This window comes from Bidens hawaiensis, unplaced genomic scaffold (assembly GCF_021521415.1).
Source record: "Bidens hawaiensis isolate Kalapana, Puna unplaced genomic scaffold, B.hawaiensis_p1.1 tig00025810_1, whole genome shotgun sequence".
NCBI lineage: Eukaryota > Viridiplantae > Streptophyta > Magnoliopsida > Asterales > Asteraceae > Bidens > Bidens hawaiensis.
The window spans coordinates 170,022-232,972 of NW_027494146.1; the positions used below are offsets into that span (position 1 = coordinate 170,022).

Below are 62,951 nucleotides of genomic sequence, written 5' to 3' on the forward strand. Positions count from 1 at the left end.
GACAGTGGGAGCACATGTCGTGTTTCAGTTACAGTTCCAGGTCGACAGTGGATTAAGAAAACCAGTATTCCAGCTGTAAAAGTCTCTCCAATGAATTACTTGCTGAATATGGAGAGTGTTTGTTCTCAGGTTATCTCAGGATCCGGTAGTTCGTTACAGTGGGAGCCGGTAGGGACAGAGAATGGGTCAGGGGCAGTTTCAGCCGTGACTGACGTGTTGGAGCTCCGGGGAGCTTCAATGGGCCTTCAGGTTAATTGATGAGAAGGCGGTGGCAACTAGAAGAAGTTTAATGTTCAGATTACAGAAGTACAATCAGGAGTGCAGACGAGAGTACTCAAGGCCTCCGAGTGGGAGATTGTTGGGTTCGTAGGCCTTGTTGGCCCGGTTTATTATATGAAGTCAAAAGAGGAGACGGGTGTGGGCGGTCGGGCCCAAGCCCGGCCCGGTTTAGATTTCTTGCATAATAATTTACTAACCCTAGTTCAGTCTCTATATAAACAACATTATGTACTTGTAATATTGGTCACTCAATAAAGATATACCTAGTTGCCACCCGTGGACGTAGGTCAGTTTAGACCGAACCACGTTAAATCCTCGTGTTCGTTTATTGCTTTCGTGTCGTGTTCAGTTTCGTGTGTGCGTCTAATCCTAACAAACATTGTGTCTATAAACATCATGCCAAGCATTGTGTTTGTTTGACCAAGTGCATAAAGCAACGAATGTTTTAAAATCGTTATTGCCAACCATAGTGCATTGACAGCACTGTTGAGCAATCAAAGTTAGCAACGTAACATTATCGAAACGTCACTACCATTCATTGTGCTTGTTTGAGCAATGACATTATCAACAAAAGTTTAAGAAACGTCATTGCCAACGATCGTGTCTTTTATATAAAACGTGTAATCTAATGGGGATTGTCAAAAAATTGTAATAGGTGCTTTGAAGGGGTCAAGTGACTTCTCTAAACAATTACTATATTGTCTATATATACACAGAGACGAAATCTAGTCAATTACAAATTATTTCACGTAAAAACGTTTTTCATAACATACCAAATTACCACCACTTTATTATTAAAACAATAGTCCTTGGCACTTTGGCAGCATCCAAAATTTTCTGAATACTTTATGTGATTCATGATGATGTCTACATGGTGTATGTCAACACCGTATTGGATCATAATTTTTCAATATGGCGATGCTGAGGTGGGATTTTACCATTAAGTTAAAGCGTCACGTTCAATTACGGATCTAGAAGAAAAATTCATGAGTATCCTATAAAAATTTTTGCGTTGATATTTGCTCAAGAGTACCCAAATGCATGCAACGGAGAAAAAAACTGCAATGATTTTACATTTTGTTGTGAAAGTTGATAGGCATCCCCCCCCCACCCACCCCCCGGCGGGAATCCGCCCCTAGCCACCTCACTGTCTCATAGCCAATGGAGCTTTATCTAACACACCCCTTTAACACAATGTTTGTTAAAGCCTCATCATTTTCTTGTTAAAGCGTTTAGGCCCCACCATATCCTTGTTAAAACCATGTTACCACATTACCATTTCCTAATTTACCGCCCGGAGCCTTAACGTATTGGCTAGGTGTTAAAGCCTCGTGCGTTACCACACCACATCACTTTTGTTGCCCCTATTAAAGCTCCATAACAAGTAGTCTAAGGGTAGTACATTATATAATTCCTATAGTCCCAATTGAGGGGCTTCATCTTCTTTGTTCTTATATATGACCATTACCGTACGTTTATTACTTTACTCATTATTCTTTTTATTAGTTTTGATTATATTGCTTGAACTAGCAAAAGAATAATATTGAAATATGTGTTAACTTCAAACTAATTAACAAAACTTATTATTTGTCAAATACGTTTTGAAATGTCACTTGGAGATAGAAAGGTTCAAGAGTCACGAGCTTCTTCTTTTTTTTTCTGCACGAGAGAAAACAACGATGTTATTGGTATCTAAAGAATAAGCATCAGCTAACTCGATATACTAAGTAAAGGGTGGTGTGTAAGGCGGTTGAGGGAAAGCTTTGAGGAGGAAACCTCTATAACAAGAGGTGATTGCCCAAAGAAAGCCGTTGAGAGTTAGACAACATGTTAGATATGATATAACTTTGTATTTTTAATTTATTTAAGTACTAAATTGTCATTTTCATTTCCAGCCTTACATGCATATAGTTATATTTTAATTAGACATAAACTTGTATTTATATTCCCCCAATTAGAAATTTATTTAATCATAATAACTTCTTTTCGTAGTTGGCCAAAATATAGATACATGCATATGTTATTTTAATGAGTTTATGAGTGAAGCATGTTAATGATAGTGCAGAAACACATATACCATATAGTTAAAAAGGACATTTTAAATAGTAACCAAGCTTCTAAAAATATTTTAAGTAATTTCATTGAGTTTAAAAGGTGTTCTAATTAAGTTACTCGGTTTTTATATTTTGTTTAAATTATAGGTATTAACATGTTTTTAGCATGTTTTTTTGTTTCAATTCATGAGGAAATCTTTTTATTTTATTTATTTTTTTATTTTATGTTGATGTGTAGTGGTGACGTGGATTTTAGTTTTTATTTTTATTTTTAATATTAATGTTTTTTAATTTTTTAAATATAATTACATATATTGCAGATTCCAACCCCACATCTTCTTCTCCATTGGTTTCTTGACGCAAGAAAAATCCAATGAGACTCGATTTGAAGATTTAGTGTCCCGATTTAAAACAAAAGTTACATGAGTGACTTAGTTGTAACATTTTTAAAATTTGATTACTATTCTGTAACATTTTCTGTAATAAAAAGTATTTGATTTATAAAAAAGTTATTTCTATATATGTGTCACAAGTGTGTTTGCTATATATGCTATAATTAGGTTAGATCTCGTGTTACACATAGGTGGAAATATACAAAACTTTATATATATATATATATATATGTGTATATATATATATATGTGTATATATATATATGTGTGTGTGTGTGTATGTGTTATTCATTTTAATAAATTGTAAACGGCAGATAATCTAATATCTATAATATATATATAAACGAAAACCCAAAAATCCTACGTGTCGTGATGTGGTCGCTCCCCCCCTTTTATGGAAGCCACCAGATTTTTTGATTTTTAAATGAAGGCATCTCATTGATTTAACCCAAATTCATGGGTATGGGTCTTACCAAAACCAGATAGCTCTTAAACGAGTTATAACATCTCATTAAATTAAAAATTAATCTTACCAATTATTTGATATGAAAATCCTATAAAATAGGATATACTAAAATTTAATATCCAATTTAAAAAGAAAAAGATATTATTTATAATTAACAAACAATTTTATAGTAAAAAACATAAACGGGTCATGGGTCACCAAATCCAGATAGCTTTTAAACGGGTTATAACATATCCTTTATTTATGAAACAATTTCATCATCAAACCCTAAATATATTATTAACTTTCTTACAATAAAGAAAATTAAAATCCAAAAAATAAATATTAAAAAAACAAAAAATGTAAAACAACCATTCTCTCAAGCAATGAAATTATTTTATTTGTAAATGAAGGCTTCTCACGCATTTGATCCGAATTCACGGGTAAAGGTCTCACCAAACTCATATAGCTCTTAAACGGGTTATAACATCTCATTATATTAAAATTAATCTCATCAAATATTTGATATGAAAATCCTATAAAATAGGGATATACTAAAAACAATTTTATGAAACCATTTTATAATAAAGACAATTTTATAATTAAAAAACAATTTTATAATAAAGAAAATAAACGGGTAATGGATATCACAAAACTCAGATAGCTTTTAAACTGGATTATAACATATCATTTATTTGTGAAACCATTTTATCATCAAATCTCAAGTATATTAATTATTAACTTTCTTACAATAAATAAAATTAAAATTCAAATATATATGTATATATATATATATATATATATATATATATATATATATATATATTAAAAACGAATAATATAAAACTACCCCCGTAATACGGGGGATAAAATCTAGTTATTAATATAAGGTATCACATTATTGTTTTAATTAATAAAATCCAACATACAAAGAAAAACAGAGATAAATAACAATTTAAAACATATTTCTAACTTATACCACTGAAATCATATATTGTAAGCTATGAATCGTAAACATATAAATGTTGTAACATAAGTTGTGTGTTATAAAAACTATTTTTATTGAAATTATAAAACATATAAGTACACAACATAAAGAATGCGACAAATATGAATATAACAATGAGATATAACAATTATAATTTTGATTAAACCGTTTAATAAAGCAACAATGAAATCCAAACTTCGTGACTTAAACCACCATTTCAATCCAAACATCCATACATTCAGACCATACGTTCATAATAATTTCCTAAAATCCAAAAAAAATTAAAATAACAAAGTTTCAAAATTTTAGAAAATAGCAATGAAGACAATTAATTGCCTTTGTTACTCAATAAATGGTGATTATAACCATTTATTTTAAAACATTCTCTAACTTAAAAGTTAATATTTAAAATTAAATTGTTTATTAGGTGGATAATTTATTTATAGAAATTGTATACTTGATATCCTATATGGACAATCTAGTTAAATGACATGTGAAAATGATATGTTGCTTTAATAGTATAGTAAGATAGTAAGATTACTCATGAGCGATTGTTTGATTATTTTCTTTTACAGCCATAGGTTATGCAATTTTATAATGTCAATAATTAATAACGAAGTTAATTTGATCTAACTATATATTAAAACAACATGATTTTTTCACATGACATCATTCTAGAGCTTCCACATAGGATGCCACATAGATGCCTTGTGAGCAGTTTCCTATTTTATCATCTCTTCTTCTAAACACAATATGGAGCATGAACCCGTTTAGTTATGTTATAACCTATGACTTGGTTTCTCTTCAAATACAACCATCTTCATATGAAGATAACATTTTGTAAAATTTTGAAAAATAAATTATTATGTGATACAAGTCTCGAACCCAAGACCTCATGTTTCAAACAAAAGATGCTTACCAACTCCACTTAAGTAGTTATTACGTTGAATTCTTGACTTATAAATAATATATTGTTAATTCACTTATTCACTTATAATTAATATTAGAAAATCATTAAACAATTAAATCCAATGTTGTATTCAAAGAGACTTTTAGAGATTTATGAATTGTAATATTTTGTTTATCATTATTAATATCTTATGAATCTATAGCGTATGTTATCATGTATATTACTAAATTTAGCTTTTTTGTTGTTTTTTAACCACCCGTGTATCGCACGAGCTATATCCTGGTATTAAAATAAAGGAATAGCGTTGTCTCTATTTTGACAATGACAATAATTTTATTAAACCATTAACATTAATTGGATATGAGAAAGAACTTAATTACAAAAAGACAAGAATAGAGCTTTCATAGATTTTAAATAATTATCTTCATGGTATCTTATGTAATATATAATAGTTGGTTTTCTTAACGTATGTTCTTGGTTTTCTTCGTACAACGTTACAGCATAATGATACTAAATATGTTAACTTTAACCCTAATTTGAACATGCAGAAGGCATTAATCTATATATAAAAAAAGGCTATGTAGTTCGTGAAATCAAATTTAGAGAACAATCGACCAAATATGTTACACGTAATATATCGACCAAATAGTTCGATAGTTTAAATTTGCAATATCAGTCACTAATTTTTCATTTTCCGTTGTAATTAACTCTAGACTAGCCACCAAACATTAGAGTTCTTCTGTTAAATGAAAGAGAATTTAAACGTTCACACGCACACACATATGTTAATAACTTTTATGTATATTGTTTGTTGAATTAATAAGAATTAATACTGTATTCACCTATCACCATATGTATAAAATAAAATCGTTATAAAGTATTTATGATAAAAACCACATTTCTACTTTTTGATAAATGATTTTTTTTTCTTTTTCATATTATGTTAAGATTAAAAATTCTTTTTCTTGAAATTTAAAATAAGTCATCGGATAATTTTCAAAACATAAAAACATTCACTAGGTAAAGGTTTGATACTTGGATTTGATCCATCTGTTGGCACTTGATGATGGTACACTTCCATATGTTAAGAGGATCGAATCATCAGATATTTGTTTTGCCCCATCATGGGTGGTATGGCATCTTTGGGGTCTAAATCACTTAAGTGTTTAATTTGTATTCTATCTATAAAATATGAGGAAACATGTGGACTTTACGATATAACAAATGAAATATATATAGTTTTTTATAGGGATATATATAGTTTTGTCACCAAGGTGCTGTTTATTTTTTCAGAGGTAAAATGTCTGTAGTTTGCGGACCACATCTGCAGAAATCTATAGCAGAAGAGGCGGACCAAACCTCTGCACTCTGCAAGAAGAATACTGTTTGTTTTTTAACGTCTGCAGACTGCTAAAACTTTCAATATAAGTTCTATACCAAAAACACAAATTATCCAGCAACAATTAAAAATATATAAATCCAAATTTTATACCTCTGAACTAGCAAATTATAAAACTTACATTAACAATTTTCCACATGAATGTTTTTTCCTCCAAAAGTTTCTTCAATTGTTTTCAAAAGTAGATGGTTCATACATAATGAATTGAACGAGCCAAAACTCGAGCTTAAAACAACTCACAAGCCGATGACATAAACCTAAACTTTCTACAAACCTTTTTCAACTAAAAACTTTCTATAGATTTTTTATAATCCTTAACATTCTACAAACTTTTTTCAACTAAAAACTAATAATACTTGAACAATTATGCAAAATTATAATTGAACAAAAAAAAACTAATCAATTAACAACTCAATTGAACAAATCAATTAACAAGAATTCAAATAACAATAACTTAATAACTTAATTGATATCTGATGGAAATAATGAGTTTAGAAGAGGTTGGAAGACTATGGTCCAAATCTGCACCAAGAAGAGGGCGCTCAAACGTTTTTTAATGAAACGTCTTCGAAAAAACAAACAGTCTGCAAAGGGCAATGTCTACGCGTGGTCTGCGCGCTGCAGACAAAAGAGGCCAGGAAGATCTTTTGTTAAAAAAAAAACACCACCCAAGTGTTTTGAGATTTTTTTTATGTATATATATTTTATAATTAATAAAGTTAGTCCCATGAAATGTTTTTTTTATGAAATGATAAGTGACCAATTAATGTAATATTATAGGAAACAGTATGTGCATATTTATAGCGTGTTTACAGTCTATAAAACAATTTAAACATGTTAACAACTTAGTTTTATAGTGGGTTTTTAAGCTTTTATGATGCGGTTAGAATAGCATGTCAAATCGCAATAACAAACCTTATGCTTATATGATTATTAGTGAAAAGCTTTGGAACCAAAAGGTTCAAAACCTCATAGTTTACAATAGTTTATATATATATTAAAAAAATACATTCTAGTTTCTTTCTATAGGTTCATTTTTCTATTTTTATAAATAACAAGCCATTATAGAATTTTCTTATCAATAAAATAATTCAATAATAAAATAAATATTTAACATTAAATTTAATACATTTTTAGTAATGTTTTAATTACATGTTTTTACACATACGTTGAATACATTAAAATATGTTGTGTAACCCTACTTATTTTCAAGAGATGATCATACTTGTACTTTGTTGTTTTAAATTTTATATGTTTATTGGATGATTTCTATATTTCCACCCGTGACGATCACGGACAAATTTGATTCACTTTCAAAATTTATATTCTGGCCAATTTTGCAAATCTAGATATTATCAAACAATGAAGGTATCGAAATCAAAATGGATAACATTATGCCATATCTAACACATTTCATATTAACCTATTATCGATCAAATAAGTAATAATTTTTTATTCTATTTTTGAGTGTTTGCGTTTATTTGATTTTAACATAGTCTTAACAATAATATATGTTTTCATATATTTTATATTTTTCTCACCATTCCGTCCATCCCAAAGTATCTATGTATTCCAAGTCTTTATCCTCTTTACATCAAGGTTTGTAATTTTATATTTTATTACTTTTTAAGTTACCCTCACTATAAGTTGTTTATAGCATGAGCTAAATACCATTTATGCATTATCAACCTAACCCACTTGTTCTTATGAAGAATGGCCAAAAGTCAAATTAAGGTTAGCGGGTCCGCCGTACCTATTTTTTAAACGAATATAATATTCTAGCGTTTCTTGTGTTGTTGATTTTACTATGCTCTGTTGTGATTGTGAAACATTTTTGTAAAGGAAAGAATAATACAACAAATAGAGACGCACAAATATAACTATATATGATCTTTCATGATAAAAAAACATTTTAATTTATGATTCTCTCCCTCCCTCCCTCTGTGTGTGTATTAATCATAATCTATTATTTTACAGTTTAACAAATTTTATAAGAGCATCGCTCATCATTTTAAGGCTGTGTCATCGCTCATCGCTCATCAACTATCTGTTTTAGGTCAAGCAAGAAACGGATGCATCAACATTGTCTATAAGGAAATATTTGATGGTTTATGAAGTTTATGTTATAAAGTTTTAAATTTTGTTTGTAAGCATTCTACTATGTAACTTCATTTTTTGTAAGCTCGTGTTTTGCAGTACTTTCTTTCTATATAAATATCAATTGCAGTTTTATATCATAGTGACATCTCAAAAAACATATTAAAAAATATCTTGTCGTTTGAAATTATATGTGTGTACTTGACAACTTCTATATTTACACCCGTGTCATACACAGGTCAATAATCTAGTGTTTATTAAAAAAAAAAGAAAAGAACGAAATTAAGAAAAAACCCAACATCCTGGAAATAAACTATTTTAACCAAATGGAAGATCATTAGCAATAGCTTCTAGCTTGTTCCACACTTTAACGTCTTCATGTTGTCCCCGGTCTAGTCAGGTTAGGTCGAATTATAAAATCGGATGCTCCTGCATCATTTTATACCGAATGTTTAATATGTTTCAAATCATACTAGTGCGAAACACAAGCCACGAACCAAATAGAAACCAGATTGTTAGTAATTTTGGTTTGGTTGGTTTCAGTTTTTCATGACTTGATTATAGTTTATAATAATTTAAAACAATGCATTATACAGAACAATGTTGTTTTATTTTTATCTAAAGTTTTATTATGCTTTTTCACAAAATAGTAAAATAATATTATTTTATATAAATTATCGTTTTGTTTGTTTATTAAAAGTTTGGAACACGACAATAAGCAGGGACATAAAAAGTGTGGCAAACAACGTAGAAATTACTTTACATGCTCTAAAAACACTAAATTAGTGTACATCTTTTTTCCAATAGATTTTGGAATGTTTCAAAACATGCAGTTAGGCAGTTAGCTAAGGTTGAATATGTAAACTTTCATATTATGTTGTATGTCTCTAAACATTTAGCAGGGACTCGACGTCTGAGTGGTTCAGTTCGGTTACTGAGCAACACAGATAACTGTTTGGTTGGTACCGAGCCATTAGTTCAGTTAAGTCGTGGCCAATAGGACATGAAAACTAGTTTTATTGGCCCGTTAAAGATAAAATATTATCCAAATCGACCCGTTAAGTATAATCATGGATTCACGTCAAAGTTATCCTCCAAAATGGCACAAATCAGTTTTATAACTAGTTTTATTGGCCCAAATGGTCACCCTTGATCTCAAGCCCATTTTGTATATCATCTAAGTTTAAAAAATTGTCGAACCAAGCAAGATAAAGTTAAAGTTGTTGAACCCATCTTCAACTAAATTACCCTCTTCTCATCCACGTGAAAATCTGTATCTGGACGCAAAACCGAACCGGGCCCACTGGGTTTTACAGTAGACCTTCGGGCGGCGGGTTTTCTCAGCGCTGTCTGCAATTGCAGATGTATAGGGTCGTCTTTTGCATTGGTTTACCCCAGAGAGCCGGGGTTTTATTCGTTGGTCACTAAAAAAGTAATCACTTGAAGTCCAAATATAAGGTAATTAATACTTTTAAAACTGACATCCAACTCTCCCATATTTTAATCTTGTTTTCACAAGTCTTAATTTCTGAATCTTCACGGTTGGGCTATGATACAAACTTAAAGCCCAAAGGTTTTGGGTTTCATAGTCTGGGCGTTAAACCTTGCAACACCAATATTACTCTTTTTTTTCTTTGTTTTTTTTAAGGTGTAACACAGTTTAGTTTTTTAATATATTTCCGGGCAAAACTTCTTACCATAATAAGGCTGAGGGGTGTGGGGCTTCAACGGGGGCGCGAGAGCCCCTTCGCTCGCGCCCCCAGGCGCGAGCACCACACCACCGGGGCGCGAGAGGGGCGCGAGCACGAAAAACAAAGCAGGCGCAAGCCTGTTAGCGGGACCAAGTTGGCGTAAAGGGACATTGGGAAGGGAGAAAGAGCCGTTGGACATGATAAATGAGCCGTTGGGCTCTTATTTAATAAAAAAAAAAAACGTTTTTTCTTCCTATATATAACCCATTTCACATAAAACAATTACCACAACTTCAAAAAAAAACCCAAAATCAACCCATCTTCCAAACTTTTTTTTAAAAACATGGCTGGAAATTGGTACCCAAACCTAGATTCAGATTATATTGACGACGATTTATGGTTGTCACCGCACCAACCGATGTTTTATTCGGAGCCGCAACAATCATCCGGCTTTCAACCATCCAACATACAACCGTCTCCTAACTTTGTTGTTCCGGAGACACAAGAATCACACGGTGAAGCTACGGGACAAAGAAGACGCGTCCACCGGAAAAAACAAGTTGCAACGGACGGGTCGGGACCGGCTTCGACTCCGAGGACGAAACGGAAAACCACTCCGTGGTCATCGGATGAGAAGGAAGCCTTGTGTCGGGCTTGGATAGTCATTTCTGAGGATCGGCGTTGCGGTAATTGTTTTAACGTTTTAAAAAATGATTTTTAATAAAAAAGTTAAATAAAAAAGTTAAATGACTTACAAATTTATTTATTCATTTTGCAGCCGACTACCAAAAGAGCAAGATTTTTTGGACAAAGGTTAGGGAGACGTTCTATACGCTCGTTGGGAGTGCAGAGCGGAACGCCGATATGATTTCGGGTCGGTGGTCCGAAATCAGAAAATTTGTCGGCTTGTTTACTAATCTTTTCAACAGGAACAGCGGTCGTATGAGACCAAGTGGCAGTGATGATTTGGCGGTTTACAATTTCACTGTCGAAGAGTGGAAGCAGGAGTGTTTGCGGAGGTATGGGACGGTGAAGACGTGGGACGATGTAAAGTTGTGGGAGAGGTTGAAAAGGTGTTCCAAGTGGGTTGAGCTGGTTGCGCCGGACGTTGATGCGGAAGTACGGCCGAAACGGACTAAAACAAGTTCGTCCGGAGCGTATAGCACTTCAATCGGGTCGGATTGCCGCGTTGGATTCGACCTAAACATTGCGGGGGAGGAAACGTCTTCACCGCCGAGGAGGCGGCCATTGGGACGGGACGCCAAGGGGAAAAAACCGGCTGAGGGGGAAGCCGTAAACATCGCCAATCTTGTTGAATCCCTCAATAAATTCAACAAAACCATGGAGGTGGTCTCTAATGACAAAAAGGAAAAAAGTCGAATGAGAGATTTGGACTTCCTTACTAGATACTTCAGTAACCTAAATCCGGTCGATCAAATGCTAATGGAAAAGCAAAAGGAACGTATCCGAAAGAGGTTGATCGAAGAAGACCAAGCCGAAGAATAAGAATAATGTTTTTTTTAGTACTTTTATTTTTATTTTATTTTTAGATATTAATGTGTTTTTTCATTAATGTGTGTTTTTTTTAATAATTTATGAGTTTTTTTAATAATACGTTTTTTGAATATATTTATAAAAAAATTAAAAAAAAAAATCCGCTGGAGCCCTTCCACACCAGGGCCAGGGGCTCCAACACCCCCCTTATCCAGTTTCTCTCTCTGCCACACGTCATAATATTATTGGCTGGAGCCCCCACTGGAGCCCCCATTAGAGCCCCCCACACCCCTTAGCCTAAGTTGTTGATATCTTTTATTTACTGCCACAAGTATGAAACCGAAAAGAACAATAATATTAAAATTAAAAAAAAATAATAAAAAAGACTAATGGTTTCGATATCAAGAAGACTTTGTACACGTTACATTAAATGTTTGTTTGGTCATGTGAACGTGACTATGGTATTGTGATACCTCATAACTAATTTATTTTATAACGAAAGTCGTTATCGGTCCTCTTGATTGGATCCATCGATTCTGAAACGTTTTAATATATATAAAACATGTAAAATGAATAGTAATCACATTAGATGATATTTTAGATGCACCTAAAAGTAATGCTGTAGAAAAAATTACTAGTCGGGCGGTAGAATAGAAAAAATCCGGATTTTTTCTATTCTACCGCCCGACTAGCAATTTTTTCTACAGCATTACTTTTAGGTGCATCTAAAATATCATCTAATGTGATTACTATTCATTTTACATGTTTTATATATATTAAAACGTTTCAGAATCGATGGATCCAATCAAGAACGGATTTTTTCTATTCTACCGCCTGACTAGCAATTTTTTCTACAGCATTACTTTTAGGTGCATCTAAAATATCATCTAATGTGATTACTATTCATTTTACATGTTTTATATATATTAAAACGTTTCAGAATCGATGGATCCAATCAACAGGACCGATAACGACTTTCGTTATAAAATAAATTAGTTATGAGGTATCACAATACCATAGTCACGTTCACATGACCAAACAAACATTTAATGTAACGTGTACAAAGTCTTCTTGATATCGAAACCATTAGTCTTTTTTATTATTTTTTTTAATTTTAATATTATTGTTCTTTTCGGTTTCATACTTGTGGCAGTAAATAAAAGATATCAACAACTTAGGCTAAGGGGTGTGGGGGGCTCTAATGGGGGCTCCAGTGGGGGCTCCAGCCAATAATATTATGACGTGTGGCAGAGAGAGAAACTGAATAAGGGAGGTGTTGGAGCCCCCGTTGGAGCCCCTGGCCCTGGTGTGGAGGGGCTCCAGCGGATTTTTATTTTTTATTTTTTTATAAATATATTCAAAAAACGTATTATTAAAAAAACTCATAAATTATTAAAAAAAACACACATTAATGAAAAAACACATTAATATCTAAAAATAAAAATAAAAGTACTAAAAAAAACATTATTCTTATTCTTCGGCTTGGTCTTCTTCGATCAACCTCTTTCGGATACGTTCCTTTTGCTTTTCCATTAGCATTTGATCGACCGGATTTAGGTTACTGAAGTCTCTAGTAAGGAAGTCCAAATCTCTCATTCGACTTTTTTCCTTTTTGTCATTAGAGACCACCTCCATGGTTTTGTTGAATTTATTGAGGGATTCAACAAGATTGGCGATGTTTACGGCTTCCCCCTCAGCCGGTTTTTTCCCCTTGGCGTCCCGTCCCAATGGCCGCCTCCTCGGCGGTGAAGACGTTTCCTCCCCCGCAATGTTTAGGTCGAATCCAACGCGGCAATCCGACCCGATTGAAGTGCTATACGCTCCGGACGAACTTGTTTTAGTCCGTTTCGGCCGTACTTCCGCATCAACGTCCGGCGCAACCAGCTCAACCCACTTGGAACACCTTTTCAACCTCTCCCACAACTTTACATCGTCCCACGTCTTCACCGTCCCATACCTCCGCAAACACTCCTGCTTCCACTCTTCGACAGTGAAATTGTAAACCGCCAAATCATCACTGCCACTTGGTCTCATACGACCGCTGTTCTTGTTGAAAAGATTAGTAAACAAGCCGACAAATTTTCTGATTTCGGACCACCGACCCGAAATCATATCGGCGTTCCGCTCTGTACTCCCAACGAGCGTATAGAATGTCTCCCTAACCTTTGTCCAAAAAATCTTGCTCTTTTGGTAGTCGGCTGCAAAATGAATAAATAAATTTGTAAGTCATTTAACTTTTTTATTAAAAATCATTTTTTAAAACGTTAAAACAATTACCGCAACGCCGATCCTCATAAATGACTATCCAAGCCCGACACAAGGCTTCCTTCTCATCCGATGACCACGGAGTGGTTTTCCGTTTCGTCCTCGGAGTCGAAGCCGGTCCCGACTCGTCCGTTGCAACTTGTTTTTTTCCGGTGGACGCGTCTTCTTTGTCCCGTAGCTTCACCGTGTGATTCTTGTGTCTCCGGAACAACAAAGTTAGGAGACGGTTGTATGTTGGATGGTTGAAAGCCGGATGATTGTTGCGGCTCCGAATAAAACATCGGTTGGTGCGGTGACGACCATAAATCGTCGTCAATATAATCTGAATCTAGGTTTGGGTACCAATTTCCAGCCATGTTTTTAAAAAAAAGTTTGGAAGATGGGTTGATTTTGGGTTTTTTTTGAAGTTGTGGTAATTGTTTTATGTGAAATGGGTTATATATAGGAAGAAAAAACTTTTTTTTTTATTAAATAAGAGCCCAACGGCTCATTTATCATGTCCAACGGCTCTTTCTCCCTTCCCAATGTCCCTTTACGCCAACTTGGTCCCGCTAACAGGCTTGCGCCTGCTTTGTTTTTCGTGCTCGCGCCCCTCTCGCGCCCCGGTGGTGTGGTGCTCGCGCCTGGGGGCGCGAGCGGAGGGGCTCTCGCGCCCCCGTTGAAGCCCCACACCCCTCAGCCTTAACGTGTAATCAATCCTCTCAGACAACGTGGCAGTGGTCCAATCATAGTACTCAGCTTTACTATTATTTTCATTTTACACATTTTTCTTTGTTTTATTTCACTTTTAATCCCTTCTTTTTAATGTCCTTATATAAATTTAAACCAAATTCGTTTTTTTTTTCTCTTTTTTTTTTACAAACGAAATTCGAACCCAACACCTTACTTTTTCAGCCAGATTCATTTATCAGTCTGTGAATTCATTAAGCGTCTCCAACAATTTGATTACGGATTCCCTGATGTGCGTTCTAACAATTCTAGGTTTAATATGTAAGGCCATTGATGTTGTTTTCCAACTCGTCGGATTAGGGGATATTTTATAACCTAAATTTTCAACCGACCCGACCCAAATATAGTCAACATCAAGTCAATTTACATGTACTCATCTAGTTCCACATACCTCACCAATAACTCTTTAATTAACATTTAGCTGTTAAAAGAAAAACAAAATTGCCATATAATAAAAAAAATGTGCAATACTTAATATCAAAAAAACACAAGTAATTTTGACCTGGGAACCAACTGATAACCGTGAAACACATCATTCACAACATCTTCATTAGTCCAATCACCATGTCAGATCTATCAACATTCCACTAAATAACCAGCCAATAAAACGATACATTTCCCGACCCATTTGCTGCTAAATTGTCACGAACGTTAGCCAAAACCGAAAAAACCGAAAATTATGGCCGGTTATCGGATCATAAATAGCATCGACATTCGACAACACTGCTTTCTCTTTCTTATTGACCCATCTTTAACATGTAAATCAACCCTCTCCGACAACATACTAAGCTTTCCTCTTATTTTCCTTTAACCCCTTAATCTTTACTTTAATTACACTTTTAACCCCTCCTTTCCAATCTCCCACTATATATCACACCACTAGCACAACACTCTTGCGACTATTATTATTAACATCAACATACAAAGCTCTCACCTTCATACTTCTTTGACCACTTTAGCATTCAAGTTCTTTAAACTTGCTGACCATAATAATAATCATAATAATAATAATTCAATTATTATTGTTGTTGTTGTTGTTACTATTATTATTATGGGCTTTCCAATGGGATACACAGAAGTATACCTCCCAAAATTCTTAATATATTTTTTAACAATCTTGGGATTAATCCGAAAGCTTATTTCCACCATTTTTCGCTTCATCGGCTTATCCGATTTCCTAGAACCCGAGTTTTCGACCAATTCGACACAACCCGAGGCATTAAACCCGGTCCAATCGGCTTCGGCTTTGATACTCGGTGAATTGCTTCCAGTAGTGAAGTATTCGGACCTTGTGGACCCACCAGAGAGTTGTGCTGTGTGTTTGTATGAGTTTGAGGCTCGAGATGAGGTCCGCCGGTTGACGAATTGCCGCCATATATTCCACCGGTCGTGTTTGGACCGGTGGATGGACCATGATCAAAAGACGTGTCCGCTTTGTAGGTCACCTTTTGTTTCGGACGAGTTGAGGGAGTCGTTTAATGAGAGGTTGTGGGCGGTTTCGGGTGTTGGTGATTATTACGGTTTAGAAGTAGATTATTAGCTTTTAACAAGGTTTAAAAAAAAATGAAAATGTAGACAGTTGAATTAAAATATTTTATTTTTGAATTTTAATGTTTGTGTATAGATGAAAGGAAATGAAAAGATTCATTGTTGAAGTTCATGGTTATTATGGTTGTTTTAATTTTAGTTTTGGATTTTTTTTATAATATAATTTAGTTTTTGAGCATCCACAACGATGAACGAAGACGGACCGGTCATGTCAACACAATGACCATCCTCTCTTCTTATTTCCGTCTTCTATTCTCTCTACTCTTCTACATTCTTCCTCACAAAGTCGGTTCGTAGATTGCCATATACTAGGATGAGCAAACCGAGTATTGTCAATATTCGATACTAGCTTTTTGAGTTTACCGATTTTCTAGAACAATAATCTCGATACGATACAGATACGGAGCTTATTCCTACCGTCTAAAGTCACAAACGTTCAACATTATCTCTCTTTCCTTTCTCCGACCTGGCTGTCAGTTTGGATCTGGACAAGCAAGCGTTGCATCGTTGTGAGTGCTCTTACAATTGGTTTTAAGCACACATGAATTCAAGCTGATATAAGCTAGTTAACTAATTAAGTTAATTATATAGTCAAATGATAAAACAGAATAAACTATGACTTATGTTTTATTTATAAAAAAATATATACTACAACTTTTCCAACATATAATATTTTACTTATAAAAGTTAAAAACAATATAAAAATTAGTTTTAATGTCGATTTAGTTCAATTAATTATGTTACTTATTATACACGCATAAGTCATAACTATAGCTAAACCATAAAAATCGGTATAAAAAACCCAAAAACCAAACGATCTATTCGTCTATTGGTTCGGTTTTTTCTATTTAAGGTTCGATCGTGTGATATTTGTTTTTACTTTTAAACTTATTGATCGGTCCGTTCAACGGTAAAGGATCCGGTGTTTGACCCATTTTCTGTCCATGAGGTCCCCCACGGTTCGAATCCGATAAAGACAATGCCCTCATGTGGGGGATGTATGTTATTTTAAACTTTCAAACTTCGCTACTTAATAATAATAATTTTTAATATGTATATATTCAAAAGAAATATAAATTCAAATGGTCATACTTATATGTGTAGACTTGTCGTGTAAGTGTTGGACTTATTATAATTTTCTTTATTATTAAATAAATATTCTCAAGTATTTAATATCATAAGCTAACACAAATGAGTTAGTTAAGCATGAATTATGGTGTAATGAAAAGGGGTGTAAATGAGTCGAGACGTTTGCGAGTTATCTGAGCTCGGATCGATAAAAAGCTCGAAACAAGACGAGCTTTTACGAGCATGCGCATCAAATAAAACTCGGTTAGTTACCGACCCGAGCTCGAGCTTTGTATAGGAAGCTCGTTTAGGCTCGTCGAGTTTTGACGAACCTTGTGTGTTTTTAAGTTTTACCTCTTTTAGACTTCCATCTATCAGTTTTACATTACCCATTCTAGCTCGAGCCAAGCTTTGGCTCATTTAAATTACTACACGAGTTTGAGCCGAGCTTAGTCTCGTTTAAATGTTTTCTCAAAATTTATTAAAAAATAATTAAAATTACATAAAAATTAATTAATGAGTAAAACATGAGTTGAGCCCGAGTTTGAAAAAACAACTGAAAAGCCGAGTTCGAGCTTAAGAAAAAAAAAGCTTGAAACAAGCCAAGTTCCAGCTCAAGTCCTCATAAATTAAAACGAGTCAAGCTCGGGATCGACACACATGTCAGTAATAACTATTAGGGTACTTTAAAAAAATGTAATAAGTTGTCTCTCTTTTTAACTTTTCACATATGTAAACTTTTACTATTTAATCTAGCTATTTAGCAACCTAGGTTTTTCAATAATAAAATAAAATAGAGAAAAAGAATACCGATGAAGAGTGTTGGCCAAACTGCCGTAATGTCGTGGTCGGTCACATCTTCTACCCACCCCACCATTGATACATTGTTGTCTATCACTCCAAACTTAGTTTTGAATACAAGAAACTCTTTTATATAAAAGCACCGATAGCGGTAGCGAATCTTACGGTTTGAGGTGGACGACGGCTTCAGGCCTGATCTCATAGTATGACCCACAATATTTTTTATAAAAGATTAAATATACGTGTTTTTTTTTTTAATTTGCATATTTAAATAGAACCAATAACTACAGTCCGGATCACATGTAAGCCCGTGTCATAAACAATTCACCCAATTTAAGTTCATTTAAAACTTTAAGCTAAAAAGTTTAAATTTAGGGCCCATATTTTTACTCCATCACATTTTTCATATGTTCTAACCTGTTTTTTTAATAGAAGAAATTCTCTGCCTCTTTCTTCTCACCTCCCGCTCTTTTTCACCTAGACGTCAATCATTTTCAAACATTAATCAAAATGCTCTAAGCTAAGGACAAGAAAATACATCATGTGTAAGAATAAGATTATAAGTTACGAGTTTTAAGTTCTATATTGCTATGCATTTATACTATCTAAAGACTAACAAGTAAAAACTAAGTAAGAAGTAAAAACTAAGAGTTACAATCTGTGAACGAACCGAGACATGGTTTGGATGGCTTAATGTAACTCATTTTATTAAACACATTAAACCGCACATGAAACACATTTAATATTTTAGATAATAGCATTTAGAATAAACTGCGATTTTTGTCAATATGGGTTGTCCAAATCTGTAGTTTTAGTCATATAATTTTAAATTTGTGATTTTCGTTCATGTGGTTTCATTTCACTTGCAATCAAATCTGAATTCACTAATCCCGCTAAGTTTAGTCGTTAAACCCATCAGCGTGTCCTTCACGTGAGGGCAGTTTTGTCCTTTTTCTCCCCAAATAAATCCCAGTTCCAATTTGCAAGCCCCCTCACGTGAGGGGCTGGGTGTATTTTGGGGGAAAAGGGGACAAACTGCCCCTTACGTGAAGAATACGCTGATGGGTTTAACGACCAGACTTAATGAGATTAGTGAATTCAGGTTTAATTGCAAGTTAAATGAAACCATATGGACGAACATCACAAATTTAAAACTATTTGACTAAAATCGTAGATTTAAACAAATCATATGGACCAAAAATTAGCAGCTCACTCTAGTATTTGTAAACGTTTATAACATTATAATCTTTAGAGTGGATAGAATCATCTTGATGATAGAGTTGCCAAATGTGAAACTTCTATTCCCATTTTTTATTATCAACTTTTAGTTGTATTTTATAAAACTAACTTTAATTAATATAGACTTTTGCTTTGAATTGATGAAATCCTAGACCTTTTTTCTAAACGCGTTCATCACCTCATCATCTTAGGATTGAACAAACACGTTTCATCTTTTTTTTTTCTCTCTTTTCCTTTAACGACAAATTTATTTATAAACCCAACTAGTAAGAAACTTAGGCAGAACGCGACAAAATTACAAACCCATATGGATATGCGACCTTGAATAACATGTAAAACACTAAAAATAGAAACACACGAAATCAAAATACGCAAAACAAATAAGAAAAATCGATAGGGAGCGAGACGAGAGTCACGAGACCAAACTCCCATGGATCTACCCTAAAACCCATTGCACTATACCATATATGTAAAGCGACCTAACTGTCATTCTGCAACTTCAAAATTCAGCATGATCTGCCGATAGCCTAACCGTTCCTTCCGATCCCTAAAGCCTTTGTAAGGTATTAATTAAAAATAATAGTTCTTTTTTTCGTATGTCGATTATTCTCTGTATTTTTAAATCCAGTGAATTTGATCCATTTATGCACAAAAGAAAAAGGGTCTTTTTCCTTCTAGAGTCTAGACATCAACAATCCATCCAAACTGTAAGTAGGGTACTTGCATGTTGCTAATGTGAACCTTTTCAAGTTTTTATGATCCATCATCATTTGCTACCTTTTATTCACTAACACTGCATTCTCGGGTTTAAAATATAAGGAAAAAAAATGATAAAACTGAATAGGGGAAGAAAGAAAAAGAAATTATATATTTAAAAGACATTATCGAGCTAAAATAAAAAAAAGAAAAGAAAGTGTTAATTACATTCTTAAGTTAGATAGGAATGAAAAGATAGGAAATAAATTTGTAACTTTACAATTATGTCCTCATTATTGAGTTAGATATGAAGGAAAAGATAGGGTAAATTAGTAATATTGTATATGGCTATAAACTTTTCTTCCGAATCAGGCCATATTTGGCTGGAAAGTTTTGGAGGAAAAAAACCCTAACTTTTCTTTCCATTCTCTTTCTTTTAATGAAAAAACTCAAGAATGAAAAAAAAAAATTTCCTATCTTTTCTTTTCCAAACTCTTAAATAAAAAACTCAAGAATACAGTGTAAGAACCTAAAATTAAAATAATAATAACAATAATAATAAATCACAAATTGTTACAGAAAGTAGTTTTATTTTCTTTCCTTTGAAACTTGAAAACTTTACATAATGTCATTTTATAGAATTGTTAAAATAGTAAAAGTTAAAAAAAATAATATTAAATATATGAAAAGATAAGAAGCAAGAAGGTTCCTTGGGTGGGATCGAATCCAATCTGGAAAGCTCTTCCTAGTAATCATCCTAATTAAGATTAACGCGTAATGGTCTACTAGGATTCTAGGCTAGTCAACTTTCAACAACCTTCACCTTTTCTTTTCTTATTTCCTATTGACTAGGCTAGTCAACTTTCAACAACCTTCACCTTTTCTTTTCTTATTTCCTATTGACTATTATTCAATTCCTTTCTAAATGTAATACATTACTATAAAAATAAGTTATGCCGATAAGCCTTTACACTACGTTCTCGAGTCTTATTTAACGAGGAGAGGGAAAGGAAGAGAAATTATGACAAAAAAGAAAGTTAGAGAAAGGAAAATATATAATTTTATTTCGTGTTTTTGAGTTTGATGAAAAGAAAATCAAACATTTTAGATGTTCCAGGGTTAAGATGAAAAGAATAGAAAGATACAATTTTCCTATTACAATTTTCCTATTATACTCTTTAAGTAAACTATTAATAGGAGTTAGATATGAGGGTAATTTTAGAATTGATAGGAAATTATTATTAGACAAAAGTATTTTCTCTTGTAATCGCTCCAATTTGGGTGGATGATTATAAGCTAAATTTTCCAGCATTTTTCCTTCTTTCCCTTCCCCTTCTCTTCTTATAAAATCTCTGAGACATGATTTTTTCATATTTTCCTCTCTTTTCCTTCCTCTCCCCTTGTTAAATGATACTCGTGAGATATGTAAGGGGAAGGGGAGATTTGGACTAAAGACCGCAAGGTCTCGACTTTGAACTTGTTTCCAATCGGGTTTACAGCAGGGGGGAGCTTTGGTGGCAGGTTTTCCCATGAACAAAAGATGATGGATTTGGGGTACCCAGTGCTATATATGACTGCAGACGTATATGGTTATCTTTTGCCACTAGGTTACCTTATGTAGCTAGACTTTATTTGTTGGTCGTTCAAAAAATTAAAAAAAAAACATAAACCAACTTATTTTTATAAAAAAATTCCCAACAAAATTCATACATGTAATTCTAATGGATTTTAGAAAAATTTCCAACAAAAAGAGCTAGCCTTAGTTTTGCTACTGTATTGCAGCAAAATAGTAACAATACGATTTTCCATTGGAAAATTTTTGCTAGCTCTCCTTTTGCTTTCGATGCATTTAAGTGTCTTGCCCCCGATATGGTTACATTTCTGAAAAGAGTTCAGTGGGTCGTGCACAGTAACTCACAACGCCGAAGAACGATAACTTTGTTTTCATTAGGATCCGTTTTGCCATTCAAAAGGGGGTGACGGCGTAACTTGTTGCCCGCTTATCTTTTTTTTTTTTTGAAACATAAACTCCATTCACCAAAAAAACGCCACTAGCAAGTCCTCAACTAAAGGACCCCTAGGGAAACCAAAGTTACATCATGCCAAACGGGTACTTACACCAATCATTCCACTGTAAATGTTTTAATCTAGATCTATGCCGGACCCAAAAAAATGAACACGACTTAATCGTTTCCACCGCTTCAATTGCTCTCCGTGCTTTCCGATTGAAAATTCTTGCATTTCTTTCATTCCAAAGACACCGCATAGTGGTAACAACGATGCCGTGGATTGTCTGGATCTCATGTTTTGTCTTCCCCTGCCTACGTTAGTAAATCTCTCACCTCAAAAGCGAATATAGGCGCCAATTTACACCAATTTTCTATTCTTGACCACACTTCGGCAGAGAATATACAACCCGTGAAAATGTGAGAAAACGTCTCCGGGTCAGCTGCACAAAACAGACAGGAGACCTCTTCTATGATAACCCCGCGTCCGGTCAGCTCTACTCTAGTTGGAAGCCTGTTAAGTTCTGCTCGCCATGCCATAATCCTACATTTGTATGGCGTCCATCCCGACCAATCCATTCTAAAACTGGACCTCGTATGGGTCCTGTTGGACAGCAACTTTTTAGCAACTTTGACCGAAAAAATACCTGAGTTATTGGCTTTCCACTGCCAGTGGTCCTTCCCTTCATTCCATCTATGCTCGTGAATAGCCAACAACAACTCGAAAAGTTCAGTGACCTCTTCGGCTGATGCAGGAGCTCTTTGCCAATCCCATTTCAGTCTCTTTTATCCATTACGAAAACCAACCCGGTCCGCAACTGTCGCCCATTTATGTTTCTCCAATCTGAAAAGGTTTGGAAACGACATTCTGAGAGGTTCAATACCCAACCAAGAGTCACTCCAGAAGTTAATGTTATTCCCATCCCCTACAATGCCAACAAAGTAGCTTTTAAGGTCTTTGCCATACGATCTTTACAATCTGTCTCCAACACCTGTTGCTCGCTTATCTATCTTTCTATTGTATGGATCCTTTTATTTAAATAGAAATGTGAAAATGTTTATTAGTTTTATCTATAGTACTTTACTTTTGCTGGAAAGTAAAATAAGTTTTTGTTAGAAATTAGAAAACTAAATAAATGAAAAAAGTAAAATTGGTTTTATTAGAAAATTGTAAGAACTTAGCAACAAATATATTTTTGTAGGCTGTAGCAATCTTGCAAAAAACGTTGTGGGGGAAAAATATTTATTTGGATGAAGACATATTGTCATCCTTGAATATTGTCTGAATTTGGATGGTTTAAGTCATGATCAAATTTGATATACATGAAGGTCATTTATTATTATTTGGATTATAATAAAGTTATTGTTTATTCATTAACACATGCTCTTTTATAGATTTTCACATGGCACAATAATAATAATTATAATAAACGTTATAAAGATGTTAATTTATAAGAACTATTTATATGTTAGTGTACATAAAAGTGGTCTTTTTTTTCTATTTATAAAAGTAAAAACTATGAAAAAATAATAAATACAAATCACAAATGCACTTTAATTTGGTGGATCATAAATCCTTTTAAAACTACAAAATCCAACTCACTTTTATCTATAGTGAATTGTTATGAGAAAATTGTCGGATTGAAATATTTCAATGGTACTTTCAAAACATAAATTAGATAATTTAAGCACAAAACAAGAACTAATGCGCGGATATGTTATTAAACACCTATGCTAGAATCAGACCATTGACTAGTTCAGGCAAATTTTCATCAATCATGCAAATCTAAAGTAGCTTTCAGGGACTCTATCCCTCGGACCTTGCCTGGAATTACAATAGTCTCGAACACGCGTGTAATTCACACGTGGGAAGATGTGATCAACCAAAACATATATCACACTAACATAAACTACTTATATTGACCATGTGGTGGGTATCCTTGAACATGAGGCGGTGTTGGCGGAGGAGGCTGAGAAGGATAGGCTGCAAGCGGGTAGCCTTGATATGGCGGTGGATAGGCTGCAGGCGGGTATCCTTGTTGTGGCGGGCCATACATTGGTGGGTAGCCTTGTTGTGGTGGGCCATACATTGGTGGGTAGCCTTGTGGCGCATAACCTTGTTGTGGTGGGTAGCCTTGATATTGTGGAGGATAGGCTGCAGGCGGGTACCCATAGGGTGGTGGGCCGTATTGTACAGGTGGCGGCGGATATGTAGATTGATCATATCTTGACATTTCTTGCATGGGTGGAATTTCCATCGGTCGCATTCCAAATTTTCCGTCTAGTTTGTCCATTTCAATTTTGTGTTGTGTCTGCAAAATAATATAACTTTTGTAATCATTGTTTGTTACATCTAGAAAAATAAAATAAAATAAAAATAAAAATAAAGGGTTGGTGATGGAAGTGGCGATTTCAGGTGGTGGTGTTAAAGGGTGCCGAAAACGATGTCGGCCGTGGTTGTGGGATACGGTTTGTCCAGCGGGTAGAGAGAGAGAAAGAGAGCGCAGAGGAGAGGAGAGAGGGGGGTATATATATTTTTACTTTTTTAGTTTTAATTAATAATTAATATATAGGTGAATTACAAAACTACCCTCATGTGCCTTGCACATGACCGGATTTAACGAAAAAATTTAACTGGGTTAGTGCCAAAGAACATAACATGATAGAGTTTTAAAGCATAAAGGATGTTTTTTGTCATTAAGTTTGTGAAAGGACAACCATTGAAAAACCGTGCAAACATAAAGGACTAGTTTTGATGTTTTGTCTTTCAATTAATATTTACAAATAATGTACATCTACAGAGAAATTTGGAGGTATAACATAATACTGCATCAACTTCATCTGAAATATTTTTAACAATTTATTTTTTTAACGGCTATATATTATAAACACGCCAAACTACTCGGCCCAAAACAACGTATCAATATACAAAAGAATTACAAGAAAACAAGAGACTTAGCTCTAGTTTTCAGCCAAAAGCAAGCCTCATCTTTGATCCACTCCACCGCGTTAATCTCCCGATTGTTAAAATCCCCTCATTTCTGAACTTCCTAATAATCCACACAACGGTCAATAGGATTGGTTGAACCACCTTCTATTTCTTGCTTCCACAAACCTTAGTGCCCCACTCCAAAAAAATTTTCAATGAATCCACTCCAGCCATAGGCGGAATATTCAGCCACACACACACTTAACTCCGAGCTGTTGCAGCCCACGGACATAAGAAAAAGATGGTTTGTCGTCTCCAATCTAAGATTACAGTGTACACAATAAGTAATTATATTTTAAAAAATGAACTGCTAGCCAAAGTCATATCACATACCTCGTATCTGCATACGCCCAATCACCGTCTTGTTGCCATGCTTTTGGCAGAATGTTTCTGAAAGCGTCATCACGGTCTCGACCCCGGCCCCCACTTCCATTAACATTAGAATCACTCGCAACGGCTTCCACGTCATAAACCAAACTTGAGTCAGCAAGCATAATGAACATACATAGCTGGTTGCATGACAACAATATAAGTAGATTATATTTTAAAAAATATGAACTGCTAGCCAATGTCATATCACAGACCTTGTATTTGCACACACCCAATCACCATATTGTTGCCATGCTTTTGGCAGAATGTTTCTGAAAGCGTCATCACAATCTCGACCATGGCCCCCACTTCCATTGGCATCAGAACCACTCGCAGCGGCTTCCACATCATAAACCAAACTTCAGTCAGCAAACGGTGCTACCAAATTAGAAACATAATAATTATAATAATTAATATTTCTATTGTATTAATAATACAATATATTCAAGATACCAGGAAATATATAATAGAAATGAATTAACCTAAGCATGCTATTTATTAAAACTGTGTATCAACAAATTAGATAATCATTCAAATATGTAACACACAACAACGCATGCTATTTGCAAGCTTTGTAGCATTCCCTTCTAAGGGTTTCTATCTCACACTACCATGTTAGGTTTTCAAAAAAAAAAAACATATGTTATTATTATATACAATTTAAATTTTAGTTATGGAAGAATTTGGCAACAAGAGCTTTCGTAATATTGAATGAACAGCTATGTAAGAATGAGAAAAATGCACCTGGTGTCTGGTGATTTGCAATTTCATCCAAAATAACTGAATCCTTCGGTAACTTGCAACCGGCATGAGGCACTCTGCCACCGTTAGAAGAATCAAAATGTCCAACCACCCCAGGAATCAAACCAATCAAACCGAGACCTTTCACTGAAACAATAATCAATGAAAATAATTATAACAATACTCGCTTTATTAATAAAACATGAAAAAACAGTAAATGCTCACCAGGCCCATTTTCTTCACTTGACTCAAGGAGCAGATGCAGAGCAAGACAAACGCCAAAAATGGAGGCTTGTTCTCGTTGGAAGACCGAAGAGCTTCAGCTTTAGCTATCCTAAAACTGTGAAACTTTATTAGTTTTTGGGAATCAATTATATATTTGATGCATACAACATGCTACAGTTACAACTTGTAGCTTCTTGTTACAAGCAAAATGTGATGATATAACCAAATAATATAATCTCTACACATAAATTCCTCTAATTGAGATAGAACCTCACATTAGTAACAAAACTCAGGATCCTAATCATATAACACACCAGGTTTAACCTCATATTATAGTAATATTACGGTGTTTATAAGGAAAGTATGCTACCCGTTGAAAGTAGGTAAATTGGGTAATCTTCATCCAATCCATCCAAATCTTCCAACCCAATCCCCAAGTACGTAAACGTTAACATAAGAAAATACCATTATTAGAAACTAACTTCTTGTATATAAAATCTATAAGTAAAAACAGTTAGGCTTACCTGGTTGTCTTCCAAATCATGAAAACATAGAATTACCATCTGAGAAAAAGAAAACATAAATATGAAAATCAAAACCACAAACAACCTGTTTCAAATGAATGGAAAATTGAAAGTACATAGACCCATATCAAAAAACAAATTTACACATCTTCATATCATATGGCTTCTTAATAGAACGAACATTCTAATCCCCTTGTAACAACAAATCCACTCAGGTGAAATGTTATTTGAATAATTCGAGTATGTGAAAAGAAAAACCTAAAAGAACTAAAGAAAGATGAATTTATTGTAATTAAACCTTAAAGTCCAATTAAGTGGAAATTGTTTTAAATTTACCTCTGAGCCCTAAATCATGGCCGGCGCAGAGATGATTTTGAGGGCGAGAGAGAGAGAGCGGCGTTTGAATTGCGAGCAAATGATTGAAACGATGAGTTTGAGGGTGTTCGATTGAAACCGTTCATTGATTGAAAGCATTCAATTGAACGTTTATGATGAAGTGAATTTAGTGTCGCCGGAGATTGAATGTAACCGAAGGAATGAACGTTTTTTGATGAAGGGTTGAAGAAAAAATAAATATTACGGCGTCTTATGGGAGAGAACAGGAATGTGAATGGTTGGCTATACGTAATATAGATATAGATATTGATTAGTCTTGTCAAATGGATTATTAGCACGACACCTTTCGGCTTCTAACTTCTAATGAAACAAAAGTGGGTTCTAGTCGATGTATGGTACAATCCTATAAGAAATACAAAATACAGTATAACGAGACACTATATTATATCGAACAATCCTAAAACATCATATCTAAATATAATGTAGCCAGTTTGGCAGTTTCTATCATTATGATCAAAAGAAGTGTTTGTAGATATTAAAAGAAAAGAAAAGAAAAGAAAAGAAAAGAATGTTTCAAGACAGGTAGGGTTATTTCATCTTTATGGTAACAAAGATGATTTTTCATTAATTACATCAACAACATATATAGAAGCAAATGATAATAATCCAATCACATAAGCAAATGATTTATAACCCCACCCATGAAATTGTGTTCACGAGTTCATTAAACGAAAGAAATGAATACTTTCTCTTTCTTTTTATTTCCTTTCCTTCTCTACTTTTTCCTTTCTATTCCTTTCATTTCCTCTCTTAAATGAAACCTTGTCCATGTTCGTCCGGTAAGCTTTTGACGGACAAACGGACGGTTCACGAACACTCTACCGAACGAAAAAATGCGTTCGTGTCGTTTCATTAAGGAAATGAGTTTGCCCATGCCCGTTTATTAGGGATGTCATTACGAGCTCTCCATATAGACATAGGTGTTCAGTGGCGGATGTAGTGTATTGGGAAGGGTAGCCTCCGCTACCCCTTAACTTCTTGTCGGTAGTGTAAAAAAAAATTTAGGTCGGTTTTCGTGTTTCGTTACCCCTTGAAAAAAAATAACGTTACCCCTACGCGTTTTAAGCCTAGTCAATTTAAAAATTCAACCCAACTAAAGCCCAAACCAATAAAACCCATTAACTTTTAAAATAATATATGTTACAGTCAAAACAAAATTGTCGGTCCTCAATTAATAAAAAACTGCCACCACCGTGACCAGACACCCCCAGACATCACTGCGATGCTGCGGCTGCCTTCTGTCAGTCTGCCCTTTTCCTCCTCCGGTCACCTGACTAGGTGACGTCCACCGCTCCATGCTGCAGCCGAGAATAGGTGGTTTACCGGTTCGAACCCTCTTTCACGATTCGACCTATAGTTTCTCAATTTAGATATTCTTTAGCTTTTAACTAAAACTATAATTGTTTATATAAATTGTTAATATAAAACAATCGTAAGTTTGTTAATATTATTCCCGGAAGTTGTTGAGGTACTTACTTTTATTAAAGAAGATGGAGAGAGTGTGCACCAACGAATTAATGCGGAAAGTATTCTTAAGTATTTTAAAAGTCTTGATTTTGTGTTTTAATACACTTGTTAGATGATATTTTAGGCCTAAAAAATGCTCTATCAAAACATCTTCAAAAAAAATCAAGACTTGTTAGAAACGTCTAAGTTGATAAACAGGACAAACCAAGCATTGAATAATTTAAAACAAAACGGGTTTGACAAGATGTTGACTAAAGTGACATTTTTTTGTGAAAAAAAAAACAATTTTAAGATGTTAGCTATGACGGAAATTTATGGTAATCAATGAAACCGAAAGAATATGATGCAGGAGCATCCAAGCCATTAAGTCGGCCCGGCCCGGGCCCAAATGTTTATTTATTATTATCTATAAATATGGTTGCTAGATCTCCTGTTTAGAGAGTTTTTTGAAGATTAAAAGATTGTAAAGAACGTTTGTTCTTGAACCTTTCGGTTCGTTTCTAACCTTTCAGTTAGATAGAGTCTATGAACTAATCAATTGTGTTTGAGCCATTTGAGTAAAGCCGTGGAATCGGCATCAATATCATTACTAATCGACATCATTTAGAGGTTCAAGTTTCTAATACCATTTGGATATGCAAATTCAAGAACTTGAAAATAGATTTAGTGAGGTCTCAACTAATTTGATAGAAAATATGTCCGGTTTAAATCCTTGTGATTCGTTTTCTAAGTTTGACATATCGAAGATAGTGGCATTTTCTGATATGTATTCCAATGACTTTAGTAATTAAGAAAGAAGGTGTATTTCGGGTGATCTTACGACCTTTTATCACACTTTAAAGGAAGATGATAAATTTACAAGATTGGGTGGAATGTGTGACCTTGCTCGTGTAACGGTGAAAACCGGAAAACACGTCACTTTTCCTTTGGTTTATCGTATATTGAAGCTAGCGTTGGTTTTACCGGCTGCAACCGCAACCGTTGAAAGATGTTTTTCTAAAATGAAGCTTATCAAGACGGATTTGCGCATTCAAATGGATGATGAGTATTTGAACAATGCTTTAATTTATGCGGTCGAAAGAGAAATGCTTGATAAAGTAAAAGAAGGGGACGTGATGGCTCGGTTTCAAGCTTTCAAAAACCGAATGGGAGAAATATGCAGCCCATGTGTTTAAATTTATTTATCATCGTGTTTCTAGTTTTGGTTAGTTTACATTGTATGAAATACGGTTAAAAATTTTTATGATCGTTACCCCTGATATTTGATTCTAGATCCGCCAATGTTGGTGTTAAAAAAATATGCTTGAACTACATGTATGAGTGTAGTAGGTAGCAACATGTGTAGGGGGGATTCAAATATTTTTGAAACCGAGTTATAGTTGGTGAGAATGGGGATTTTACACCAAATGGAGACTTGTGTCCAAATTTGATTTGTGAGATCACATGAAATCAAAAGATGATCCGTCGATTCGGGCATGGATCCACAATGTGAGTGTATAACCGAATTAAAGCGCATACCTCTTTTGGACAATGCTTTCATCGTGGGTATTCGATTTGCAACCGCACACCAAGTAAAACAGTTAATTTTCAGTGGAATTCATTTATTTCTGTCATGAATATGGTTGAGCAGATCTATGTTCGCTCCACCAAGTTCTCACCTAATGCTTTTTACCCTAAATTCACCCGAATCCAAATTCATGAGATACTTTCTCATTCTTCACGTAACGCTCCCACATTATGCAAGCTCATAACGATCCTAATCCAAAAAAACCATAATACCAAGTACATAAAACGCTTAACTCAACCAGGCAACCATTAAACCCAACCAAAACAAGATTCCTTTTCCTCCACCGATCGTCCCTAACCCATCAACCTAACACAATTAAAACCCGTATCTTTTTACCCGCATCAACAAGAAAACAACTAATAAACAAAGGTGCACAAATCAGGTATTTTTAAGAACCGGATGGTCAACAAAAGTCAAGACCGGGTCGGGCAGGAACCAGTTTCATGTATAGTCGGGTATTTATTTGACCAGGTTTTCCGGGGTTTTTTTGGATTTCTAATAGGGTCGGGTTTTGACCGGGTATTTCCTGTTTCTGTTCCGACGAGTCCGGGTTAGTTCTTGTTCCTAGTACGGCTCCGGGAAAAAAAATCCAATACTAGTCATACCCGCGAGTCAGATCCGGTAGAAACCTGTTCCGAGTCCGATCCAGAACCGGGTATTCTCTGAACCTCTACTAATAAAGAAACCTGAACTCCTATTATTATCCAATTGTCCAACCAACATGCAACACACTTTGGGCTTTCCACTTTTAGCAAAACAAACCAAGATTAAGCCAATTTACCAAAAAGCCCATCACCTCCATCATCACCATCTTCATCACCAGTCTTCTCTCTCTAACCTCTAAACTCTAAGCTCTTTTTTTATTCCCATAAAGTCTTCTTCACTCAACTAACAGTTCTTGATCATTTTCACATATTCTTCCAAGATTTTCATCATTCTTCAACACCCAGATTTCAAGTTTCAATCTTGATCATTCATCATCGATCTTTACTCCCAAAGGTAATGTTTTTATTGATTAATTTAGCTTTTAGGATTTGGGTTTGATCTTAAACCCTTCAATTGTAATTCTTGTTGATGGGTTTATGGATTTTAGGGTTATTGTTGTAATTTGCATTGACTTTAATTAGATCATGTTATTGAGATGTTTTTGAAGTTCATGTTATTGTAATTATTGTGGATTGAATTTAGGGGTGTAAGCGAGCTGAGCTCGGGTTGGTTCAAGCTTTTTTTCTAAGGCTCGAGCTTGGCTCGTGAATCGTTTTCTCAAGCTCGGGGTCGGTTTGTTTATTATTTGTTAGTTTATTAATTAATTAAAAACATATATAAACTATTATAAAGTCTTTATTTTTTTTTGTTAATAATATGAAAAATAAAAGGAACCAATTACAATAGAGGAGTCAGGTAAGCGGGAAACAAGCTGCACCGCTACCCTCTTTTGAATAGCAAAACCGATCGTACTGAAAACAAAGTTATCGTTCTTCGGCGTCGTTGAGTTACTGTGCACGACCCGTTGAACTCTTTTCAGAAACGTAGCAGCATCAGGGGCCAAGAGTGTAGTAATGATATATATGTTATTATTATCATTTTTATATATTTTGAGAAAAAGCTTAAACAAGCTTAAACTCAGCTTTAGTTCGTGTAGTAGTGTAGTACCTTAGATGAGCCAAAGCTAGGCTCGAGTTGTGCAATTTGAAATTAATACATAGAAGTCCAAAATAGGTAAAGTGTAAAAATACATAAGATGCATTAAGGCTCGAGGAGCCTAAAGAGAGCTTCCCAGGCTCAGGCTCGATAATTAAATGAGCTTTATTTTAGGCTTGGGCTCGGCTCGTTCCAAGCTTTTTAGCGATCTGATCTCAAGTAGCTCACGAGCAGTCAGCTTGGCGAGCCTAAAACGAGCTTCCCATACAAGACTCGAGCTCGGGCTCGATAACTAAATGAGCTTTATTTTAGGCTTGGCTCGGCTCGTTTAAAGCTATTTATCTATCTGATCTCGAGTAGCTCGTCAACTGCTCAACTTGTTATTGATGATATATTTGTTAATATTAGGGCGGAATTAATGCTCTATTTTTGTAAAATTTTTTGAATGCCGAGCTCAACACGCACTCTAAATCTACTACCAAATTTACACCACTTATCCACAACCGGACTAGAACCGTCAAGTCTATTCATTTAATCTTATTTAATCATATATAATCCATTCTTGATTAATGAAGTAATATTATTAGCCTATTTAGTTGAATTAATAATATTATTTCCGTTTCTTGCAGATACTGTAATTAGTTAACAATGGAGTCTTGTAACTGTATTGAGCCACAATGGCCACCTGATGATCTTCTGATGAAATATCAGTACATATCCGATTTCTTTATCACTCTCGCTTACTTCTCGATCCCTCTCGAGTTAATATACTTTGTCAAAAAATCATCGGTTTTTCCGTATAAATGGGTATTCGTTCAGTTCGGGGCGTTTATCGTTCTATGTGGAGCTACACATCTTATTAACTTATGGACCTTTAATATTCATACAAAAACAGTAGCCATAGTTATGGCAACTGCCAAAGTATTAACCGCTTTAGTATCATGCGCGACTGCACTTACGCTAGTCCACATTATTCCTGACTTGTTAAGTGTAAAAACCCGGGAACATTTTTTGAAAAACAAGGCTGCTGAGCTGGACCGTGAGATGGGCCTTATTAGAACACAAGAAGAAACGGGTCGACATGTTCGAATGCTGACTCATGAAATTCGAAGCACGCGTAACCGACACACGATTTTGAAAACGACACTTGTTGAGCTGGGGAGAACGTTGGGGTTAGAAGAGTGTGCGCTTTGGATGCCGACACGAAGCGGTTTAGAACTTCAACTTTCGTACACTCTTCACCATCAAAACCCTGGCGGGTTTACGATCCCAATTCAGTCTCCCGCGATTAATCAAGTTTTAGTACGAACCGTGTGGTTAAGGTCTCTCCTAATAGCCCGCTTGCTCGGTTACGCCCGTCTTCTGGTAAGTATATGCCCGGGGAGGTTGTTGCTGTGCGGGTCCCACTTCTACACTTCGATAATTTTCAAATTTATGATTGGCCCGAACTTACCACCAAACGTTACGCACTGATGGTTTTGATGCTTCCGTCTGATAGTGCAAGACAGTGGCATGTTCATGAGTTGGAGCTCGTTGAAGTCGTTGCCGATCAGGTTTACGCGCGCTCTGTATTTCTTAAAGTCAGCATGGTCAACCTTACACGTTATAATATTTTGTTATATTTTTTTTAGGTGGCGGTGGCTCTTTCGCATGCTGCGATTCTAGAAGAATCCATGCGAGCCCGGGATTTGCTGGTGGAGCAAAACTTGGCGCTTGATCATGCGAGACGAGAAGCCGAGACTGCGGTGCGTGCGCGGAATGATTTTCTTGCGGTTATGAACCATGAAATGCAGACCCCGATGCATGCAATTATTGCACTCGCGTCATTACTGCTAGAAACTGAATTAACGCCCGACCAACGGATGATGGTCGAGACCGTTCTCAAAAGCAGTAACTTGCTCGCCACGCTAATAAACGATGTTCTAGATCTTTCTAGACTCGAAGACGGTAGCCTTGAACTTGATGTTGCTACTTTCAGCCTTCATTCTCTCTTCCAAGAGGTATTGTATATTTGTATATTTGTATGTTTGCATTTTCCATCATTTATCTTGATTATATTAGCTTTTGCTGACTGTACTTATACTTTCAGGTTCTAGAGTTGATAATGCCGGTTGCATCAGTCAAAAGATTGTATGTAACATTAAACCTTTCTTCAGATATACCCGAGTATGCAGTCGGTGACGAGAAAAGACTAATGCAAATCATGCTAAATATTATCGGGAACGCAGTCAAATTCACAAAAGAAGGAAGTGTTTTGATTTCTGCCATCATGGCAAAACCGGACTCTCAAAGGGGCCCACGATCACTTCCTAGTGATGGTAGCTTTTATATACGTGTTCAGGTTCGTTTTTACGAACAACGTTTCCTATGAAATTTTTAATGCCGCGAGTTTGGTTTTTAACTATATTATATTGTAGGTGAGAGATACCGGAATCGGAATCAGCCAACAAGAGATTCCGAAACTGTTTACCAAATTTGCTAGCCAATCACCAGCAAGTAGAAATCCAGTCTTGCCATTTGTAAAAGGTAACATTTTATAATATATATATATATATATAGGGGAGGGATATTTTGAGAACCATGTTGAGTTTTAAGAACTTAAGAACTCAATTCTAGGCCACACATTTAATTAAATGGATTGGAATATGTGGTTGAGATTAAATCTGTCAAAAAAGTCAAAGTAGGAGAGAGAATAAATATGTAAGTGGTTACACTAACTTTTACGTCCGTTACACATGTGTAAAAAGTCGACTCGGTGCGTAAAAAATTCTGTAATTTTTTTACGTGTATGTAACTTACATATATTACGCATGTGTAAAAAAATTCGAAAAAAAAAATCGTTACACTGAGTTCTTTTGAGTTCTTAAAACTCAAAGGGGTTCTTAATTAAAATCTCCCCTATATATATATATATATATATTTCATGTTATATGTAAATATAACATTTAGATGTATTTTGTAGATTTGTGAAACTTATGGAAGGCAACATATGGATTGAAAGTGAAGGTGTTGGTAAGGGAACAACAGCAAGCTTTTATGCAAAACTTGGGTTCGCTGCGCGTTTAAATGAGTCCCGACTCGCACATACGAGACCTCAACCAAAACTCGGTCAAACAAGCTTTCCAGGACTCAAAGTCATAGTCATCGATGATAACGGGTCAGTCATATATATATATAGGATGAGTTTCATTACAGAACTCTTAAATTATTCAAGAGTTATAAGGAACCCTTAAAAACCAACTTTTTTTATAAAATTTTTTGTATGTTGATATTATTTGAGTGTAGTTTTATCACTTTTTATATCTATATTTACTATTACAATTATGAAAATTATTTTTTTCACATATTTATGTTTTTTTTACACATGTAAATTTGTTATTACATAAATTTTACACGTGTAAACTTGTGATTTATATATGTAATAGATATAACCTTAGTACATGCATGTGCTTAATATATACACGCTGCAGGGTTAGTAGAACCGCAACCAAGGGTATACTGGGCCACCTAGGTTGTTATGTAACCGCGATAAGCTCAGGTGACGAGTGCATACAAGTTATAACCAAAGACCATAAAGTTGTGTTCGTGGATGTTGACGGTTTCAACATTGCAAGATTTGTACACGATGTATTCTCAATACACAATGAAAAGCCAATAATAGTTGCGGTTACAGGCAGCGCAGATAGAACAGCAAAGGAAAGTTTAATGAAGGTTGGAGTGGATGGAGTTGTGATGAAACCGGTTTCGGTGGAGAAGATGAGAGTGGTTTTGGCTGAGGTTATAGAGCATAACAAGGTGGTTTTACAGTAAGTGTGATTGTGAATTGTTCATACCAAAAATGGACGGTTTTTCGTAGTTTCGGTGAAAGGTACATACTGTTGTTTGTTAGTATATGCTGTTGTTTGAAGCGAGTTTTAACATGAATGGTGAATGATACCCAATTGTATTGCATACCATTGCTTTAAATGTTTACTCAACTGTCATATTTTTGGTTCTTGTCTTCTTGATATGTCGAGTGCTCAGCTCGTGAGTAGTTTTTGAAAGTTTGGCTTGATTCGGGCTGGCGCATTCTTGTTTATTAGTTATATAAATATTTGTTTAAATTTATATTTACTTTATATATATTTACAATTATAATTTATATATATATTATTTATTTCTTTTATCTTGCTTTTAAATATAGATAACTAGTGTTTTTCGCGGCGCAACAGGTCAGTAAAACCCAAGCGTTGATACGATAAGTCGACGTAATCGAATTCGGTCGGTTTCGGTTACGTGCGTTATTGTATCGGAACTAAGACAAAAATAAAACAAAAAAATTATAAACAAATGGGGAAGACCAATGGCGTAGCGCTAGTCGGTAAAACTCGACCATTGGTAAAACCCGGGCGTTATCGATCTTGGACGTTGAAGCGGTTGAGTCAACGCGAAATCATGGGCTTGTAAAGTCTCTTTCAAGTAGGCAACCCACCACTTCATTTTCCTTTTTTATTCTCTTTGAATTATTTCCAATAATATCATAATTTCCAATTATTGTATGGAGGGTTGGGGGACAACTGGACAAGATGATGGTCCTCCCCCATATTATACAAGAAAAATGATTTAATCTATACTACTAAATAAATAAACCTTTCTTTATGCCACATGTCTTTCATTTAACTCATCATCAGTCTCCCATTCCCGCCTCTCACCAATATCCATTTACAAACCCATTTCCTATAACAGGCCCGATTCAATCTAAACGCCTTCTTTCATACAAACCCTAAATCATCCTCCAGCTTAATTACTTTGTCTCCGGTGTTGCAGCTGCACCCGCCACCGCCACCCCTTTTTTCTCACCGGATTTTACACTGGTCCGATTCATCTGTTAAATCATTCTTCAGCTACCTTCGTCTCCGATGTTGCAGCCGCAACCGCCACCGCCACCCCCTTTTTCTCACCTGATTCCACCACTGGTCCCGCCGACAACCCTTTTGGTACACCAGTCTTTGGACCTCAGGCTGGTATGTTATAGTTCTTACTTTCTCATATGACTCGGTGTTCGTTAATTATTTATATAAACCCTAAATCGATTTCAGTATGTATTTAGGCATGAATTGATTAACAAGCAGCATCTCACCATTGTTTATTCTTCGATTTCATAATGTATGAAATTATGTTCGATATGTGCCTTTTATCTTTATTTTTGTTTTGATATAAACTCTAAATCGTGTTCCTTATTCTTCTTAGGGTCGATTATTTATTTGTTGTTTTACCAAATGTTCTTCACTTTTGTGAATTTCGATGATTATGTTTATTATTATTGCATAGATGTTATATCATTTTGATTAACAGGTGAAAACCGAGGAGCATCGACTAATACAAGAACAGCTCAACCAAAAGGTACAATTTTAAACGTCCATTGCAGATTTCTGTTGCCTTTTGATATTCTTTGTTTTCTGATGTATCAATATTTTTGATTTTTGCAAGATAATTGAATGTGAAGGACTAAAAGAAACCATTGCATCCTTAAAACAACTTCTTTCAGATGCAAATTGTGAACCTCAAACCGAGGAAGAGTTTGCAAAGCCCAAAGAAACAAAGGAACTTTAGCCTCAGCAAGCTCAGGTTTGTTAATCTTTTCATATGTCAGCACTTCTTTTAGAGGTTCCATCTTCTTTAAATTTTTAAAATTAGTTAATATATATAAAAGGATTATTAAAGTCATATATTATAATTAATAAACTACAAAAAATGAAAAACAAACTCAAATCTTTCTTCTTCTCGATCCAGCACTAGAAGATTCGTTACGTCTTATCATCATAATCCATGCCTCGCCGATTGCTACAGCGACTAAGGTATAGTTCTTAATTGCTCCGGCGTGTCCTCAAATAATCCATGCCTCGCCGATTACTGTGTTAAGATATATAATTAAGTTGAAACGGACACAGATTTATACTTTTACCTAATAAGGTCTTATAAGAGTACTAAATATGTCTATGTGTACCACTCTTTAGTGGTTTGATGATGTAAACTCGCCTGACGTATCTGGTGTCTGTGGACAAGTTCTTACTTCATTATCAGAGATGCATGGGTGTGAAGTAAGTCTATATATCTACTTAAATGTTACTTCTTCTAGCTTGCAATAATTTGCTTTCTCTGTGGTCCAAGATAGTAGAGATTACTATACCAGAGCTTCAAAAGATGCGCATAGCACATATCGTTTCATATGGTAGTGAAGCCCTGTGCTCATTAATGCCTCGATTCCTAGAAAGGTATGTGTGTTTTGTTATGTATAATTACAAACATGTTAATCACAACTTTATTGTAATTGTTTTGAGTTTAATGAGAAATATAATTTTTAATGTTACTATAGTAGTCTTAAGTTACAAGTAAAACGATTTCAGAATTCTATAAACATTAAAAATGGACTTTTGGTGAATGATAGGTTGTTTGTTTTTCATGCAGGAACTTTCAGAAACTTGCATTGGATAGTCGTATAAATTTGGCAGTTATTCAGTCATTCACATGCTCAGACTATGTTGCTGCCCAACGTCTTAGGTAAAAAAAAAAATTCTTTATTATGATTTCTATAGCTAGAGAAATAATTATAATTTAATATGCTACAGACGGAGATTAAAGTATTACCACATGGAAATCTTCAAGAAGGTGGACATTATTGTGACCCCTTCAACAGGGTATGATAAGCTCAGCAGCTACTATATGTATGTATGTATGTATATGTTGATTGTTTTCATGATCTAATTGTGTTATTGTCCAGCATGACTGCACCTAAGATTCACCCGAGTGCACTTGCTTGTGGTGAATCGGATCTGGAGATTATAGGTGCATAGTTAACTTAAGAAAAGATGTATCTGTTATTTATACAAACAAAATGGAATGTGAGTCTAATTATTATTATATGTGTGTGTTGTTCAGCTAGCCTAATGAAATATGGATTGACAGCAAATGTTCTTGGATTCTCGGCCATTTCTGTCCCTGTAAGTGTGTATGGAAATGATAAAAGTAACCACTCCTCGTGTCTTATGTTGTTGTCTGCGTCTGCCTAGGTTGGTTATGATAAGCAGGGACTTCCAATAGGGCTGCAACTAATAGGACGACCTTGGTGTGAAGCAACGATTTTGCGTTTGGCTGCTGTTATAGAGGTAAAAGTTGACCTTTGTACTTTCAACTATATTAAGTAAAATCATTGTGGACTTGTCTAAATTTAAAGATAATCATATTAATTAAAGCTGGAAAATATATAATGTATTTAACCTTAAAAGTCAAAGAGAAGACTAAACACGAAGACCGTTGACTATCTGCGTTTACGTTTGCAGCAACAATGGAATGAACCTAAGAGGAAGCCTGTAATATATTTTGATGTTACAAATACAAAGGGTAAGTGAGAACAAGTTTAAGGCTGTTGATGAGTGCTCAAGGGTTACTTGATTCTAAGCCATGACTTTTGTTAACTTCATGTTTTTTTTGACAATTTGCTTTAATTATGGAATTTTATTTTAAGTATATATTTACAAGTCCTATTTGCTTTAATATATATTATTTTAAGTATATATTATTTAGTTTTTAATATATTGTACTAGCTATTAACATTAAGTTTTTATAAACAATGAATTTTCACATTGATTTAGATAAAATAATTAATTTCAAATTTCAAAAAAAGAAATTTTCACTTTATGTTTGGTTCTCAATGAAGATTAATAAAAGACAAGGCCGATTGCTTTAGATAATTTGTTTGTTTTTGAGACAACATGTTTTAACATATGGCCAGTTATGTGTTCCATTATATATAGTTGAAACAAAAATAAAGTGAAACTAATAATTTTAATATGGATGATAAAGTTACAAATATTGTATACAAAAAAATATTTAGAGATTTACGAATTTGCAATTTTTTATTTCCATACTGTGTATTGTGTAATTTATTCAATTATATATTATATTTTTTTATATGTTGAACATATTTTTTATATTTCACATTGTGCTATCATTTAAATAAATTTATTTATTTTAACCCGTGTTCTACACGGGTACCTAACCTAGTTTTTAATAAATGAAACTCTTTTTTTAGTTCAAAATATGATTAAATGCCACCAACATTTGGACCCAAGTATAACTACATTATGCAATATAATAAACACAAGTTTTTAACCATCCTAAGCATTTAATACGAAAAAATATCGGATATCGGCCGAGCACTGATATTTGAGAGAGATAATTTTAATATCATGCAAAATTTACAGGTATATTGGTTTTATTAATCCCAACTATCGTCTTTTGGCGCTACTGGTCCCAACTAATGAATTGGTTGCTGACGGTCCCAAATTATAAAGTATTTGTTCCTAACAGTCCGCGACTAACATAATCCTAACGTCGCTAGTTTCAGGTCGCCGGAAAAACATTTTTGGCCGGAAAAGTAAATTTTTTTTCCGAAAACTCAGCATTTTCGTCCCAGACATCTTGGTAACTTTGTATCAGACCTTTAGGAACTTTTTCTAGTAAAATCCCCAATTATTAAGGTCGCGGGAAACCCTAGAACCATCGTTGGAATCTGTTGATAGTGCTCAAATGGTGGTAGCTGGTTGGCGGTGAGTCAATTGGTGGTGGTTGCGGTGTTCATGTGGTGTTTTCGGGCAACAAATTTGACTTTTCCGGCCAAAAACGTTTTTTCGACGACCTTTAACTAACAACGTTAGGATTCTATTAGTCGCGGACCATTAGGAACAAATACGTTAAAAGTTAGGACCGTCAATAGGCAATTCATTAGTTGGGACTAGCAATGACCAAAAGGCAATAGCTAGGATTTATAAAAAGTTTATTGAAAGCCAATATACCAAATTTATATATATAGCACTTTAACACTAACAATTCAGTATACTCTCATACTATAAACAAATTATAGCAACTTGCAAACCAATAACAATTGTAACAAGCAGGAACTGATTAAGACTCAAAACACTAACATTAAGCACTAAAAGTTGAAAATTAAGACTTAAAACACTGATATCGCCGATATTATCAGTACTGATACTCTAACTGATATTCTGCGTGAGGACCGATAACCGAGATAGCACCGATATTGATTGCATAGTAACCAGCTACCTAGCTAATTTACGAATCGATGGTTACGAAAAACGATAAAAACTAGAACTTGGCTCGATATAACACAGTGAAAGATGAAGGAGAAGCATTTTGAAGCCAAGAAACGGGCTTTTCTATCTCCGGTTAAAGTCTCTACAATTAAAAGTTGCGCTAATCGGTTAGGATAATAGTAGTAGTAGTAGTATGTATGTATACACAAACAACACGCACGCGCGCGCACAACTAGAAGATCAAATGAACATCAAAATCCTCGTTATCAACTTCGATCCCTATGGCTTCTTCCAGATTTCCGCCTCTTGGCTGCATTGATGAACTCCATTATTGCTTCCATTTCACTCACTTTCTGTTGCAAAGAAAACATAATAACCATAAGATAACGGGTCAAAACGAGTGCATAAATTTAAACATGTTAAAAGAGTTAAAGAGGATGGTACCTGGGAAGCAAAATGTTTATGGACCGCGTTAACGAGTTGTTCCTTTGTCGGATTAGAGTGAATATTTCCCTGAAATAAAATTTAAACAAATTTAATATAATAAAAACAAAAAACAAATCATGGGCACAGACGGTTTTATAAACAAGACTCACGAGGTTAAAGGTGCTGTAATATCGCCATAACGTATTCGTTCCTAGCTTTGAGAAGTTCACTTTCTGTTCAGATAAGCAAGTCAACTTTTAGGTCAAACATATAAGTTTTAAAGGCTCAAAAGTGTATGCATATTAAATCCATATTTCCAAATGTGAACAATATGTTACAATGTATGATGTTGAAGTAGAGTCTACTATATAGCTTAAGTCAACACACTAATTTTGAAGTTACAAACATGCATACTTTGACCAAAAAAGTCAAATTTACCGGATAATATGCATGCATATTGGATTGAGTGAAGTGGTTACGGCTAGCAGACTTCATTGATGGAGATGGGCCCCACGGTCTTGCGTAACGAACTTTGGGCTTGTTTAGTTTGGTGAACTCAGTAGCAGTGGCTGCCAGAACCAAAATAAATAAATAAAATTGTTAAACGGTTTTTTAAATGATTTTTTTTAAGGAATTGAGCTCATAACCGAGTTAGATGTCTTACGAAACTCGTTAACATCGGATCCACTGCTTGAAATATCAAATTCATACTCATCATCTTCTTCATTACCAGTCGGTGGTTCAAGAACACTCAAAGCATTCCTTTGCAGTTTCACTTCAACACCATTTTTCAGAACCTAGTCAAAGTTTGACATTTTTTATTAGTAAACCGTGTAAAATAGCTATAATAAATTAATAATCACAATAATAAAGGTTATCTTGTAAACTAAAACTTGCACCTAATAGTTTGAAATAAATAGGATATGCAAATAGGAAAATTTTAACTTCAAGTCTTGCCAAAAGGTTGCAAACTTTAGTAACATGCAACGAAAATAACGAACAAGTAAGTCGTTTTCTTGTGAATACAAACAGTGGGCAAAAATGTCATTTTAACTTGAAACCAGAACAAGAAAGATCACCTTATTATAGAAAATGAAACATGCAGCCAAAATTTCAAAAAAAATAATAAAAATAAAATAACTTTCATGATACTACATTTGATTACATCTACTATCACTGATCAAATTATTAAAACAAGGATGGACCCATGATGTAAAAATTTAATCATTTTGGCATGCTATTCCTTCTTTTTCTCCTTAATTAGTGTGACCAAAAGATTCAAAGTAACAAAAAGTGTATGAATTTGAAACAAAAGCAAAAGAAAGAATAAGGAAATACCATACCAGCCAATGCCAACCACCAAGACCAACAGCCTTCTTCACAACACCTTGAAGACCCACCAAGACCGACTTTGTTCGGTTATTGCCCGTCACAATTACTTTTGTATGCCTAGGAAGAACAGAAAGCTCTTCGTCCCCACTTTCGTCACGAAAAGGGGAGAACACTCTAGAAGAATATAACTCGGGTTCTAGCATTCCTCTTAATATTCAAAACTTGTGAGAATCTTTATCTCAATCTTTATCCGGTTAATCTTATCTAATCCATAACATGGAGCAAGAACCTGAATCTACCCGAAAAAAAATAAGAAAAATCTTGATCAAAGAAATAAAAAAAGATTACAATTATCAGCTGAAGTCTCTTAACTTTTGGTTGAATTTTACACTTCTTGATATAATTACATATAGGATTGAAACAAAATCTTTAAGAAATTAAAAAAAAAATTACAATTTTCAGCTCAAGCTTTCAACTTTTGGTTGAATTTACACTTGATATAATTTCATATAGGACTGAAACAAAATCTTGATCAAAGAAATTAAAAAAATATACAAATTTACAATTATCAGCTCAAGTTTCTAACTTTTGGATGAATATTACAATTCTTGATATAATTGAATATGGAATTGAAACAAAATCTTGATCAAGAAACAAAAAATGATTACAATTATCAGCTCAAGCTTCTAACTTTATGCTAAATTTTACACTTCTTGATATAATTAAATATGGAATTGACACAAAATCTTAATCAAGAAACAAAAAAGACTACAGTTATCAGCTCAAGTTTCTAGCTTTATGCTAAATTTTGCACTTGTTGCTATAACTGAAAAAAAATCTTGATCAAAGAAACAAAAAAGACTATAATTTATCAGCTCAAGCCTCAAGCTTCTAACTTTATGCTAAATTTTACACTTGTTGATATAACTGAAACAAAATCTTGATCAAAGAAACAAAAAAGACTACAATTATGAGCTCAAGATTTAAACTTTATGTTGAATTTCAAATTTCTTGATATAACTTCATATGTGAATAAAAGATTGAAGGCATACCCACAAAGAATTGAGACTCTTTTTTTGAAATAATGAGAGAGAAAGAGGAGAGAGAAAAAGATTGTTCTTATCTAAGTGGTTTTTTTTTTAAAAGTAAAAAAAAAATGAATCTTTAAATTCTGACACGAAACTTTACATAGAATGTTGAATGCAAAATGACCCACAAAGTCATTGGATCTCCTTCTTTCTAACCTTCACGGATTCAGTTTGCACATAATAAATGAATCAAACCAATGCATGTATAATATAATATAATTATATGATTATATTTTGAATTGCATTTTGAATCTCAATTTTCCCACTTTGATCAGTGACACTAGATTCAAATTGTTTATACGTATTCAAATAATTTTTCTATAAAAAAATATTATATTTAATATCCAGAAACCTTAAAAACAGAGTAATTTGACTAAATTCAATGAAAAATTATTCAAATTTACCTCAAAATTGCAGCAGATTCAAATTGTTTAAACGCAATAAAATAACTTTTCTTATAAAAAATAAAAAGTTTATCATCTAATATTCAGAAACCTTCAAAACAGAGTAATTTCAATGAAAAGTATTCAAATTTACCTCAAAATTGTAGCAGATTCATATTGTTTAAATCTATTAAAAAATTCTCTAAAAAATAAAAATGAATATTTAATGATCAGAAACCTTTAAAACAGAGTAATTTCAATGAAAATTATACAAATTTACCTCAAAATTGCATATTTAAATGCATTAAAACAATTTTTTTTAAATTATATTTAATAATCAGAAAGTTGTAAAACTAAACACCATCTTTCAAACAGAGTAATCTCAATGAAAATTATTCAAAAATTGCACCAAAATCAAGGGTAATAATCAGTAACAATACATTCAAATTATTTCAATGTATTAAAAAATTTTCACTAAAAAAACAAAACTTTATAATTAATTATCAAAAATCTTGAAACAGCATCTTCAAAACAGAGTAGTTTCAATCTCAATAAAAATTAATCAAATTTACCTCAAAATTGCACCAGAATGTAAATTCAAATTATTTAAATGTATTAGAAAATTTTCTCTAAAAAAACAAAACTTTATATTTAATTATCAGAAATCTTGAAACACCATCTTAAAAAACAGAGCAATAATAATCTGAATGAAAACTAATCAAATTTACCTGAAAATTGCAGAGCAGAGTAAAGGTTGGAAGGGATGAAGAAGATGAGATTATGTGGTGGAATTTATGAAGTATTTGATTGGAAATTAATCAAATTATTGAAGAAATCAAGATTCTTGATGATGCTGGGATATACAGAGCAGAGCAATAATAATAATAATAAGATGAGAGAGAGAGAGAGAGAGAGAGAGTGAAGACACACACAGTAAATGCTTACCAACTGCCATTGAAACGACCTGCAAATGAATAAGACACACGCACTCTCTCTCTCTCTCTCTCTCTCTCTCTCTCTCTCGGTACGGTCAATCACACACACAATCTTCTTTCTTGCTTGCTCTTACCGGCTATTACCGGTTTACTTCTTCGCTCGGGTTTTGTCTTTTTATCGGTTGGAAAATTTGAATTTGTTGGAGGTAGTTTCCAACTTAGACAAGGTGCAGTGGACGATAAAATTGAAGATTTTTGGGCGATTTTTTGTTTGAACACCGCCCCACAGGCGATATTCAAGCGATTTGTGGTGGGTGGGGGGGGGGGCTGGGGGGAGATATCATTGTCGCCTGTGTTGTTTATGAAAATAATAATATTCGGGCGATTTGTGGGGGGCGGTTTACTTCTTGCACCTCGGTTCGGCTTGGCTTGGCTCGGCAGAGGTGAGAAAAAAACTGAATTAACTGAACCAAAACCGAATTAACTGGAAAAAGCGAACCGAATTATTAATCGACGTTTAATTTTTTGTTTTTTTGAAAACCCGAATTTTGGGTTTCGGCTCGGTTTTTGATTTTTTAAAACCTAAACCGAATTGATTAATGGTGATCAGCATTATGAAGATGATGAATGAATATTGAGACTAAACTTTTAGTATTTTTTTTTATTAAGAGTTTTGTTGAATTTTAATACTCTACTAATGTAGTAATATTTTATTCGTGTCGTTCAACGTAACACGCGTCTATTTTTGTTTTTTGAATTCAAAATGTGGCGTATAATACGCTCTTACAAGATCAAAATCATTATTTTCACTTTTAAATTATTTTTGCGATGTCTACATGGAATTGGAAAAAAAGCCGACTATAACCGAACCGGAAATTGAAAAAACGAAACCGAACGGTTTGTATATTCAAAAAACTGATGGCTTCGGTTTCGGTTTCGGTTTTTCCTGATAACCAAACCGTGCTTAACCCTACCTGACCGACCAAATGCTATATACCTGGTTTTAAGCTTGGGTGACGTATCTTCAGGTGGATTATGTTTCACGATATGAAACCATTCTGAAAACTTTTTAGCGGTTTAACTAGTGTTTGTAGTTCAAACAAAAAGAAAATAAATGATCGTATTGGGGTTTCAATTTTTTTCTATCAATTATGTTTATATTTGCATCTTTTGGTTGTTTAAAAAAAATTAACCTGAATCTAAAGTATTTACCATTTCACTTGATATAACTACAAACAACACCACCAAGTAAATTACACAAGTAGCTAAAGTTATCAATAAGAATAAAAAGGTTGCTTTCAACTATACATTCAAATACAAAATAGTTATATAAATATTATAAAAAGTGACAAAACAAAAAAGGTCTTACAAAAGGGTTGTTGGCGAAATACTCCAAAAGATTAAAGCGCGCTGGTATAATAAGTCCAAATATGCTTACTTCACACGTTTTCAATGGTCTATATTACTATATAGTCGTCGTATCGTATACTTGGTGTCCAAAAATTATAGGTGTCAAGTGCTGATTGGTGGATGTGTTAAATAAGGGTTGGTGGCGCACCCAGCTAGCCCCACCCGAGCTCACACAAGCAACCCTAGCACCCCCCCCCCCCAAATCTCCCCACCGAGTAGACTGCATGAGTTGGATTCCACCACGTCTTCTAGTTGCAGTTTTGAAAACGAGAAAATGTTGTTTCGTTGATTTAATTTAAAAGTGACGAAATGCCCTCACGTATTAGGCTTGTGAGAGGCTTTTCATTCAAGTTTTAACGATCGTTAATGTTAATACTTAAGAGTGTTACAAAAAATAAAATATAAAACTCAAACTTCCAACCGCATAATTACCTTTTAAATATAACATAGTTTTTTTAATATAATTTATGTATATAGAATCCACACGTGTTTGTGCAGTCACGCTATAAAAGTTAAAGTTAGACATGACAATATGGAGGTTGATTTATATTTTTTTCTCGAGTATAAATTGAAGTATTTGGCTATTATTCAAATATACAAGTTATAAATGTGCATATCAAATCAACTATTATAAAAAGCATATGTTTTGGTATTAAATTCCAAACAAGAATTAAGGAATTGACCCTTTTATATGGAGGCCAAATGATAGTTGATGGACAAAAGACTTAGGGTATGTTTGGTTAGAGGTAATGGAATAAAGCCGGAATTGAATGAGAGACAGAATGGAATTGACAAAAGAATGAAATAATCACACCATTCCTTTGTCTTGTTTGTTTAACCTATAGAAATGAAATCAATTATTAATTTTTATTGTTTTGTATCCAAAAAAAATTATAGAATTGAAATAGAAATAATAAAAACATTCCTATTTTAAACTCTACAATGGCGACAGTGGTAGCTCCGGCGACGAAAATGGTGGTGGCGTCAGCGGTGGTGTCAGCGGAGTTGGCGGTGGTGCCGATGGTGGTGGTGGTGGTTATTAGGTGGTGGTGTTGTTGAAAAAATAAGGTGAATGAGGAATTGAATGAAAAAAAAGAAGGGAGGCGGGAATGAATGGTTTTGATAGAATGAGATTCGATATGTTATGGATGATTTCATTCTCTTGAGCAACCAAAAAGCTCTTTTTTCATTCTCACGTAATGAATTATTTAATGGTATGCTCTAAGGACAAACAACACTGTTGGATCCTCTAAGACTAATGGGAATGGTTTGTAGGTGATGGCGCATGATGTTGATGTGGCTCGCCTGGCCTCACGCAAATACCACACCCTTATCTCTCACTTCATGCATGACAGGGTTCAAATAAGCATGCTCACACAGCTCATTATTTCCCCAATCATGTTTTTTTTTTCTTTTTCTGTTTCTTTTTGTTTTTAAATAATATAAATAAACGGAACGGTGGATACGTGGATAATGAAGTTATAATGAATTAAGTGGGGGGCTTTATAAAAAATTGAATGATAGAGTAATCCATAAATAATATCCTAAGGTTTTTATATAAGAAGTCAATCTATTTTTTACAATATAACTATAGAAAGTGAGTAAAGTTTATAAGATATAAATTTATAAACATGTTGTTCTAAATTTTAATACCTGAGATTTAGGTTGTGTTTGTTTTGCTTAAAACATCTGCAGGAGGCTTATGTCTACGGGCGCGCAGACATAAGCTTCTGAACACTGTTTGTTTTTTTTTTAAATAAGATCTGCAAACTGCTTTTATGGTCTTAATAAAGAAGCTATTGTTCAACGTGTTCACACATCTTCACACTTCTTAACATCTACCAACACCCAATGTCCAACACCACCACCACCCATCATGCGCCGCCACCACCACCACCACCCACCACTACCACCCACCGTCCGCCGCCACCACCCACCGCCCACTACCACCACCACCACCATCCACCACCATCGTCCATCACCACCACCACCACCACCACCACCCACCCGTCGGCCACAACCATCATCCACTACCACCACCCAACGTCCGCCACCACCACCACCCACCGTCCGCCATCACCACCCACCACCACCACCTACCATCCGCCACCAACACCATCCACCACCCACCACCACCGTTCATCACCACCAGCCACCACCACCCACCCGTCGGCCACAACCATCGTCCACTACCACCACCCACCGTCCACCACCACCTACCATCCGCCACCAACACCGTCGACCACCTACCACCATCACCGTCCATCACCACCACCACCCACCGTCCGCCACCACACCACCTACCATCCGCCACCAACACCGTCCACCACCCACCAACATCATCGTCCATCACCACCACCACCCATCGTCCGCCACCACCACCGCCCACTGCCCACCACCAAACTCTTTTACTAGTCTACAGACGTTAAATGATTTCTATCTACTGTGATATGTATGATAGATAACTAATTTTTAGCTTATGCAGACGATACCCAGTTTATAAAACAAACAATATTATATTTTCAGATTGCAGACCTTCAGACCACATATTCAGTTGCAGACATGAAATCAGATTGCAGACAGTTTTTGTCTTAAAAAACAAACAGCACCTTAGACATGAAAGGGTGTTGTAGTGACTATTTAAAATAAGGTGTTTTAATTAAAGTATTTTTACTTGAGAAATACGAATATTGCGTAAACACTTGTAGCATGTTATTCATGTATAATGGAATAGAGAGAAAAAAGCATGTTACGCGTTACATATCATATAACGCTGCTAAAACAATATATATAAATGTGGATCTTACAATATTTAGTAAGAATTGGTTCTATTAAACAAAATCACCATTCACTGTATTACAAGTTACTACAACACCATGTACATTCGTTTTTTTAAACATATTTCCTGTACTAAATCCAGATCCTTTGGATGTTTAAGATACTTTTGCTATGCCACCAGCATCTTGAGATGTTTGCTAATTGTGGGAAGGAAGGAGAAAGGAAGAAGCCGTTTAGATGGATATAAAGTCGGGTAGGCCAACTATGGATTAAAGTTTATACATGTTAACAAAAAAAGGCAACACTATATATTAAGAACGAATTGATGTAACTCACCAAAACAAAAACGATGAAATTGGATCAAATTACTCTTAATCTTATAACAAGAAAACTATAACTGTAAAACTAATTATAAAACTCATCTAACCATAATCATGATTCACGACTTTGGTTATGCTATATAAACCATCGGTACTCTTAATTAAATAATAAGTAAATCCACATGTTTGTCTACTAATCCAATTCGCCATCATAATTTAAATACAGCTCATTTAATTTATCTTTAACTGATTTAACCAATTAACCAGTTTTCTATAACTTGAAACCGACCCACTTGATCCAACCCAACATCATCTTGTGTTCGAGAAGGAATTACGTCCAAAAATTTTAAATACCCTTAACTCATTCAAAAGTTAAAATCTAAAAACTTAAAAATAAAATTTAAAAAATTGTGGATTGAAGTGTATATATATAGTAAGTATATATATATAGTAGGTGTATCACAAGCCAAGCTAAGAGCATCTCCACCCATTGGGTTTTGTTGACATGACATGACGTTTGAACCGGTTTATGGGTGGAGACAAACGTTTGTGTTATGTTTGGTTTGCATTCTCAAATGTTTGGGAGGGGGGTTTGTCGTGGCCCCACCACAAACACTACACACAAATCATATATATATACATATATATACATATTTATTATATTTTAATGAGATTTAGATTGGTTTATGAGTGGAGGAAAAATAGAGTTTTTTTTTATAAAAATTTAGAATATGATGTGACGATAAGGTGGACGTTTGAATTGGTTTATGGATAAGGATGCTCTAAGCCAAGAGAGTGAGCCGTTTAAAGTATGTACAAATTATAGAGACACACACGTGTCAGTTGGAGTAAAGATACACACAGCTGTCGGATCTTATCCGGGCAACTTACATTACCCATCACTCTCTGTCTATAGATAGATAGATAGATAGATATACGTATATACATTGTGTGTGTTTCTCTCTCTATATATTATTTTGTCAAGTGAAGCCAAGAAGTGTCTGGTATTGTGGAGGCAATCCTATATTGATTTCTTTGCTCAATGTAACAACTTTAACCTATCGGTTTGGCAAGAAGTTTGTTTATGTTTGTCCGTTTAATAAATGGACCGAACATGAACAAAAAAATTTCGTTCGGTAAGCTTAACGGACAAACACGGACAGTGGTCGTGTTCAATAGCGTTCGTGAACGTCCGACAATGATTATACTTTTGAAATTAATATGTAATCGTTTATGTTCGTATGTTCATTAGATTCGTTTATGTATGTTTGTCGATTAATGTTCATTAGTGCCTGTTAGTGTTTGTTAGCCCATTATGTCCGTTAATGTTTGTTTACAATATTTACGAACGGACACAAATGGATACGAACAAACTCAATTTCTTAATGGACGGGCACAAACACAAATTTTTGTTCATTAGAGTGTTTGTGAATCGTCCGTTTGTCTGACAAAAGGTTAACGGACGAACACGGACAATGTCTCGTTTGGTTCAATTCGTTTACAACCCTACTAGTTGTACACTATGTGTAGTAGCCTGACTACAAAATAAGAAAATAAGTAAATGAAACTTCTATATTACTTAACTTCATTTAAGTGTAACATATTTATTTAACTGTACTCATAGTGTTGATGTCGATAGCTTAAAATTTTTTGTCTTATTCGTTGAAACATATATGTTATAGCACATATGCCGTGAGTTCAAATCTAAGCTCCTCTGATAACCTATTAAAACGTATCTATAAAGATGTAGCGACGAAACTTTCGTTCACTCACGTGTCGTCTTTTAAGAATCCAAAAACAAATATAAATACAAGGACTAAATAGTTAACTTAAGAAAGTTGAAGGTGTTAGAAAACAAAGGGCCCACTTAAGAGATATTTATGGTGGAGTGTGGGCCTACCCCTAAACCCTATCTTTGCTTTTGCAAATTCTTCACTTTTTTATTAATATTGCAACACTTGTCTATTTTCTTTCCTTTTTTTTATTTTCCCTCCATTTTTTGGCGCCAATCTTGTATCAAACAAGAAATGTCAAATTTGGTACATGGATTTGATTGACATATTGTTTGAATTATTATTATTTAAATACATATGAAGCCAAATTAGTCAATTTGGATTCTTTTTGCTTTGTTTATGGGACAGTGAACCAAGGATTAAACCATGGTCCAAAACATGAACTACAACATACAAAAAGAGTTTTACATTAAAATCCAAAAGCTAAAAGACATGTCCAACTGAAGAGGTAGGTCCCAGCAGAGCCTAGTTGGACCCGCAAGACTCACCTTGAACAGGGACGTCTGCGCAGTTGGACCCGCAAGACTCACCTCGAAGAGGGACGTCTGCGCAGTTGAACTCGCAAGACTCACCTTAAAGAGGCACGTCTGCGCAAAGACCAACTGGATCCGCAGGACCAACCATGCTCAGAGAGATGACGTCCTTACGCGCAGTACGCAAGCTGTTCCCGCAGGAAAAGCCTCCCAATGGTGACGTACTCCGCCTGTTCCCGCAGCTGCGGATACTAGCCATCAGGGAAGGCTACCCGCACTAACAGCAAGGCTACATGCACAAGGCACTAACTCTCAAATAATTCAGTAATGTCACCTGAAGAGGGAATGAGCAAGCCGGGAATACTCCCGCCCAAAGCCGGGAATTCTCCCGCCCAAATGAGCCAGTCCGTACGCTACTGGAGGACCTTTTGTACTATACCTGCCAAGGTATGAACAAAAGATCTGACCAAAGCTGCGACAGCTCACTGGCAACAGTACGACGAGCAGCACGCTCTAGTACTTAATGTCACTATCAGCCGCTGCCTACTCACCAACCCTTGTCGTGGCACGTACATAGCCTGCAGTTGGTGGAAAATGAATAGTACACAGCCGGTCATGTCACTATCAACCGCTGCCTACCCACCAACCACCAGCACGGCACGTGCGTAGCCCACAGTTGGTAGAAAAGGAATATAATACAGCAGGCTGTACCTTCTTGGACACCTACCTTCGGCTGTAAATACTCTAACACCTTGGAACGGTATCATCATCTTATTATCATCTTATATCTTCATATATTATCTGATATCTGCTCTAGTCATTTCTCTTAATATACACTTATATTCAAGAGCAATGTAGTCTGATTCTCACGCCGGAGGGTGGTCACAAGGAGGTACCCCCCCCCCCTTCTCAGTGACGAGCTCACGGTGTCTGTTTTGCAGGTCATCAGAAGAACAACCATCTTTGCCGGACCTAACCCTCGTGGGAAACATCTACTTAACCCCCAGATTATCCGTAATCTGCCGGGGTCACTTAGTGTTTCTTCACCAACCCACACTCAATGACCAGGTGTTATATGACACGTGTCCAAGAGTTAAACTTAAGTGATACAAAGATTTAAATAACTTGGATAGTTAGCATAAGTTCGATAATTGATACTGTGGTTGATACTGTATCTACGAATAACATGTGATTAGTATCATTTGTCTTGTTAAATTATAAGTAAAAGAGAGTCGGGAATAGTTACAAATATGAGAAAGAAGCAATCACTTTAGGTTTTATGTTTGATTACTTAGTGGCACGACTTAATTGGTGAATGCGGTGTTTAATCAATTACGTTTTGTTACTTACACACAAAAACCTGATCCTTAACTAAACTGGCTAGGGTGGTAGAGTCACGATTTGGTGATTGTTGAGTTTGCATAAGAACTAATCGCACTAAACCGAATACGAACAATATGCATATGATTAACATTTAACACCCGCCCAAATGTTTAAACGCAGTTATCAATATATGTTATGTTCATATAATTAAGTAACATTATGCACAAATTACGTGGGCTATGGATTTTCTTTTCTCTTTATTACCTGCCTTATTATTTATGAATCGGTTCCCAGGCTGAAACGGCCAGTAAAGCGAACCAAAGTTGATTTTAAACTATTTAGATGAAACCGGTTACAAACCAAAATGAACTGGCGGTTTGTAACGGATATGTATACTTGTCTGCTGAAACCAGGCAAAACCAAATAAAACAAGTTTCAAACCGAATTGGTCCTTTCCCCTAAGCTATTGGCTTGAACAAAAACCGATATTGAATTTCATTGACCGAAACTGAACCGAGTCGGACCTGCTTCGAAACCTCCAGAAGCTGCCTACCAATGAACCTTTCAATTCCCTTTTACTTTTTTTCTGTGGGCTAGCCGAATAAGATTGAACTGCAGTCTGCAGCCCACCTATTGCTTTAAAGCATCCAGCCCATTGATATTGAAAATTGATTGCAAATCTTTTCTATTTGCATCGACTGATCTGATGACCCAATAGGCCACACTAGGCCACTATAGAGGTGACTGGTGGGTAACCCGGGTTTTTTCAAATGAGGCAGGAACCGATTTTGGGTTTGTCAACAAAGTCAATAACCGGGTGGGATGTTTCGATTCCAGGCGTAGTCATCTTTTTTACCGGTTTTGGCTGGTTGTGGCCGGATTAGGTCCAGGTAAAGATGGAACCGGTTCTGATGAGTCTGAGTATGATTTCTCGGAGAAACTGAAATTCACTCCGTACCCACCAGTCAGGTATACTAAATATTTTTTATTGGATTAAAATCATTAAAATACCGTTGTAGTAAAAGATTTTTGTAGCCTATGAAATACACAAACAAAGGAAAGTAAAATATTTTATACCGATTTATTGGTAACATAATTAGGGTCAATTTATTCTACAACGATGGATAAAATGAAAAATTAATAAAAAAAATCATAACTCAAATTTTAATACAAAAACGAAAAATGTATGAACACAAAATTGTTTTTACCATCTTTCTCGTTCTAAAAAAAACAATGTTGAGTGAAAATGATCATTGTGTCTTTTTGTTTATTATTGTGTTTTGTGTTTATTTTCGTCACTGATTGTGTCTTTTTTTCTTGATATTGTGTTTTTTTACTTGATGCTGTGTTATATTACTCAACATTGCGTCATATTTTGTTTTGCGTGTGCTATATTTTGCGAATCTATTGTGTCTTTATTTGTTTATCGTTATGTTGTTTGTTCATTTTCGGTATTGTGTCTTTTTTCTCGGCATTGTGTCTTTTCATGGTTTTTATTAACGAGAATGAAGGTGGAACATTTTGGTTTTTTAATTTTTTTTCATTTTTATTTATATATTGAGTTATGATTTTCATATTATTTTTTTTTTTGAATTTTTTTAGGGGTTTTGTGTGATCGCAAATCCTTCTCGCACTCCTTATTTTTGTCTCCCTTCACGTTTTAACTTTACCCACATAATTATATATATATTTAAAAGGCAACTTGTGCTCTACTCACAAAATCTACTGTACCTCGATAGTACTTTTTCTGAAGCATTATGTACAACAAATTGATGCATGATTTTGCCTCAGGATCTAAACACGTATACCTCTACGTGGCGTCCTTTCTGTTAGAGAGAGTGTGTGTGGTTGCTTCTTTCCAACCAGAGCAAATACCTAAATCATCGTGTTACGATACAAACGAGTAATCAACAGATTAAGATCGATAAAGAGAAAGGAAGAAGAACAGAGAGAGGAAAACCAAATCAATTCATCGATACTCTTCCCTTCAATGGCTCCCGCATATGTATATGAACATATTACGGATATAACCCTAAACTATTAGTCATTTACACTTAGTCCCTCTACTATTTAATACCTAACACATCGCCTATCTTCGTCTTTACCGATTTGTTATCCACAACCTTCTTACCATAAAATGTATCGAGCAGAGGGTGTCAGGAACCGTAAGTGAGTTAGCTAGGGTTTTAAAGAATCAATTACATTTGTTTGTAATTTCTAATTCCAGGCGTTCTACTTCATGCATATGACTGTAACTTTTAATTCATATTTCTGAAATGTTATTTATATGTATTGAAAATTGTTATGATGATTTTTAGGTGTTCATACTACAAACATTTTTCTTTATTTGATATAGCCCTGTTTGTTTAGGGTTTCAGTAATTTTTTCCTCTTTTGAATTTTAGCATGCTCATTCCTACTTTCCCCACCTGATTGATGGTTTCTTTATGCATGAAATATGAACATGAATGTAATGGAACCTATAGAGATGATACATGTGAATTTCTTTATGCATTGACATTTTTTTTTAATTTTTACTCATTAACGGGCTGACTTGGATTTTGGGCTAATGTTTAGGGGCATACTACACTACCACTAGAGCCAAGAGTAAGTAATTTTCATGTAGTTCATTGGATATGGTGTAACACTATTGATAATATATTATGTTTGACATTCAGGTGGTGATCGAAGACAGTAAAAAAGCCAATAAAACAGCAGGTCAACCCATATGTGGTTCCTATTCTGTCATGCCTAATCTTTTAAATATTATTGATGGTTCGTGTGTTTATTAGTTGTTAATATTAGAAGAGTAATTTCTTTGACTTTTGCAATAGGTCAAATCTGTTGCTAGCTTCCTCATCACATTGAGCAAGTAACTATACAATATTACATGCTTACACAGCTCAGAGTCTAATGAAATTTTACTTTTTTTGCAATGTGTCACCAATGTTTCACAAACATTGCAGTTGTTACTGTTTTATTTCAAAATTTCTTTTATTGTAACAAAACTTATTTAATCTTTAGTAAGTTGTATCTTTTGTACTCATGAAACTATGCATGTAAAACACAACCTTCTAACTTAGCAAGGCATATGGTAGCAACTTGGTCCGCCGCAACGCGCAGGTACGATTACTAGTTAATATTAATTAGCGTATATAAAATACACTAATAGAAAGATCACTTAGAATCAAATCAAAACATATGAATACGGTTCATATATCACTATAACATGAAAAATTTTTTAAGTTTAAATGTATCACTTATCTAAAATTACAAGTTTACATGAAAGTATGGAACATAATCTATACTTTTTTTATTCAAACAATGAAACTTCACAAATATATTTTCTCTTTGATAATTTAATATATGACATAAAATGTCAGGGCCGTCTTCAAGAATTTATATGTTTTGGTCGAGCCGAAATAAAAAGGCCGTAAACCCTAACAAATAACGAAATAATACAAGCAAAAAAAAATTTAGGTCTTATGTAAATGGTTTTTTGTTTGGTTTAAACAATTAAATTTTTAAATGATCTTACTTGATAAACTTTTTTGTATAAAAATAAGCTTAAAATGTCTCAAGTGAAACTATAGCCTACAATCTTTTGATTGGTAGTTATACCCTTTTGTCATTAGACCAAACTACTTATTGTATAATTAGAGTAAAACATTAAATACGCATATTTTTTTTCATAAAATTATATAGATAAAAAAAAATTGTACCTCCGAAAATTAAGTGCCCCGGCCGGTCGTTACCCTATGTCAGAGCCGGCCCTATAAAATGTTGAAACAGTTTGTGTAAACACTAAATAGTGTAACAGTATATTTTTACGTGAAATATATCTTAAAAATTAAAATTAACAAATAGATCAACCCATGAATCTACGTTGACTCCAGACCGGCCACATCATTAGAAAGAAAAGTCAAAAGTTGAGTATATTAAAAGGCATTCGGTGCTATACTCACATCTGTTACTGTAGCAATTTCGTGTCACTTAAAAAACATGTAGTACAAGCACTTGAAACAGCTTTTAAGTACACGTATCTGTTAGGGTTTAAAGCCACGTTTTGATCAATCCTGCAACCACTTTTCTTTTTGTCTTCATCACCAAAGCCACCTCCGGCTAGCACCACCGCCTTCATCCTTCTTCTCCGGCCAACACCAAGGGAGCCGTAATGAAGTCTGTTTTTTTTATTCCAATTTCTAGAAAGTTGTATTTCATCATCTCATTTTCTTTTCGTCTCTTGAAGCTGACCTTTTAGGCTTTGAAATCGATTATTTGATCGGATTAGTTATTGATTTCACTGCCTTCTTCCATCAGGCCGTCGAATGTCAACCCCATCTCTAATTCTCAACTCTGAACGAACAAACTTCTAGACTCCATTTCATCAGATAACGTTGCATTTTGTAAAATTAGAAATATTTTTGTTAAGTGTTTTAGTCTTGGGAGTATTAAGTGTCAAATCAATCGATTGCATTCTCAATAACAAGGTAAATGCATATACAGGGTCAATATAGTAAGTAGCATACATATAATAAAGTCGCAACTATCACTTGGAAAAGAACTTCTAAGACCCTCTGCAATTTATCTGTTAAGATTATTTATGTTTGATTGCGATATTGTTTTCTACTTTGCGGAAATATAACCACTATATGTGCTACCCTTGAAGAAATGAAAGCTGACAAAACTCAAATTGAAAAAAAGAATGCTGTAAGCTATTTAATAAAAGCTATGTAGTTCTTTAACTTTGTAATTTTGAAGGATTATACTAGGGATGATATCGGTACCAAAGTTTTGAGTTTCAGTATCGGTACCGGTACGGTACTGGTATTTCCTAAATTTACCTTCAATATTGTTATCAGTACCGGTACCAAACATTTATGATTTTCGGGACCGGGACTTCGACCGGTACCGGTCTAGATTATATTGAAATCCACCTTTTCATCATAAGAAATGATGAAACAGTATCAAGGGATTCAATTTTATTGTTTTCATTTCTTGGTGTGCTTTAAATAGTATCAAGGGATTCATCATAAGAAAGGACATGGTGAAGGCTGTTGACAGTATGCGGCCAAGTTTTAATTGAGCAACGTTGTCAAAGTTGAGGTAAGTTGATGTTTATCTCTTGATGAAACAATTACCATGTGCATAACTCTTGATGGCACACTTTACGTTGATGGGGAGTGTGGGATTATGAGTATGGTTCAAATGGATCCCTTTATGTTATTCTACACATTAAAGAAGAGTCTTTTGGTCATATGTTCGTGATCATGGGTTATGATCGGTTTATGTGAAGCAACATATTTACTTTTAAACCAATGTAGGAATCATGTAAAACCAACTCCAATCATTTAAACTATTTATCTAACACTATCAAATAGGTTGACTGGTAGGAATCCTATTCCTCTAATGGTATCAAATAGGTTTACGGGTACGAATTGGGTTTTCATACGGAATGTCACACCCCGATCAATGAAGGCGGAAACATCGAGGCGCGACATGATTGCTCATTGCACAATGACACTATAAAGTTACAATATTTAAACAACTCATTTAAATCCATATCATCATAAATAACACAACAATTGTTCATACAAAATGCCAAATAGATAGATAAACAAATAACTTGTTCTTTTATTTTCTAATATCCTAAAGCCAAGATAATAAGTTTCTTATAGTAATCCAATCAAGCTAACATCAAACCTGTAACATTACATAAAATAGAGTTTGTCAACACGAAGGTTGGTGAGCAATTTTCATAGTTTTGGACAATAAGTATATAGTATGAAATCCACAACTAGTATATGAAAACAATAAATAATAGCAACAATTTAGATAATAAAACCGTCAATAAGAATACATTGACGACAATAATGAAATCATCCATAAGAATACATTGACGACACCTATCTATATGGGGATACCATATATACTCGGAATTAACGTATGATCATACTTTGATGAGGCTACCCGCCTTAGCATTCAAGAGGCTACCCGCCTTAGCATTCAAGAATTTGCACATAATCATGTAAAACATATAACACCAAATCGAGCATTTATTTAAGTAAATATATACAATACGTGTTATGGTTTAAGACTCAAGTATAAATCATTTGAATTTGAATAAGTATGCAATGCCACCCCCAAAATGAAAGATGGAAAACGGGGGATGAGAAAGTACTCACATTAACAAGTAACTTGAAAGATAGTGTCGTGAATAATCGGAGAGATCGGTTTAACGAGCAAGACCTATATTAAACGGGTCTTGTGTTAGTAGGTAGTCTTGGAAGGGTTTAAAATAAAATACATGACAAATAAAGTAAATAAATAAAGTTTAGGATTTAAAATGTAAATATTTGAGAAATTAAAGAAACGAGTTTTGTAAAATAAGTTTACTCGAAACCGGGTCTCGGTATTCTATTCATTAGTGTTTTTTCTTTTTTTACTCAACCTATGTTAAGTAATAATGTGGGTTAAAATGCGATATTGCAAAACCCTTGGTTATAATAATACCAAAACGAGGTTTAAACGAGTGTTCGGGTTTGTCGATTCGAGACTTGATAATTGACCAAGCTCACAGTTAACTTCCCCAAATAATAAATGTTATGAGATAACTCAATAAAATCAAAATAGACTTAACCAAGTATGTAGTTCTATTGTGAAGAACCTTAACGTTCGTTAAGCGAGTATACGACCTTATCGGTTCGAACTTGTTATAAGATCAAGTTGGTTACCGACAAGCCAAGTATGTTTAGAAACTAACTAAAATTGATTTAAAATATAATCTTGAAGAAAAATATGAGTTTTGGTGGCTAAAAACACACTTGTGTGTCTTAAGCGAGTGAACTCAGTTTAGTTCGGTTTTTGGTTCGGTCCTTGACTCGGAATAAGACCGAGGATGGTTACCACATACCCAATTACCATAGAACTTGTAAAATAACTTATAAATAATAATACTCAAGTTTTACATTCAAAAAGTTAACAATAAAGCTTTTAAACAAAAGTTTGTTTTTTGGTTCGGTCCTTGACTCGGAATAAGACCGAGGATGGTTACCACATACCCGATTACCATGGAACTTGTAAAATAACTTATAAATAATAATACTCAAGTTTTACATTCAAAAAGTTAACAATAATGCTTTTAAACAAAAGTTCGGTTTTTGGTTCGGTTCTCAACTCGGGATGAAACCGAGGCTAGTCACCACATATCCAACACCATGGAACTTGACAAATATGAAAAATAAACTAAAATATGTAGAATTTAAGCAAGTATAACAAGTTATATGGTTAGATTTGTTAAATATATAAACAAGGACTACAAAGTCCTCCATGTAACCTTGCCTTACTAGTCCGACATTTCAACCGGCCGAGACCGGAGAAATGAAAGACCGAAGGTAAACAAGGAGTGTATATTATATATATGTTGTAACATCAAGCTTTAAGTATTGAGAAGTTAGTTAAAATGAAAGATTAGCTTATGAAGAACAACTTTAGAATTCAAGAATTTGAGAGAGAAATGAAGAAATGAGCAAGCACAAATGAAGAAGATGGGCGTGTATATATAGGGTAAGTTGAATGGGTCTTTCATAAAGGGTGTTTCATGAAAATGGGTTGGTTATAGACCCAAGAAAGCACAAATTACAAATGGGTCCTTCAAGTCTCCATTTTGGTAGTTTTAGTCCCTGGAGTTTGTTTTGAGTGTTTTCGGGGAATTTTAAGAACTGAAAAGGGTGTATTTTTTTGATCCAACAACTATAAAACAAATATTTAACATACAATTCATCATTTTGATAATATCGAAAGGTTCGGGATACAAAACGGGTCGGGTTTACATTAAGAATACAAGTATAAAATAACCCGAAATTGACAAATGTCACATAAATAATTAATGGAATTTTCATCCCACATGAAAACAAACAAAGAAATGGAAGCTCTTTATAAGGAAGCAAGTTTCCATAAAAAAGTTTTAATGTAACTAACCATTCTCCATTGTCCTAGCGGAGGGTGCGAAGCACCCGATGTGCACGTGGTCGGACTCGGACACGGACACGGACACGGACTCGGGCGATGGGCGTAATGTAGCGTGCCAACCTCGAAGGGGTACCGACCTCGTGAAGCGTGCCAAGCTCCGAAGCTCTGACGGTTTAAGCGATAATACGCGATATAGAGTAGAAGTGCCGCTCGATCAATCATAAGCATTTAACTCCAAATAACCCGTACGAGGTAGGGGTTCTGATTAAGTTATTATTTTATTATTATAATAGCTTAGACCATAGTCGGGGTATAACCCGAACCTTGATTACTGATAAGCATAATATAACTTTTCATAAGCAAGGGTTATAGTTAATTAAGAAACGTAATCATTTATATACAAATGGTATATATAATTAAAAATAGTATTTCGTAATAATTAAGAAATATACTATTCATTCACGGGTTAAGTGAAACCTAAGAGTCTGCTGAACCGAATCAGACTTAAAGTCTGCTGATCAGACCAAGAGTCTGCTGAATTAAATCAAACACAAAAGATTGCTGATCAGACTAAGAGTCTACTGAAATAAATTAAACTTAAAAGTTTGCTGATCAGATCACGAGTCTGCTGACATGAATCTGCTAAACTCAAACAGACTTAAAATCTGATGATTAACCAAGAAACACCATCTAGATATTTATGCAAGCCTATTAGGTTAATAGCATACCGAGGGAACAAGATTATGAATGCCACTGATGTTACGAGATATCAAAATATGCAAAGATAGCATATCATTGAAAAGAAATCTCTGGGAAATGCTGTTAAAGGAATGATCAATAAAGATTGATCAAAAAGTCAAAGGAACTTGAGAAAGTTTAAGAGACATGATTGTATAGCATATCAGATATGATTTCTCAAAAGTACAAAGGTACTGTTATGACGTAAGAAAAACAAATGATAAGAATCAAGAGACGGATTGATTCGACAGATCGAATCCAAGAAGCAATAAAGCTAACATTGGTAAACGTTTAGAATAGAAAAGGTAAAGTAAATAATTAGACACAACTGACCACGTGTTTAGCAATTTACAATTACTTATGATATTCTGAACTATTGACTGATTACATCAATCGAGATGTAAAGTTAGCAACAGGTCCGAAAATTTTCATGGTTCTACAATGACAGTTAAACGCAAGAATCAGATTAGATAGAATCTAATCACTGATTAACAGAGTAAAAACATCCAAACCTAAGACAAGCGAATCTCGAGGACGAGATTCATTCCAAGGTGGGGAGGATGTAACATCTAGGAAAAACCCATATTTATTTTGGACTAAAGTTGTCAACTTTGAAAGTTGAAGGATTAAAATAATCTCAAAATCAAGTAATGGGAAAATGAGATAAGGAAAAATTAAGCATCTTATGTTTAAGGAAGTAGGAAAATCCATCCCACATGGAAAGGTGGATGAAAAGGGAAGCATTCCCCATGGATATAAATAAGTAATGGAATTTTCATCCCACATGGAAACAAACAAAGAAATGAAAGCTTTTTATAAGGAAGCAAGTTTCCATAGAAACGTTTTAATGTAACTAACCACTCTCCATAG

At 34.5% G+C, this 62,951-nt stretch overlaps 2 protein-coding genes and 2 pseudogenes across 6 annotated transcripts; 3 read left to right on the forward strand and 1 right to left on the reverse strand.

The window, feature by feature from the left end:
- Positions 1–15,753: 15,753 nt before the first annotated feature.
- Positions 15,754–16,381, forward strand: LOC143572352 (brassinosteroid-responsive RING protein 1 pseudogene; annotated as a pseudogene).
- A 14,856-nt stretch (positions 16,382–31,237) lies between these two features.
- Positions 31,238–35,937, forward strand: LOC143572360 (ethylene receptor-like; annotated as a pseudogene). Its single transcript, XR_013142245.1, has 7 exons — positions 31,238–31,378; positions 32,650–33,573; positions 33,652–34,020; positions 34,110–34,361; positions 34,438–34,546; positions 34,983–35,177; positions 35,491–35,937. The product of XR_013142245.1 is annotated as an ethylene receptor-like (transcript).
- Positions 35,938–36,349: 412 nt separating this feature from the next.
- LOC143572369 (fatty acid amide hydrolase-like) lies at positions 36,350–39,408 on the forward strand. Its single transcript, XM_077057554.1, has 11 exons — positions 36,350–36,462; positions 36,827–37,019; positions 37,355–37,402; positions 38,017–38,100; positions 38,171–38,274; positions 38,468–38,560; positions 38,629–38,697; positions 38,781–38,845; positions 38,939–39,000; positions 39,070–39,165; positions 39,340–39,408. The coding sequence occupies exons 1-11, from the start codon at positions 36,350–36,352 to the stop codon at positions 39,406–39,408; spliced, it is 996 nt and encodes a 331-aa protein (XP_076913669.1).
- A 1,723-nt stretch (positions 39,409–41,131) lies between these two features.
- On the reverse strand, positions 41,132–45,307 carry LOC143572353 (uncharacterized). Of its 4 annotated transcripts, none has more exons than XM_077057539.1 (7): positions 45,287–45,307; positions 42,882–43,165; positions 42,203–42,335; positions 41,977–42,107; positions 41,709–41,771; positions 41,557–41,625; positions 41,132–41,465 (listed from the first exon to the last, which is right to left on the reverse strand). In XM_077057539.1, exons 2-7 carry the CDS (start codon positions 43,071–43,073, stop codon positions 41,379–41,381), a joined length of 675 nt encoding a protein of 224 aa, XP_076913654.1. In that variant the 5' UTR covers positions 43,074–43,165; positions 45,287–45,307; the 3' UTR covers positions 41,132–41,378. The 4 variants fall into 4 exon arrangements, with proteins under 4 accessions (XP_076913654.1, XP_076913653.1, XP_076913655.1 ...); XM_077057538.1 differs by lacking the exon at positions 45,287–45,307 and adding an exon at positions 45,070–45,095; XM_077057540.1 differs by lacking the exon at positions 45,287–45,307 and adding an exon at positions 44,363–44,384 and having other exon boundaries at positions 42,882–43,159.
- Between the last annotated feature and the right edge of the window lie 17,644 nt (positions 45,308–62,951).

Bases quoted from the DNA above. Each gene is read 5' to 3' on its own strand.
- LOC143572369 (XM_077057554.1), top strand. From the start codon at position 36,350: ATGGGGAAGACCAATGGCGTAGCGCTAGTCGGTAAAACTCGACCATTG. The intron at 38,846-38,938 runs GTGCATAGTTAA...TGTGTTGTTCAG, and splicing joins ATCGGATCTGGAGATTATAG to CTAGCCTAATGAAATATGGA. The intron at 39,001-39,069 runs GTAAGTGTGTAT...GCGTCTGCCTAG, and splicing joins TCTCGGCCATTTCTGTCCCT to GTTGGTTATGATAAGCAGGG.
- LOC143572353 (XM_077057539.1), bottom strand. From the start codon at position 43,073: ATGCTAGAACCCGAGTTATATTCTTCTAGAGTGTTCTCCCCTTTTCGT. The intron at 42,108-42,202 runs GTAAGACATCTA...TGGTTCTGGCAG, and splicing joins ATCCGATGTTAACGAGTTTC to CCACTGCTACTGAGTTCACC. The intron at 41,466-41,556 runs GTACCATCCTCT...TCTTTGCAACAG, and splicing joins ATAAACATTTTGCTTCCCAG to AAAGTGAGTGAAATGGAAGC.